The sequence below is a fragment of the Nyctibius grandis genome, chromosome Z (assembly GCF_013368605.1).
Source record: "Nyctibius grandis isolate bNycGra1 chromosome Z, bNycGra1.pri, whole genome shotgun sequence".
Classification (NCBI taxonomy): domain Eukaryota; kingdom Metazoa; phylum Chordata; class Aves; order Nyctibiiformes; family Nyctibiidae; genus Nyctibius; species Nyctibius grandis.
Window position 1 is genome coordinate 41,890,095 of NC_090695.1, and position 72,089 is coordinate 41,962,183.

At 37.6% G+C, this 72,089-nt stretch overlaps 1 protein-coding gene across 2 annotated transcripts; it reads left to right on the forward strand.

The window, feature by feature from the left end:
- Positions 1-16,142: 16,142 nt before the first annotated feature.
- ALDH1A1 (aldehyde dehydrogenase 1 family member A1) lies at positions 16,143-55,896 on the forward strand. Of its 2 annotated transcripts, XM_068422699.1 has the most exons (14): positions 16,143-16,159; positions 18,674-18,686; positions 25,539-25,643; positions 29,862-30,002; positions 33,385-33,514; positions 34,577-34,638; positions 36,678-36,806; positions 39,663-39,776; positions 41,598-41,700; positions 42,266-42,450; positions 49,631-49,795; positions 51,727-51,884; positions 53,409-53,483; positions 55,824-55,896. In XM_068422699.1, exons 4-14 carry the CDS (start codon positions 29,928-29,930, stop codon positions 55,894-55,896), a joined length of 1,269 nt encoding a protein of 422 aa, XP_068278800.1. In that variant the 5' UTR covers positions 16,143-16,159; positions 18,674-18,686; positions 25,539-25,643; positions 29,862-29,927. The 2 variants fall into 2 exon arrangements, with proteins under 2 accessions (XP_068278800.1, XP_068278799.1); XM_068422698.1 differs by lacking the exons at positions 16,143-16,159; positions 18,674-18,686 and adding an exon at positions 16,175-16,285.
- Positions 55,897-72,089: the final 16,193 nt, after the last annotated feature.

The following is a 72,089-nucleotide window of genomic DNA, read 5'->3' on the forward strand; positions in this document are numbered from 1 at the left end:
ATAGTAAGGAAAAATAGTAAAACTAAATTAATCTAACATCTATCCAACAAATATCTAAAAAGTGCAGAAAATAATTGCCATTCTATCACACATAAAATAAACATACTAGTGATTTTACAAGAGTAAACATATTTATCCCCCCACACGCAGCAGATTAGAACCATAGTTTCTGTCATTCTTCATTGCTTTCCCCATGTAAAACTGACATGCAAGCCCCTGAAAATGCTCCATGCCTATAACAGCACACTTTTCCATGCAGTGCACACAAAACCCCTGTGTTCCATCAACATACATACTCGCCTGGCAAGAGTAGGAGAAAGATAGCGCTGTGGTCTGAAAAGAACCACTTTAGTATGTAATAAACCAGGGCAGGTATTTGTAACGAGCTGAGTGGAATGACTCTAGAAGATTGTTATGTAATGCAAACAGGAATCCACAGTCCTGAGTGTTTTCAGTTCACTGCTGTCTATGAAATTTAATCCAGACAGAGTTTCCACAGCAAGCTCGGTTTCAGCTGTACTGGATATGAGACTTTGTCAAAGCTGCAGAATGCAGGATCAAATAATAAACAGCTACAGAACCAAAGGCAAAGTAACTTTTAAAATGCACAAGTAATGGAGGGGTGACTGTCCTGTGGGAGTTAGTGGCACATAGCTATTCACACATGTGGTTGTCTAACCCAAAATATTACTAAAGCATAAAGCCAATCATTTTAGAAATTATCCTTTAAGAAACACTGCTTCAAGTGAATTAATAACTTTGGTACTAAAAATTGCTGTAAATAGATTTTGTGTGATGACAGTTTTTCATGTGTTATCATGTTTATGTTTGTATTGCACCTGATTTTGCCTTGTTCTTGAGACATATAGAGATAGATTCAGAAAGATAAATATGCATATAGGATGAAACAAGGGTATTTTGGCACTTGAAACAATGGTATTTTTGGACTTGATAGAATGCTAAAATTCACCCCAGAACTACAACTCAGAGTAAGAAATATTTAAAAATGCATTGTTTATATGTTTAGACAGATTGCTAAAAAATACAAAAAAACTAATACTGCTACCTAGAAAAGGAAATCCAGGAAAACAGAAAAGTACTGAAATCATAAAGTTCACAATGTTCAAGCTGTAGAGGTATAATTCATAATCTCAAAGAATTTATTCAGGTTAACTATAGAAGAATATTAACTATGATCAGAGTATTCTTACATGCTATCTCAGGAACATGTAGAATATTAATCGCATTGCTAACTTCCTCAGAGGCCAGAGGTTCAACAGAAAATTTTGATGGTTAACAAGCTTTAATGTGTTAATAGGGACACTGGAAAAGGATTTAGATAGTCAGGACAGCTTGCTGTATACAGAAATATGCTACAATTTTGGGGTATGTTCCTACAGTATATTCCATACTGCTTACTGTCGCCTTTGGCAAGAAGTTCAGAGATCAATTACATCTGTACTTTTAAATGCGTTTGCACTGTTGGACTGATGCTGAAAAAGTATGATATATTGGACAATGAAGCCCCATATAAATGTTATAAATCTAGCATTTTCTCATAAAACATTAACTCTACACTTTTAATTAAGGAAAAGGCTCACTGGGATTTAGATTTGAACAGATTATTTTCAGTATCTGTGTGAGGATAGCAGAGTTGCGAATACACAAGTCCTCCTCTAACTTCACCAATGAAATGGAAAGCATTGAGAAAGGACTGCAAGGATCCAGCAGGCACGGGAACCGACTACACCTTTAGGTGAGGAAGCTGCACTCAACAACATCATGCACAGACCCTGACACTGTAAATAATTTACTCTGTCTGACACATGGCATGGTCCTGTCTTCTGAAAGATGTTTTGTTTCCGTAAAGCAAACCATTATTTCAAGGAATAATGTGGCTGTTAAATGAAGTTTGCTTGCTGTTGGGGTGTGGGGGATTTGGGTTTTGTTTTGTTTTTTTTTCTTCTTCTATTTATGACTGAAAAAAATAGAGGTATCTAGGTAAAAATTCTCATTAAGATTTTGAATGGTGTCTGTGTGTCAGGTGGCGGTGTTTTCTTTTTTCGTCTTTGTACAGCAGCAAGAAATCTGTAAAGAAAATATTTTCATCTCTTATCCAGAGATATTTGAGTGCTTTTACATTTCAGTCATGGAGAGAGAGATATCTGAAATTATTAGGACAAAAAGAAGTTTCTTACTGTAATGGAGTCACACACACAAAATGATTCTGTGTGAAAATATCCTTTCCTTTTTTGAACCCTGACCATCCCTTTTCACAAACATTCCCTTTTTAATCCACTGCATGGCATTACACAGAGTCCTTGCTTCTGCAAATGCTCACCATCAGGCAAATCACTTTCTACCATGAATAGTCATGCTGAATTTTCTGTATTGGTTGTCCAGCTACAGGCACAAACCTATTTGAAAAAATGACTTTGCATAGTGCTCAGGTTAGTATCTTCTCTTGATTGTTAGCATATATTAAGCCTGAATTTGAGTAAATTAATTAAATTTGTCTTGTTTTCTAACTTCTGTTAACATTAATAATTATTCCAAGACTAGTAAAGAAAGCCCTAAGGAGTACTATCTTTTTAGACCAAAGCAAGCAACTTTTCTTATTTTGTGGTCAAGTCTGGGGGAAAATGAACAAGAACTCAGAGAACTTTTATTTGAAGATATTTGTGAAGTTATGACATTCTCATGTGTTTGGAATTTTAAAACTTTTTCCAAAATGAATTGCCATGACTTAGCTTAAGAAATATTCTTTGTGTTTTTTTTATAAACTGAACAATGAAATGATGTCCAAAAATACACAGCCTTAAGAATACGTTGTCAGTGTATATTATTTAACTAACTCTACACTTCAGTTCATGACAAAATTAGGGACTGGAGAGCACACAAAGGGAATGGATTTGAAATGTCTTGTCAATACTTCATTACTTTTAATTCCGCTCTTGCATTTTCCACAGAGGCAGCATGGCCAGATAGCTATTGTCTATCCTCACAAAAAAAAAAAACAACACAAAAATTAGATTTGTTGTTGACTTGCATTTAAATGCATTATTTGTACAACTGTAGCTATACTAAAACCAGACAAGACACTATAGTCCAATCTAATAAAATGTTCATATTATTTTGTTTTACATGCTGTCACAAAGAGAAGAAATGGGAAAATAAATCATGAGGCTAATATTGTCAAACCGACTCACACTTTATGTTTCAGAGCTTCTTTTGTTGATTATCCTTCCATCCAAAAACTACTGTCTATGATTAAATATTTTTAATTGTATTAGGTGAACTGAAAATGCAATTCTCCAAACACTGAACATTTCTGAACTGTGAGTACTAAATGTATTGATAAATTTACTTACATACTGTCATCTTAATAGTCCCCTATGACTTAATATGAACTTGCATGACTTTTCCCAGATAGATGAAACTGCTCTCATCTTGCAATTGTTCTTCCTCTTCATTGCACATTATAGCACTTGAATGTCATGTAATTTCCCTCTAGAGAACAGTTATTCTGTAGTTTTTCTAAGAATGATCCTGAGCAGAAACAGCATTTTCTCTGCTTTTTGCAGAAATATGACGATATTATTTTCCACTATTAATTAAGTGTCCTTGGCAATGCGGGACACTTTACAAACGAATGAACAGTAATATTTCTGTGTCAAAGACCTCACATATTGGGAAGATAGACAGGTATTGCACAGGTGTTACACAATTATTATGAGTATCTTTTTTATTATTATTTTTTCCTTTGATTTCTAACAAGAAATCAGCTACACAGATTTTGTTGACAAAGTGAAGGCTGAAAGAGGTGGGATTGATGAAATACTAAAAAGGGGAAACAAGTCTTGTGAAAAAAAGGCCACAAAGTGTAAGGATTCACAGACGGTAGACTCCATCCTGATACCGCAGTTGCATCAGTGCATAGAGTTACTTGTCAGAGAAGAACAAAGTGGAACATGTTCTAGTGTACAGCGTCTTCTAGCTGCCAGCTTTACCGCTTACACGTGTAGTGGAATGGAGTGATTTAAAACAAGGCAAAGGAAAAGCAGATTTATTAAAGGGTCATGAAAGAGTAAGTGAGAAGTTTCAGCATTAGAAAGAAGTTTGAGAGCCCCTGTATGGCCCCAACCACGGTGATTAACTGATCAGAGTAAAAGGGAAGAAAACTGATTTAAAAAATGCATTTGCTGCAGTTCGAGCCCCAACTCCCAGCAACTGATAAATTTTACAGTAGCTTTGGGAGCATTTATCTCCAAGAGGCACATCACAGAGGTATGGACACTTATGCACTGAAAGAGAACGTGAATTGTCTGCTTGTGCTCTCACTGAGGTGGTGAAAGGAGGATTTGGTAATCATTAACCTATAAAGGGAAAATACTCGGAGTGCAAAGTAAGAAACCAGAATTTCCTATTGAGGTCTTCTCTAACAATTCTCTTTGATTCTAATACATACCTTTGCCCACAGTAGCTAAGTCTTCGTATCATCAAACCTTTCTTTATACTCATTAGTGTTCTAAATTTTAGCTTGTATGTAGTTGGATAATCTCTGCTTTCTCCACTGCTTCTCCCTTCAATCTGTCTCCTTTTTTACCTTTTGATTTGGTAAAAGTTTTCATAATTGTCTATGCTAAATTAATATGAAATTAAAGGTGAAACTTGGAGATAACATCAGAGTTTTACTTAGTTTTGAGCTGACATTGTAAATCTTTCTTGGCAGAAAGATTTTATGTTGGTTGTGAAAGACTAAATACTGTCTCCCACGGCCTGCAAAACTTCTGTGTCAGTGGAGTTTGGCAAGCTAACTAAACAAGAAAGAGTAGCAGTATTTTAATTGTTCAAGCTGAGTTTCTAACTTTAGTTGCAACTTGATGCAACTTTATATGCAACTTGTTTTTCAGGGAAAAATTTTAAGGAATAAATAGTAACTCTACCTTCAACCACTGTCTCCTGCCTTTGACTCATTTTTGACTCTCTGCTTTCTCCAGAATCTGCTGATTGTCCAGGTAAATTTCAGTTTATTACTATCATTATCACCACCACAGAGTACAGCTTTGAGTTATCATCCATATAATGTATAATTCATAGAATTTTTTGAGTGCTTAGTGTAAGCATAATGATTGTGCATAAAGCTTAACATTCTCACTACCAAAGCAATAAGTCACAGCATATGCATTTGACAAGCATCAGCAGGATGTTGAAAAATGCACTAAAATGTTATAAACATGTACTAATTTTCCTTGGGAATAAGAAACCCTGATGTTCTCAGCTCTTGTATTCTTCCTTACACAAAGTGACAGAACCAAGAAGATTTTTCACTACTCTGCTATCTAGTAAATGGAGCAGTCAAACCAAAATAGACCTCATTTTATTTTAAAACTTTTAAAAGATAATGAACTCCTCAGAGATTTGCTTTAAAGGTCTGAAATTGTTTCTTTTCTTGGGACACTGTGGTAGCAGCAACCAGATGATGTTACACGCAAATGGTGTAAAAAGGGCTTTATTTGCATTCTTAATTATATAGATTACCCGTGGCCTGGATCCACTGATGATCAGAGCAAGCTTTGGAGCATTAGCTTAAAGTTACAAGAAACAAACAAGATGTAAGGCAGTGTGAGACTGATAGGTACTTTTCACTGTTTAATGTATTTATGGAAAGAAAAATAGAACCCATCCCACACGTCTCTGAAAAAAAAAAAAAAAAAGGAGAAAGAAATGTTTTGCTCTGTTTTCTTAGAAATTGTGTAACAATCTGAAAATATTTGCAGCCTTTTTTTTTTCTCAGAATTACAGTAAAGTAGTTAAGTACTGCTACATTTTACTGGACTACACTGTTCCCAGGTCAAACATTCTCACTCCTTAGAGAAATGATTTTTTTTTTTCCTTTTTCTATTTTTCTTGTTAGAAGGGATGTGAAACATTTACGGAATCATTCGCAAAAAGTGGATCTACTGCAATACTCTACATATATATACAGAAATGCACATACATGTAACACATCCACAAAACATATTTCTAATTTTAGATTAAAAGTGAATAATGTCATATGCCACATGCAGGGATGTGGTTTTCAGTGTAAGCTTGGTTTCTTCCAAGATTTACTGTTACTGGATTTGCATTTGTAAATCCGCTGGCTAACATGTTACTGTAACAAAGCAGGAAATTAGTGCCCAGAGTGTATGTTATTTATCTGATTTCTTGTACTACGATGTTATTTTTTTCGATGTCTTTTTTTGATCCTGAGTTCAAGAGATCTTACAGAAATGACTAATATATTTTAAATTTGTCACAACACGTATTTCTTTTTAAATGCAATTATTTAATTAAATAATACACAGGACTTAAAGCTACTCCTTTGCAAGACAAAGGGAAAGCTGTTGACAGCATTCAGTAGAAGCTAGACTAACCATATCATGTTTCTAAAAATCATAGTTAAGTGTTTTAACTGTTAATTCTCACTTACCAGTGATGCTAATGAGTAACATATGTACATTAGTACAATACTTCTGCCAACAAACACATGAGAATTGGATTATAACCATGACAAAGTAGAGAAAAATGGGAATTACAAATGACAAGCTAATGTGGTCAACTCACTACATCTAAACTTGAAATTAAGATATAAGCTACAGGACAGGGGATAATGACAATCTTACTAATTACCTTGAAAGGAGAGTAGATTCTACCAACAGGAAAACAGAGACTCTTCATAATGCACTGCAAAAGTTTTATTCTAGATTGGGATTTGGATTCTGAGTCCTAGTTCCCCAGAGCACATGTATGCACAGATCTACAGTCTGGTTAAAGTCCACCTTTCATAAGAAACACTAACCTCTGACAGCATACACAGAAACCTCCCTGAAATTTGCAAACAAAGATAGATCTTGCTTTGTGCTGGTTGTTTGTTTGTTTAAGTTAAACTAAACAGTTGGGAAACAGAGGAGTTGGAAATCCATCAGAATCCTGGCATTACAATACAAGGAAAATACCTGAGTGTCACAGTTAATTTGGAAATGCTGTATGATGAATTACTGTGCCAAGTTATTTTTTTATATCTAGTAACTCATACTCCTACTGCAAATAGGGTTCTTTCCTAGCATTTCTCATTCCACTTCAAATGTTATAAAGGTGAGTTTTGACCCCAAGATTTCTTACCAATATAGGTGTTTTCTAGACAACTCTGTAGGAACTTTCTGGGAATAACCATGGTAAAAGCAAGTTGGGGCAGAGGAGGAACAGGATGACATGAACGAATTGTTATTGATTTCATATTAGTTTGACATCAGTTTAATTGTAACTTCAGTAGACATCCTTTTGATTTCTTCTACTAATAGCAAGTTTCAAATCACATCCTAACAGTTTACTGCCATGATGTATGGAAGATGCACACTGGCTCTTGAATGAGAAGGTTTTTCTTATTTTCACTGCAGAGATCTCAGGGTCCAATACGTCCCATAACAAAAGAGTGAAAAAAAATATTTCAAAAACTCTGTAGTTATAATCATGCTGATTATTAATAACAACTACTAACATTAGGAATAATAAAAAGCAATACAAGGAAATTAAGGAATATAAATTTAGAAAATTATTTTTAAAGATCAGAAAAGAGGTAGATTAAATATACCCTTGATATGTTTTTTTCTTCTTTTTAGCTGTGCAATAACTTTATTTAGATAGTCCTTAAAACTTTAAAATAGAAAGAGGGTTATTTTCACATGTGAGGTTTTCATAACTGAAGAACACAGTCACTACACACAGGCTTATAAAGCACACATAGCAATTATGTAAAATCAATTGAGGCTGTTGAAATCTTGGCTTTGAAACAAAGGTTCATGGAGGAAATGCTTAAAATTGCTTGGCAGTAATTATTGCTAACAATGCAGGTTAATAACTAGTGTTGGATCTCATTCTGATCTAACTCTGACTAGTTTTGCACTTCCATGAACTCTATTGATTTGCATCAAATTATTCATGATGTTCACCGATAAGAGCTTTTTTCTGTGACCTGTGGCATAAAATTTGCCTCCTTATTCATAATCAATTATTTGATGAAACTTCAAACTATTTCATTACTTACTACTTGCTCTCATTTGACCTGTGCATTGAAAAAAAGTTTAAAAAATTCTTAGTTTAGTTTTTGACAGGAAAAACAAGAATAAATTTGTTGTTCTGACTTATGCAAAATGGACTTTATTTAATGTCACACATTTTAAGTGTAGAATAGAGACAAAAATAACAGTATCACAAAAAGATATTCTAAGTATAAAAGTCATTCTGTGCTTCCAAGACTGCCGTGACTGAAGCTGTACTTCAATAAAACTGTACTCATTTATTAAGATGTTGTTGTGATAATACTGTTCTCATTTTTACAGCCCAGATATCCTTTCCAATTTTCTCAAAGCAGTATTGCAAAAGAGATATAAATGTCCATTAACTTTCAGTGAACAGTTAGAAAAACAATAGACCGTTATTAATGTTTTAATTACATAAAATCCTGTTGACTTGAAAACTAGTTTAGCCTGAGTGAAAAACGCATACTTTTGCCAGTTGCTAATTTATGAATGGACTGTTTCTATGACCTTAATTTTGCAAATATTTGATGTCATGACTAAATAATAAGGAGGAATTAGTAGAGTAGGAAAAATTCTGTTGATATAAGTAAAATACAATTTCTTATGTTTTATAATTTGGGGCAAATGCGAATACAGCCCTTTACCAGTCACAGTTAGATTTTTTGGTGTGGTTTATCCCAGTTTTGTGAGAATTTACTTCTTCTCCAAAAAAGTAGATACATTTTTGATGCATCAGATTATAATGAGTTCCTTTTATTTTTTTTTTATTTATTTGATTGCCTTCTTCACAGAAACTATCATCTCTTTTGCTCTTGTCTGAGTTTTTTGATTATAAAGTCAAGAAGAGAGAAAAACTATTACCAATAATTTCAATTTAAGGAAATAAAACCTTTAGGAAATGCTGTAATGCTGAAATAGCTATTACTTAGTCTTCTAATTTGTATTACAAAGAAAATTGCTTCCTGTGGCCAAAACAGGTTCTATAGCTAACTGGGTTTAAAGATTATGTTAATAATTCCTGAAACACTACTCTCTCTCTCATTGTCCCACAATATATCCAGTTCCTTTAACATTTCCTTTTATCTTTTCTTTGATGTTGTTTTTAGGATTGCATTTTAGTCTTTATTTTATACGCAAATTGCCCTATATACAAAGACAAAACATCTGTCCCCGAATTCAATACAGTATGAAACATGCTGCAGAAAATAAAGACCACAAAGAGTAGATGTCCAGGTAGCAGAGAGATGAGTGCTCCAAAAATGTATTTAGATTGATACACATGCGTCTAATAAAGCACTTCGCTCTAGATAAACCCAGCTAGATTTTAAATAAATATTCCTGGGCTCCCAGTCAATCTTTTAAAGAGCAAAGACTCTTTGGCAGAGAGGATGTGTCTACCTTCTCCTGAAGGCTATCCACCAAAAGATATTGTTAAGCTTTATGTGCACTCCAGAAGCAGTATAATAGTTCATAAATGATAGATAGGAAGCCCTCTCCCTGGGTGGGGCAGTGGAGGTGGGGGAAGTGAAAGCCTTCTCACCTGGCAGTACATGTCTCCAGTAAGGTATTTGTATCAGAGATAGATGAGTAGACTTCCTTTACAGCCATCAACAATAATTATTCACCTATGGGATACTCTTCAGTTTACTGGGACACTGAGCTACTTTGGAGTGAGGGGATTTGTGCTCTAAAATATCCTGGTTCTCACAACTGATTATGGAGAATTGCTATACAATTAGCTCAGAGGCAGACAGCTGTATGTGTGTGACATAAATTTGTTGAAGTGTGTCCCATTCCATTGGGCTAATCATGATATATCATGTTGCTTCACCCCATCAAGATCTAAGAGAGTGGAAATACAGCTTGTTTTCTAAAGGCGGTTTTCGACTGGTTTTCTTCAGCAAACTTGATTTGCAGAGCCACCTGCCCACAGGCTAACCTTAGTACCCCTGTGCTCAGTGATTATGTGTTGTTGCACTGCTGCCCATGCAACAGTGAGTAGAGGTTGTGGACTTTCCACTCTGAGCCCCAAGCTTCCGTTCTAGGTGCTCTATTCTCTCTTGCTCTGTAGCCATACTTTGTTGTCTGTTGTGATAGGATTTACGGTGAAAAGGTGAAATTATCCTGAAATTTGTTGCGAAGGTCTGTGTTCAGCATACAGTCAAGCAGAGTGTCTCATCTGTGTATGAAATCAGAAGAAATGATCTTGCTCCACTAGCAGGTGGGGCTCTGTGTGAATGAAAAAAAACATCCAGTTGTGGTTGCACAGGCTTCTATGTGGGAGCAGAGGAAACACTTTTTTGTCCCTCCCTGCAGAGAGTGTCTTGGGACGAAAGTGTCATTACGGATTCAGCAGAGAATAGGCCTCATGACAGCATCCACTGTCAGCCCAAGCACTGATATCAGAAGTTATTCCGTATATTTTGATACCAAGATTACCAAGCATTTGTACCAAGTGCTACAAAATTAGTAGCACTAGTTTTTCTACTTCTTGCTCTGCCTCTGTCCTTGTGGTAGTGAACCAGCTCAGGTTAAATCTGGCCATTACTGGAGCAAAGGTTTTTGCATGAATCAGCCAAACAGTAGCCAGTCTTATAATGTGTGTTCAGACTTCTTTGTGGAGGCATTATGGAGAAACATCTTCTGGGACATTTCTTCAACACTGCTATTGTCCATGTAGCAAAAGAGAAAGATTTTTCACTGAGTTCAAATTTCAAACTCAAATAAATAGTCATGCATCTGTCAGCTGTGTCACTCCATGAGTTCATACCTCACAGAAATTTTATAATGACTAAAGAACTGCTAATTGTCCTCAGAGATACCTGTATTTATATAAAAGGAATGCCTGAATTTTCAGAAACGCGAGTTACTCAATGTGCTGCGAAAGACAAAGGAATTTGCTCAGGAGCCTTGAAAATCGTATCATTTTGACTTCAGTGATTCACAATTAGAGTCATCAGAGCTTGTACATTCTACCCACCTTTGGAGTCTCAGTTTAGATGGGCAAAGATGGCACAAATTTCACACTGGTTCTACCTAGTTTCTGATGTGTTTGCCTTTCCACACCATGCTAAACAGTGACCAGTGTTTCTGTTCTACTGCCATTAATGGGATGTCATAAGAAAGATTAACAAAATAAAGCATTTCAGAGCAAGAGTCCAGTGATTTCATGAATCTAAATTATTTCCTATTTCTAAACATATTTTAATGATTTTGACACTTACATCTTCCACTCCTAACTTATTACCAGTTTCTGTCAGTACCAGCAGGGGATCTGTATGAATCACTGAGTAATTTCCTTTCTTAACTCCCTGTGTAATCTGAGTTTGGAAGAAGTGGTTCAGCTAATCAGGATTTTCAGTAACAGTGATATTGTCTCAATAGAGATTTTTCAAGTGATTTTTTTATTATAAGGTTTTATGAAGTACTTAAGCATTAAAGACTCTGTTTAAATTCAGCACAGATGATACAATACAGCCACCAAACTGTGGAGTGAAGCAACCTATTCTGTTCATCTCCTATTCCGGGGAACATTTCACAACATTGCCCTGAGTTGCCAGGGAATATTATTCACCTTAAATGTTTTGAATTATAGCAATTGCAACTTTTTGGAGGTTACTTAAGTTGTTATGTCACTTTTTAGGAGGCATAATTGTTATGCAGTTCAAGGTCTAATTTTGATAGATCATCAGACGCCAAAGATATGCAATTTGGAACGTTAACAAGCTGTAAATGACAAAAAACAAAAGCAGAGAACATCTACTGCCTGTTTACCTGCAATAAAATTCTTGCACTGTCCTACATTAGAGGTGGTCCACACTAAATATATGCAGTCTTATATCGTCTATGTAGCTTTGAGCATGTCTCGTACAAGATAATAGTTAGATTTCTTTAATGATCAAATATAAGTATCTTGAAAGGCAAAGTCTGCTTTCTGCAGAAACCTATGGATCTGAATTTCTTACTGCTGTGATTACAATCTCAGCATTACACAAAGAGTAAGTCAACTGTCCCCTATTGCTGGATAATGAAGACATCCATACTGTGGGAACTGGGAAGATAGTTTGGCAGTCATTCAAAAAAAAAAAAGAAAAAAAAGGCTGCTTTGAAAAAAGCTCATGCCTACTTCTGGGGAAAAAACCCCAACAGCTTCTGGCCTTTAGAAAGTAATTTCTGGATAAGAGATAATTCTATTCTCAGAATAATCTTCTATGATGTAAAGTAAATATTTCTCTATTAAATGCTGGAAGGGGAATTTCTATGACAAATATATGGCTTTCAGACTATATTAGCCCAGCACACACTAACATAAAAATACCAAGCAGAATCATAAACCTTCTGGTCAAGTCCTTTCCTTCGACATAGGTATCGAATGCCATTTGAGCTGCACAAGGGTTTTGAAGGCACTGATATGACTTTGGCAAGGTGACATAGGATCTACAGGACTCTGCTGGACTGACATCTCGGGGCAGCTAGGAAAGACCAGGGCATTTCAGACAGTGCTAGTATTGTTTTTAGGGAAGTAAATCCAGTCACAGTTTACCTTTGACTGATTCTTGTGACGCACTGATTGTGTGATAGTTGGATTGCCAGCTAGCCCAACTAAAAGCTCTGCTTTTGTCTCTGTGCTGCTGGCTATTAAATAGTATCTCATGTAATGAATACGGAGCTGCAACAGATCTCAAGAATATAGGCCAAAGTAACTGCACTAACACCATTGGTGATATCCCAATGTATGGTCACATCTGAGGAGAAAGGTTACTTGTACTCTGGAATGCTGTGTTTGGTTAGTTATTTTTTTTTTTTTTAATCTTTGTGAAGAAACACATGGACAAATGATTTACAGCTTCTTCCAGCATAAAACTTTCATTTAACTTACTGACATAGAATGACATGTCAGGCCTGAAGTTCATGCAGCCCTCCATCTTGTGTTTTAGCACCACCAATGTCATGCAGCAAGGCATCTCATAGCTTAATTACAACTTGCATGGTGAACCACTACTTTTTGTTTGTTCCTTTTTGAGCTTGTATTGAATAGGTAACTCAGTAGGTTTAAACTAGAAGAAATGTTATCCAATAAAGTGTAGAAAGCACTATCACATAGTCACATAAGATATCATGTAGTTCTCCAAGGTGTGGAGTAGCTAAGGTTCATTCCTTAACAGTGAAAAGATAACAAGTAACAATCAAATCATTGACCAAAAGAAAGGAAAAAACTAGATAGAATCTAACATTTTCCAAGAAAATATTAACAACAAAGCTATGTAAACTTTCATGTACATTACCTGTAATATCCGAGTGTTTTATAATCCACTATTTGTAACAATAGTACAGTCTTGAGGCGTACATCTTTATTTAGGTGAAGTGTCTAACAGTAGTGATGCAGGATGGGGAAAAGTCACAGAATTAAAATAGCAGGAAGCTATAACAAACAGGAACATGGGATGTGAGGGAAAGGAAATGATTTCTACACTAAGCTAAAAGGAATCCTAGGCTGAAAGTGAATAGGAAAGTTATTGGATGCGAGACAATTGGGATGGTCATGAATAGCTAGTCTAACCAAGAGTTAGAATTTCCTAGAAAAAGGGAGGGGAGTCAGGCATTCATAGATATGAGAACACAGAGAAGTTGAGGAATTATTGACATTAATGGTAATGCTTGGAGCAAATCTCAGCAGATAAGGCCCAAAGACAAGACAAGCAAATTGCTCAAGATAACAAGTAATCTTTTTAAGAGATGAGACCTTTTTAACAATACACAAGGCTTAGAGAGAAAAGAAAGGACTCACAGGAAGCAAGGTAGTGAAGGTGATTCATGCAATCCAAGAGTCAAAGAAGGAAACAGAAAGGAAAAAAGAGGGTAAAGTATGTCTTAAATGAATGAATTGTGTGGAAAATAAAGCAATGATTACCAGTATGTTTGGAAGAGTTGAAACTTTCACGCAGGGTAGTATCTCTAAGGCCTGTCTAAGCAGATTTCAGGCTGTCCTTATAGACATGGGAGGAGGACAAATGTTATCATTTTCCAAAGAAGTTATCATAATTCACTTCTGGCTTAATCGCTAAAAAAAAAAAAAATCAGCAATGCAATGGTACCTAAATATGAGAATGTATTTACAACACTTCTGCTTGGGAGAAAGATTTTTTGTCTTGCTTGAAACCAGACAATTCCACTGATCTCTGTCTTGCAGCTGCACTTAAATTCTGTTTAAGTTAGGCAAATCTGAGCAATTAACAGGTGAATTAATTAGAGACAAACTTTTCGTGGGTTAATGAAGAAATGAGTGGCAGAAAGATTATTAGAGTAGACTTTACTGTCTAAACCAGAATATTACATGGAAATTAAAAAATAAAAGGAAAAAAACCCAAAAATTTACTACGTGAAGATAACACTGAAGAGCTATATTCCAAATAAAAGTGAACAAACCCTATTTAGACATAGTCTTTTTCCATGAGACTCAAAGACATTCTCTAAGACAAGCAAATATTGTAACCCAAAATACTAAGTTCCAAAAGTGCTGTTCACAAAACTTTCAAATATACCATTCTATGTTGGGATGTCTTGAGCCAGCCAGCTGAGGCAGAAGAGCTGAAGGATGCATCCAAAAGGAAGTAACTGAGCTAGTAACCTTGGATATCATGGCATTACAGCAATGAGGATGGGCACCCTTCATTCACATGACAGGGTGAATTGCTGAAACTTGTTCGAGTCCACACAGCTCTTTACATTTCACTGAGATGACTATTGTGAGAAAAGAATTCTCTCTTATCCAGAAATTACTTGGACTTTTCCAAAGGCCAGAAACTCTTGCTCCAACCGTATGTCCAAACACAAAAGTCGTCAATGATAATTGTCGCATGCTCTTTAACTCAGAAAGTATGTTACGTATAACTAATGCATCATAATATTAATCTCATGATATGTCCTGTATCATCCATCAGTTAAAAGCACCAGGGCCTCCATTGCCAGATGGTTTAGATGATACCTGATACATGAATTAGCTAAGCTCAATGAGTTTTTGAAGCATCTGTATAGTCTCAGTGAAAGCAGTAAGGTCATTTCTCTTTATTTCTATGGCACAAATCCATTGTGTATGTATCAGAAGCTTAGGATATAAAAACAAGTGCTAATTCAGTCCCAGTTTGCTCTGTGATACCATTCATCAGAAAAGGTAGGACTTAATGAAGAAAGGAGTTTCTTGTGACTTATAAAATGATTTGCCAGTACAAATGCGTTTCTCACTAAATAATCAGAACTGGACATGTATGCACCAGTGGGTTCCAGCCTGGTTAGAAAAGTCCTGTCTATTAAATAATTTGTTTTGAAAGGCACAAACTCAGATTTTCCAAAGGGCACTGTAATAAAAATTTTGTTCTTAAAATAGTGGTGCTATCAGGAAAAAAACCACAAGCTTTTGCTTGGCTCTACCCACAGGGTATTTTTTCTGGACTGATCAATTTTGTCCTACTTTCACATTTCTTGAAAAACATGTATGATTTTGTATCACTATAGTCATCCCTTATCACTGTGATCTACAAAGCAGGTATTAATTACAGGAATTATAACGTGCTCTGAACATATTAAAATGTAATATAAGGTGGTTTGGTTTTTAGTGAACACTTTCCAGCTCTTGAAACTATTCTTGCCAACTCTCCAGTGAGAAGGGCTTAGTTTGTTTCCTGAGCTAACAAGTCTGTCTTTACCTTCAGAGCTGCCTTCAAGTACGTGAACAACTTCACTTAAAATCTGGGGATCTGCCTGCTGAGAGAAAGCGATTTTACAGGTAAGATGAGGAGGCCTTAAGCTGTGTTCCCCAGAAAGAAATTTGTAGTGTCTGGCTAAGCAGATTCTTTCAGCAGCGTTTGCTTCATCAAGGCTCAGCTCGGTGAAAAGGCTGTTGCTTTTGGTCTTAAAAATAAGTAGTGTCATTTTCTCTTTGCAATGAATTCTTTCATCCAATCATATTCCTGTATGCAAATATACCATAGCTGGTACAGATAAAAAAGCACAAATAAAACTAAGAGCTCAGTCAAGACAAAAATCACTGCACTTACCTTATATCTCTTTTCACCTGTGTTTCAGGAACGTCCTCAAACTCCTCAACTGAAAATATGAAGAAGCAAGGTTCAGACAGCAATCCTGCCCCTGTTTTGCCAGCGCTGCCAGAACCACTCAAAGATCTGAAAATTAAGTACACCAAGGTTAGTAGTGTTTGTGTTTCTTAATTTTTTTATGCATTCAGCTCAGACAGTAGGATGTGCTCATTTTAATCTTATATGAACCGTGGAAGCAACTGTAAATCAGTGTTTAAAAAGTTTATTCTAACCTGTTTCTGATATTATACATATTAGCAATTAATATTCAGTGATCCTTTTAACTTAAGTATTTCAGGAAATCTGTAAGTGTGATAGGATCATTTAATATTTCGTTTGGGCTGGGTATGGTTTTTCTCCTGAACCAAACTTTCTGCGATGATAAGTTTCTCAGGAAGTATAAATGGAGCAAAGAAGGAAAATTTTCTATTATTATATTATTTTCAGAACAGTGAGAACAAATTGAAATGCCAGCATATTGCATCTTATTACAATCAGATTTAAATAATTATACCAAATAAGCTTATGTGGAAAGGGATGTGTGAAAATGAAACTAAAATAAAATTCAGTCCACTCACATATTTTTCTTAGAGATAATGAATCTGTTTTTTAACTTTAACAAGTAACTATCAATAAAACAGATAAAAATCTGCTATCACTAAATACTCAATATTACCGTAAACTTTTTCTAATAGCAAATTCTTTCCATATGCAGTTAGAAATACACAGATAAAGAAAGTCTGAATCCAGACTTGGGTTCCCAGCTTGAAAAGATCCTTTGCCTGTTTTATATTGTAGTATGCAGAGATCTGCAAGAACTTTGAACAAACTGTTGGCAGATAGATAATATTGAAACTCTGCCCTCTGAAACATTCAGGTAGAACATTTGATCAGAAGCGACCTCTCCTCTTTGGAGACTCCTCGGTTGCTGTTCATTTTTTTTTCTCATTACCATTGGAATGGAAATAAATTTTATTTTCTAAAACCACTGCTTATTTCCTTTTCCAAAAGCAAGGTGTTCAGTGATTATCTAGATCAGTCATTTTTAACTCCATTCTGTCCTATTTTTTTCATGGAAAAAAACCTAATGAGATTTCAATGCATATCTGTCTTGAATAAATCACACAGGACCTTATCCTGAATAAATCACACAGGACCTTACTTTGTAAATATTTAACAGGTTATGAAAGCTATGTAGTTCTGCCATGTGATAGCTGTCTACTGCTAAAACAACAAAAAAATCTTAATTCAGAGAAGATACTTTAGTACTTAGGCCACAGTGGTATTCCAGAAACTACAGTGCTATTTTTTTCATTTTTTATTTTTCCAAAGGAAAACTACTAATATGAGCAAAATGCCAGCTCAGAAATCTGATGTAACTGAATATGCAAGGCAAAAATTCCTGTAAACATTTCTATCCTTCTAAAATATTTAGTTAGCAAAAATCTGTTCCATTAATACAAAAAGCAACCACAAGATAGCCAGCATGGTTGCAATGTCTATAGGGCGCAGTTAAGGAGAGTGTTACATAGCAAATGTATGTTTCTTTTGCCTTGGCAGTAGATACCATTTCCTTAAAAACTGCATATAGTGTGTAACTGTGCAGAAGTGCAATGCACTTGTTTGCAAAACTGTGTACCTACAAGTGATGAAATCCAACACGCCTTTGCGGAGGCTTGATTTTTGCAATGCTTTCCTCCTCTCTTCAAACACCACACAGGATTGTCTGAAAGCCACAACAGTGTACTGAGGGACAGGGACATGGGATAATAGAAATATCATCCTGTACCCAGCAGTCGTCCCACAATTTAATAAAGCCTTTCCACTCTTGTCTTCTTGCCCATCCTGTTCCTCTCCTGACCCATACAAGTTAGAATGTGGGGTGTGGGATGGTTTTGACTAGTTACGTTAGAGGGATCAAGATGAGGGAAGTATTAATTACCGCTAATGTATTAACCTTTCTGTCTGAAGCACCTGGGACATCAGAAGATCCCTCAGCTCTAGAAACTCAATTTTCTCTTTTTCTACCATGGCATAATACCAACAGCCATCTCACAAGGATATGAAGAAAGGTCTGCAGAAGATATTCCAAGGACATTCCTCTTTACTTAACACTCTATTTTATTTTCTATGAGAGGGATAATTTTGTGTGTATTTAGATATGTCTGTGGTTCTATAGGTTGGTACAGCTACATCTCAGAGTATAAAACTGAGCACTCTTCAGGGAATTTGAATTTCAAGAATTAAATTGAATGTATTTTAAACAGTTAAATTGATTTGGATGTTGAACTACAAAGTAATCTTGAATTGGTTTCATACCTGAATCTCAGTTAAAGATATTCCAACGAACTGAATGAGTGTTGGTAACTGGCTAAAAATGTACTGGTAAATATTTTACTTAGTCGACACTGAGGAATTAGACAATGATTGTTAGACAAATGATTTCTGTCATGATGCTTTTGCATACATTAAGCCCTGTGGTACTCCTTTAATCAGAAAACTCAGATTAGTTAATTATTAGGTTGTCAAATTATATGAGGAGGAGAACACAGCAGCACATTCTTTCACTAAGTTGCATGTGGAATATCAAAAAGTGTGGAAGGGTAAGTCAGTCTGAGTGAAGAAAAATTGTGGCTGGGTATCACATATGTTGGAAACACTACCTTCACAAACAAAGATGGGGTGTAAAACCACAAAAATTTAATTAGAATATCTGGGCATAGGTAATCAGCTATAAAGGTACTATAGAAACATACTCTTTCTAAGATCAATGGACTTTGTAAACACAAAGCCACTAACTGACAAATTCAAAAGTAAAAATAAATAATGAATAAAAAGAGTATATTCTCTGATTGTTAGTTCATTGCAGCGGTAAAATGTAATTCCTGCATCAATAATAACATACAATTCTGAGGGGAAAATAAAGTTACATGAAATATTAGCCAAATATCAACTTCTTGTAAGGAAAAATCTGGGGGGAAAAAAAAGAGATTTCACAACAGGTATTCTATATTGATTTGTTTGTTTAAAGCTTACAATTTCAGTCTTTAGTAATTCCTTAAATAATTTCATATATTTTAACTGTATTGCTTAAAGAATACAGTGAGACTCCATAACGTATTATGAGACTAGTAAATCAGAACTTATATCACCTGAAATTGAGCCACGAATTTCTTTCAGGTTTAGATGTAACTGTAAGATTTATTGCCATCATCAGGCTCAAGAATATCTGAACGACTCTCATAATCTATAAGAGTGGGTATGAATAGGAGCCAACAATTTTTCAGCACCGTGCACTTCTTCACCTGAGTGATGTTGAATTGCCTCCAGCATGCAGGAGCCCAGGCACAGCCCTGATGCCTCTTCACTGTTCCTGCCCTCTAAAAAACGCTGGTGATGTCATTCCCTGGTTTACTGTCTGCACGAGAAAGCTTTTGAGCAGTCAGCTGAGCAGCTGTTGAAATTTGGTGATCGCTTTTAGCTCTGTGAAACAGGCAGCTAGGCTCATTTGAAGAACATTGTCAAGAAAATCTTTATCATAGCAAGACTTGTAGGATATCTAGGGGCAGATTTATGGCAGGAAGAGGTTATGCTTTTTCTTGTACCATAAGTTTGTAAGAGTTTCTGGTATCTAAAGAGAAGATGGCTTAGACATTTTATTCCATATTTATAAAGCTACCCTTAACAGCTAAGGTTGGGATGGTCCACATTTTAGATAGTTCTACTATTTTTCTTGACTACATCTCTGTAGTGTAGATTATAGTTTATATCAATAATAGTGAATTACATAAAAATTCTTCCCTGACAAATAATAAGTTTATAGACAGATGATGAATATGGAATCATGTGTAGGATCTTTTCAACATCAGAAATTAACTATTTTCTTCTCTAAACTGAACTTTTAAGTCACTTCTGCAGGAAGACTGAGGCCTGAAACCCTGTACAGACTTTGCACAACATTGAACCCACAAAACAGAGGATCCTTGTTCCAAGGAAGATGCAGCAAGAAGTTATAATTCATAAGGTGACAGCACCTAATGCAGAGGCCCCAAAATCTATTTCAGCAGAATTATGGTGTAGTCTGTCTAAGACAAATGTGTCCAGAGTCTAATACTTTTTTTCCTCATGCAGCACAGACACAAATATGTCACTTCCATCTAGCAGATACTTTATAAAATGAACTTACGATCTTTTCAAAATACTCAAGGACTGAAGGGAAAAAAAAAAAACTGGGATAACAGAGAAAGGCAAAGAGCAGGTCTTGGCTCCCCATTCTCTGGTCAGGTCATTTGAGTGACGAAATCAATTTTCTAAACAATGACAGAAACGCTGTAGTCTTGCAGGTAACTTCAACCTCAAATGGTGAATGGTATCAGATTATCTGAACTGAAATCAATCGTTTCAGAGAATCAAGATTTTATTGCACTTTGACACTGGGAAATAAAGCCAGTCAGAAGGATTTTGACTGCTATAGCCTGTTACCTAGCCTCTCTTTTAAATACTAAGCTTTAGTAGTGTACACTCTCATCTACAAGAAATGTGTATTTCCAGGTCTAATGCAAAGAAGTCTGAAAGTCATTAATTCTTTGTGTTGTTGAAATAAAAACCATCTTCTCTCCTAAAAATACCAGTGAAATTAACAGTTACAAAATGCCTGCAACAACATTTCTAAATCCTTGCAAAGTCAGTTAGCAGCCCTAAACCTCACGGACCACAGTCAGTCATCACAGACAATCCCCTGCACAGCACGTGCCACAGAAGGGTAGGTCTTTTGCGTTTGTGTCTGACAAATCAGCACAAAAATTCTGAGCTGTCAGTGGATTTCTGCCTGACAGACAGAACACTGTAACCTATTGCAAGATGGTCCCAAATGGTTTTTTTCAGCAGGACAAGGGAGTTGCCAGAGGCTGCTGTTGGCTGGTACTTCAATGTTGTCTGGATTTAGAGATCCATATCCTGTTTGTTTGCAGCATATACTCCAGAGCATTAAATGAGCATGGTTGCATGCACATTTATGAGTGTAGCTACCTGCAATGTATGTAACACTGCTTACATGGAAAGTTTGGACTTTTTCGTTCTCTTTCCTGTCTTTCATACCTGGATATGCAAGACTGCTATCTAGCTTACAGAAGATATCTGGATAGTTTGATTTACACAGCTCTGATAAAATGTTGTGTATATATTTAATATAATGAAGTTATGTTTTAAATGGGAATGGTATTAGAAACATTAATAAGAAAGATATTCTAAACTAATATTATGGGTGATATTGGTTGGTGTAATAAATGTAGTATTTAAACAAATACTTTAAAAATTTCCAAAAATGGTATGTTTTGCTATTATTCCTTTCACAGACAGATATGAATTTGGCATACTGTAACATCATAGCAATGTTATGTTAATATTTACCTTTTACTTTGTCTCTTTTCTTGGCAATGTAGCTAGTTACTAAAGATGGCTTTTTTCATATTAACCATTTAACTGCTGTCTTTGTCCTTTCAGAACAGTCAGAATTTTGTGTGGATATTCCTATAATCAACTTCATCATATATCTGAAATTTCCAGGGACTTACTTACACATTTATTTCCCTGAGAGCTTTTTTCGAAACAAGAGTTTGTTGATCAGTCCTGATGGTCAGAGGCAGCGATGAAACTCTATATGTGGTGCTGATATATAAACAGATCTTGTGCCATGTATCAGATCTTTCCAATGACGTTTTCCTTTCTGTTTCAAGGCTAACGTACTGAGTCAGACATAAAGATTTAACTCACTTTGACAATTTCACCAGCAGTGGCTCAGAGGTGGCAGGCTCTAGGGTAGCACAGATCTTGTGCATCTATGGGTAAGGCCCAGGTTCTATTTTGCATTTATGAACAGAGATAAGTACTTCAGATTTCACCCAGAGGTCCTTAGCCTTCACTCTGCTTGTCCTCTAAATTTTCACAGCTGTATAATATCATATAATTTCTCAGTAATTACACCTAAAGTAGAGCATATTTTTTTAGTATATTGTTTTATTCTCTGTCATTTAACAATTGTTGAATCAATTCATTTTGTATTATTTTAATATGACAGAAGAGATCATTTGGAAATATATTTGATTTAATAATGATATAAACTACATCTTTTAAAAGACAACTTTTACCTTTTTTAAATAGTGTGTATGGTTCCATATTTTCCCTACACAATTGAAAAGTATAGATTTTTCAGGAACAATTGCAGTGGTTTATTTCCTTGTTTGTCTGTTTGTTTGTTTGCTTTATTGGAAAAACAGACTAATTTCTACAGGCTTTATCAACAGTCTCATTAATATTCAGTAACCAAAAACCTAAAGAGACGCAGGACTGCACACTCCTGAAGCCCTCTTTGGTCATAGTTTTAAGGGATATATAGCACAACTGAAATTAGGACAGCACAGCTTGAAAGAGAAGGAAAGTGTCATACCAAACAGACAACAAAATTAATAGTAAAAACAAAGCAGACATGGTGGGAACTTAGTGCTGTCTTTAGAGAAAGTATTCTTGTATCACACTGATGTCATTTAGACTTTATAAGGGTTTCAAACATTTAATTATTCCTGCAGATGTAACAGTACCTTTGCTGATTAGTTATTCCCATACAAAAGGGCTTAGGTTTGAATTTCTGGGGTTATTATACCACAAAAGGTTACGGATCATTAAAGTTCAATATGGGAAACAACAATGCCCACCTTGCTTTGTTTAGGTCTTGTTCTAAGTGCGCCAGCAATGTTGCAATCAAGAGTTGATGGTATTTGTTCCAGCCATGCAAAGCAAATTCAGTACACAATGTGCTTTCAGCCAGTATAAAAGTCTAATCTTTGAGTAAGGACACAGTTCCTAACATTTATTAAATGAACTTTGGCTATCAATTTCATTGCTGCTAGATAAGTTGTTATGATTAACTTTGGTGTAGGCCAGCTGCTGTGCAATTGTTCTTTTGTGCTTCTTAATAGCTAGCTATAAGTTTTGCACTTTAGGAAAAGTTTGAACTAGAATGATATTATTTAAAAACAGGATATTCTAGCAAGATTGAGGAAAGCACAATTTTAGTTTATTTTCTTGGTTTTAATGTTAGACTTTTTCCAGTCCTTGTCATGTAAAAGTCAGGAGAAAACAGCTAAATAAGCAATGCATGCTGGCCTGGTTTTCCTGGTAAGTGGATGTTTCACTCGAAGGCAACAGATTAGTAAAAGGGGTTAGACGATGTCTGGGAGGATGGAAAATCAAGAGTGGTGGTGCTGAGGGAAATCAGTGTACAGAGATAACAGAGACCCTCAGAGTCAGAATGAAGTATGAAAAACTATCAAAATGGACACAAATAATATTAATATGCTGTAATACGCCTTGCAGTTCAAACAATAATAGTCAGATACTTCAGTAACAGAATAACAGGAGTATGTTTGCATTTTATGACTAAAGACTGAAAGGAAGGCAAGGAAGTGTCACTAATGTCAGGCTGACAAAAAATTTGACAGTTGTGACAATTAAATTGGAGGTAATCAGGGCATTGAAAGAAATTACTGAATGAATAATGAATAATATCAAATGGTTCGGATCACATTTAAACAGAAGTTAGTCATGCTGGTTATAAAACAATGACAGCTAAAAATTACCCAAAGATCATCTCATCAAAGCCTGAAGTCATACAAGGCAAGTAACTTCACCCTTCAAAAGCAAGAATTGCAACATGTGCTGAAGACCAAAACCAGAGAGGCTTGAATTCCTGGTGTTTTGAAGATAAACTTTCAGTTAGGGAGGAGAAAGAAAAGAGCCCCTCCATATACATGGCCATCAGCTGTAATGCTTCCAAGCTGTGAGGGGATATACGCTGTCAGCACTCACGCTGTGTGTTTGTATGAGTATATTCACATGTTGAATGCAGGATTATGGTAATATGGCACAATCCCACTTCTAGCACCCACAGTATAACCCGTGAAAGTAACAGCATTGTGATGAGAAAATGTTCAGATTGAGATCCTGCAAACCGTTTCCAAAGGAGGAGTAGGAAAGAGCTTTGAAAACTATGATCAGAAGTGCCACTGTTTCCCATATATTTTCATCTAGGACCTATTGAGCTGTATACAGCTCCATGTGTAGTTGAGGACCACAGTCATGTTCTGCACATAAGCCACCCTTGAAATTCCTCTCATTGTCAGCTCTTGGACATTTTAATTTGACCAGTGTAAACATTTTGATATGTGCTGGTTCAATCTGGAAGGCTAATCCTCCTTTCCTTGTAAGACTAGGACAGGCAGAAAAACAGCAATTAAATAAATAGGTGTTTGTGCTTTCATCAATAAAGTAATTGAACTTTTTTCCAAGGCAACAATTATATATGAGAGGGCTTTTCTCCCAGCATGTGCTCCTAAGTGTGTTTTTAAGACAGTATCTCTGTGAAATGCACCAACTACCAACAGCAAGGACAGTCTAAGCTTTCTCTAAGCTTTCTAAGAGTGTATTTCTGGTGAATACATCAGTCATTTCCTCCTGATTCATGATTCCTGTCTTTATTTAATGGAGTAAATTCTGCTTTTTATGTAAAAGATTAAGAGCATTATGTTTCTGCTTTTAAATCTTGATTAGGATCACATTCAATGAAACACCAACCTGCAAAGCCAAAGGATTTTGGTGAATAATAAAAGAGCTCCTCCTTGGTCTCTAATTATTTTTCTCCTGTAACATGAAAATAGGGAAGTATACTTGCTTGCTTTTTACTCTGCTTCACTGTTTCTTTCTTTGTTTCATTCAATGGACTGTGGTGGGGTTTCTTTAGTCCTGACTTTAATTTCAGAAAAATGTACTATTGGTTATTTTTTGTTGGGATTTTTTTTTTTTTTGGCAGGAAAGAGTGAAGAGAAATCAAAGCAAAGCTAAACAAAATATTGTTCTTCCATATACTAAATATACTATCATACTAAACCCAAGGATTGGGCTTACTTCTGTCGGGGCATATAGCAGAAAGGTCCTCCATCATTACTAACCCTGTGAGCATAGGAAACCCAGGTAGTTTTAGGTAGGTCATTTAGAGCTGTATCTCCCTTGTACATCACAGATTTCAGTTTGAGAGAGGAAAAACCCCTTTGTAACAGTATATTTTTATGATACAAAACAAAGTGAAAATATCGTGTAGAGAAAGTTTGCCTCTCCAAAGGAAGTTAATTTTAAAATGCTGTTCCTGGGTAAGTGCATATGTGATTACTCATCTCTTCAGAATAATGTAGAAACAGCTACTCCATTTTTAATTTGGGTACCTATCGATAAGGCAGCTCTCAGCTATAAAAGACAGATTTATTCATTAAAACAGATAACTAATATTGTTGCACTATTTCTTCCTCTGCAGATATTTATAAACAATGAGTGGCATGATTCGGTCAGTGGTAAAAAATTTGAAGTCTTTAACCCTGCAAATGAAGAGAAAATCTGTGAGGTTGAAGAAGGTGACAAGGTAGGATTTTCTTTCTTGCTCTTAATCCTAGCTTTAAATTCAATTCTGTGTCACAAAAACAGGAAGGCAAGCGCCAGTCTGTGTTGATGTAAAACATCACCTCAGAGATGTACTTACTTCATCCTGTATAATGTCTTCTGCAAATATGATTCTTAGATTTTTTACTAAGGCTTAATATTACTTGTAAACAGACACTGAAAAACTGTTTTACTCTTAGGACCTTGCTCGTATGAGGAAAGTTCTGAAGAAATATTTTTTGTTGATTTTTTTTGTTAATAACATTGATTCATTTTGTTGTTTTTGATCGGTGACATCTAATAATTTAATTGGGGTTTTGTTTTTTTTTTCCTGGTTCTTCCTTACACAGTGATGTAATCTGTTCATTACATATTTATACAAGCCTTTTCATTACAGGTAACATAAAGTAGACAAATACTGATATTTCCCACACAGACACTGTGGAGATTATCATTATCTTTAGCATTTTTAGCTATGAGTATGTCTTCTCGGTACTGCCCCCTTCAAAAATTTGGTTTTGTGAAAAATGTATTGAAACATAGTCCTAAAAAGACTCTGAAGCTGAAGGTAACCTATCGAATAGACACTAATTCCACCAAAACTGGTTTCCTTACAGCATGTTGAATTGAAGAATTTAAACAGAGGACTAAAGGCATTGTTGACACCTGTAAACAAATATTTATTTTTTATATTTATGAGGTTTCTTAGTGCAAAATTACAGATAGATTCCATGTAATCAAAGATATAATGAAAACGTAAGCCCTCAAATAAGCAGCTCTGTATTTTTGTTATATTATGTATTTTTCTGCTGAAAAGGATTTGTCTAGTGCTACCATATAGTTTAAATGCATGTTATCGAGTGGGGGGGGGTAGTTTTTTAATAGAACAGACAATGTTGCTCAAAGAGTTTTGAAACCAATGACCAAAGAATTTTTTCGTATAAACTCTGGGAAAGTAAGTATGAAAAGAGAGTGTTCTATTTCCAGTTCACAGGTATACAAAAAGTGGTGACTGTAACTGAAAATAAAATTGGTTTTATAATTGCTGTTTTGGTTCTTGCAAATATTTATTTCATTTTCTACACTTTCCCCTTCAAAGTTAAATTTTACATCCAAAAGTGAGAAAAATTTCTCACATTTCTCACAAAATGACATCTGATGTTAATTTTAGTCAAGAAATATGCATATCTAGAATGATTTGTATAACAAGTGTGTTTTAAACTTAGCAGCAAAATGTCCATGAACAACCTTTTTATCCATGAGAACTACTATAAAACTTATCAGACGTTTATCTAAGTTCACCAAAAATTTACTGGCAATATAAGCACAATAACTTTCAGAATATTTTAATTTACCATACAAAGATTCACTCTGAAATAAAATGTTCTTTTGAGAAATGAATAGAAACCCAGTTCATTCAGCATCCTGTGCTCACTGAATCTTAGTTACTCTGTTCTGTAATTTCATCATGAATCTCCCAATAAATTTTGGCTGAAATGCTATTTGTCTAGCACATGAGCAATACTGACCACAGATTATTAAGAAGATCATAGTGAAGACACATTTTAAACATTTTTTAAACAAAGATGTCTGAGAAAGTTTGCATGAATCCGGCTTTTGATAATTTCATATATCTAATGATGAGTTCTTCAAACACCTTGCCCTGGCTTTTCTTTAGTCCCAGTTACCTGTATATAGTGCTCACTGAGATTATTTCAGACTCTTTTTGTCCTAAGCCAAAGAATTTCATAAGCATGCTGTCAACTTCCGAATCGTCTCACACTAGAACCATACATGTGTTTGATGTAAAATGGTACTTCTTCTACCTTTCTTCTACCTCTTTTCTATTCAGTGTTTAAAAACCAAATTACATTGCAAATCAAGTTGGCCTGATATTTGATCAGCCTCAAATTAAATTAGTCATGACCTGCAACCATTCACTTACCATTCAGAATTTTTGTAGCTTTCATTCCTTACAAGCAATCTAACAACTCATTAAATAAAGAGATAATACTGTTCAACACACAGGTTTGCTTTCTCTCCAATAATTTTGCAAACTAATGTGTAAAGACAACTGCTATTAACTAAATTGCCAACTAATTGTACTAATCTAGTAAATTACACAATCATTGTGAACCTAATATTCTAGACTCTAGTCTTTAGATAATGAGCCAAGAGATTTTAGGAATTTAATTTGTGTATACAATAGGGTTGACAAAGAGCTGTACACTGCCTTGCAGTGGTATTTAAAAAAAACAAGCAGAGATTACAAAGCACAGACACATATGTGGGTGGGAACTGTTTTCCTTTCAGTTTGATGGCTCTTTCAAGCTACATTCACTAATCCTAAAGGCCCCTAGTAATAATAAAGCAGCTCAACAAGTGGTCAGTGGGATGTCAAGTAAATGTACTTCTGTAAAAAGTCTAAACTAGCTCTGAAAGGAGCTATCAGTCTTTATACTCATGGTGTAGATTTAAGTACCCAAATTAAATTTCACACAGTTGTAGAACGTCTTTCTTTTTTTCTTACTTTTCATTCACAGCCCTATATTAGCTTTATATAATTTTTTATGGTTTTAATTATTTCTGCACTTATAGTAGAAAGAACACATGACACTGTACTTAGTTTTAATTTACCTCATTCACACAAGTACAACGTATGGTTTCCCTTTGTTCTTTTCCAGTAAAGGCCAAGGCATCCACTCCAAGTCGTATTGCAAAGGTGTAGGATATTTATGTTAAAAAGAGATGAGAAAAAAATAGAATTAATTAAATATTCACTGAATGCAGTTTGCTGGGTCACAGATAAGTGATGAGGTATTTGATGACATTCTGACAGATTCTGTAGAAAAGTATTTTTTTTTAAACTGGTAGATTTCAACTATTTGATGTAGGTGATTGGTCAGTATTACCCTTAGGAATGACTGTGCTATTGGTAGAGATCTTTTTCCCAAACTTCCTGGAAAGACCTTTGGGAAGTTCTGTGGGCCTGCTGCCCGGCAAGTCTGAGCTGGACTTTCCAAGCCACTTACCCACCTCACTCCTGGCTTTTAAAAATTCGTTGTTGGGTACCAACATCAGTTAAAGATTCAAGATCTGGTTCACATTTAGAGCAATTTACTTTGGTGTTGACTTACTCAACTTTGCTGGTTTAATTAACTTTGATAGTGATTTCCCTGGAGGATATTCTAGCAAGCAGCAGTACAAAAAAAAGTTTGAAAGAAATCCTTTAAACAATGCATGTAAATAGCTCAGGGAAATGTGCCATGTATAGAGTGCTTATTTTTTTTCTTGAAATTTGTTTTTAATTTCTAACAAAAAACTAGAATAAATCTCTTTTTTTTTCATTGTTTTCCTGGGAAAATAGTTACAAGAACTGTGAAATATAGAATTCCAAGTACTAAAAGCCTTTTCTCAAGAGATTTTTAATTAGATTTTTTATATCCTGGAACACCCTCACACAGAAAAGATTTTCATATAATTAATTGTAAATTTTCCTACTATAGCAAAAGCCAAATGATAAATTATTCTATAAAAACACTAAAGGACTGACAAATTAAATTGCTTAATGCAAAGACAATGCTTAAACTTCAGAATATTTAGGCTTAGCATTTTAAATCTGGTCAATTAGTGAATTGTTAAAATTATTTTAAATAGAAATATTCCTTAAAACTTTCAAAAATAAATGCATTGATTTGTCTTCCTCAATAATAAATTTATGTTCATTTTATGAAACATTCTAAGGAACAGATTTTACTAACCTGGTCTTCAACACACCACCAGATACTTTTAGATAATGTTGAGCTCTTAAACATTTAACTTACAGATTTGGGCAGCTCTTTGTACATAAAAGAGTTTAAATCGCATCAGCAGTGTAATTGGTGGGTGTGTCCCCAATTACAGACACTAGAAGGCAAAGGGTTTGAAAATGTAAATTTTAAAAATAGAGTTCCTTAAGATGTTTTTATTTTAGAAGCTTTGAGAACTCATCTGTTTCTCATACAATTTCACATTGCTAAAATGATAGCAGAAGTGTTTGAAAGAAAATAACCCATTTATATAAAATTACTGTACTAATTCTGATTAGATTGAGGTTGGTGTCTCCTATTTATCTTGCAAAACACCTTGCATGTTTAACAATCAACAAGATGGATGACAGAATCAATTATTGGTTATAAAAGTGTCTCTGTTTTCCCCACAGGCAGATGTAGACAAGGCTGTTAAAGCAGCTAGAAAAGCTTTTGAGCTTGGGTCACCCTGGCGTACAATGGATGCTTCAGAGCGAGGAAGGCTCTTGAATAAACTAGCTGACTTAGTTGAAAGAGATCGGTTGATTTTAGCTGTAAGTATGATATAAGCAAGCGTAAAATGCTAAATCCTTGGAAAGTCAGGCTGTCTCAATACTTGTTTTTCATCTGTATTGCAAATGGACCTTATTAAACTGGCTTGCACTGTGCCTGCTAACACCCCATACCCAGAAAGTACTTGACTATTCGATTAGCTTTAAGATGATACTTAAGCCGCCTACAACTGATGCAATTTCAATTGTTGATTCTTAAGGATACACTAACATAGACCACGTGCTTAATAGTTGTGTAAACCAAGGCCTGAACCAAAGCCTAAACTCAAAACCTGGCTCAATGCTTACAGATGATACAAGTCAGAACCAGGAGATATTTTGAATTTCATGGCTATATATTTTGTTATCACTGGTCCTTCATTAACTCCAGCTTGCAACTGGCAATGAGTGAAAAACCTTAACCAGAACCAAAAGCAGCAATGAATTACTTATTAGTAGAAAGAACATGGGGAGTGGGGAATAATGTCCTGTCTTTACTAACTACTGTGTATGGGCCATTTTACCACTCTTAACAGCAGACATGTAAGCTATAGCACCACCACCTACTAATAGTGCACTAAACCAAGAAAGAACGTTTAAAATAGAAATGAACTACAAATTTGGTAAAGCCTAGTACCCCCACTCTTTTTTTAAATCCCGCATATGATGCTACCATTAAGATGATCTCTTTGTTATTCCAAGCACCTTCTGGAATGAACATTCAGGCAGGATAATTGTTTGCACTATCCTGAGGATGAATCTTGGTTTTCTGCCAACAGTGTCAAAAATTTAAGAGAGCAGGAGGAGTATCCAGCATCCAGAATCATCACTCAGACTGATCTAGTCACAATTTGGGTATTTAGCCATTAGCTACAAACCACACCATTTATAAGCTCATAAAATTTAAACCTTCAAAATATGTAAAACCTGCAAAATATGTAAAACCTGCAAAGAATCTATTGCCCCTTCTATTGTCCTTGTGGCTGTAGTATAAGAAGACTCTTGCATGTGTTCCAAAAGGATTTTTAAAAGAAAAATGAAAATTCAAAGGAACTGAGGTTATTTACTTGAACTCCAAAGTCTGCAGCTGTCAAATTTACACTCTTCTTCAACCACGTTATTTCTCTAAATGGATCTTGTCACCTTGATAGGGATTGATAATAACCTAGTTTCTCAGGAGAAAACTTGGGTGGCTAGAACTTGCCACAATGCTAGATTTATTGGAGTTGACAGACAAAATTTTAAGAGAGTTACATTTTTAATAGGATAAGTATGCCCCCTTGTCAGTTAAATAGTGGATAAGCTGGCATTTGCTTCTTTGTTGTACAGCCTGAGGCATTACACATGCAAAGAGGATGGAGAAATAATCTTTTTTCCACAGGAAAGCTGAAGCTTTAAGTTAGTTTTTGTTCCCACTTACCGTTTTCATAATATGAAAGTATTGCTTTTCTCTGGGGCCCCTCCCAGGTTTTTATTTTGCTGACTTTGTTTTTATTTCCTACACCTTACTCATATTATTAGCAATTTTTCCCTTTTACATAAGGTGTGTTTGAATGAAGTGCTTTTCAGACTTCATCAAAATGAAGAGAGATTTTCTCCACTCACAGCTTATCATAATGGCAGAACTAGTACTATAGAATAGCAAATAGCCTTGTAAACACTGGAGGTCAAAAGAGACGCCCAAAGCTCATTGCAAATGCATTGTTCTGTGTTCATGCATCTGGCCAGGATCAAAATTATTCCATTTCAGTGTTTCATATAATGATAAGATGCCTCTCCTGAAGCTCCAGAGGCTCAACAGCCCCATAGGTAGGCCACTGGAAGAATAAGTCAAAGCAGGGTACTGAAAGAGCCACTGAGAATTTTGTTTCTTAGGTTTCAGTCTGTTGTGATGTTCAAAGCTATGGAGTTCATAAGTTTGAGTCCAGGGAAGAATTGTCTCCCATGTCCAGACAGAACACAGTGCCAGATAAATTGCCTGAAATGACAAGGGTATATCTCATTTAGTCAGTTCCTTGTTGCTGAAAGCCATCAAGCATTGCTGTTGTCTGTGTTTGTTCTGTTCTCTTCCCAAGTATGATACCTCCCATGTGTCCAGTTAACTAAAACTGCAGACTTCACAGGGGAATTGTTGGTGAAACATTGCACTTGCAGGATCAGTCTGTAGACTCAGAAAATGTTGAAGAACCTTGGACAGAGAAAATAACAAATTTAGAAAAGAAACTAATATTTCCAAGACCTGACTACATCTTGAAGCTATAGTTTGGCATTTTTCTACCAAGCATCCTAATAAAATTGTTCGCAAAGCTGAAGGTCCCCAGTGTCTCTGTGCTGGAAAACTCGAGAAAAAAATTCTAGCAGTGTCAAGAAGATGTTGACACTGCATATGATTTTTATCTAGCTGTCCCAACAGTTAGGGTTATTAAATTGACATTAATCCAAACCACACTCCCTAGATTTGGCTGGAAATCAACCCTATTTAGTGCTGGTGTCTCTGTGGGATCATTAAAGCACTGTGGGTGGAACACAATTGGTCATCTGAAAAGTTATAGATGTTGAATGAATATTTGCTCATTATTATCCTCAAGGTATTCTCATGGATCTGCCCGGCATGGAGATCCATGGTATGGAGATTCAGGTCTGTCTTCAAATAAGACCAGTTAGTTCACTCAGTTAGTAGTTAACTAATAAAAGAGAATCTCTTCTGTATAAAATGTATGAGTATGGTTTTTTTGTAGTGAATTTTTCTGTTAGTTGTTCTTGATGGCTCTGATCTTTCCTTTGCACATCAAATACTCAAGGTATATTTGGGATATTTTATTCCATGCTTTCAGTCTTCTTGGTCATATAAGTTGCTAACCACGCATTTGTTAAGCACCTAGAAACACGTTCCTTAATAATTAAAAAGCACAGGATCCTAAGTTAATATGACAGTTATTTGTAGGAAACTACTTCCTACCTTGGTGTCAGTGTGAATAGGCTAAGGGAGGCCACTCATTTTATTTGCATCAGTTATTTGCGTGAGACTCCTAGCTGATCTTTTCATCTACACTTGCAGAATATTTAATATAAATTATAACAGTGTAACTGATTCAGAATGGAGAAATATTATTGTTTTTTCAGTACATCTCACCATTACAAATGTACCATGATCATGTTATCTGCATAGCTCACTATGAATAAACCATCATGATAATTTCTTGTTTGTAAATTGCTACCTTGGGTTTTTCAAATGCTAAGTATCCTTCAGAGTGGAATTAATCGAAATGTTTGTACTAAAGCTGAAAACCTCTGAACTAAACAACCAGAAGCCAAATGACAAAGTACAAGCATGAGAACCAGTATCAATATTTGATATTAACTTTGTAATTGCTATTGTCTACAGACAATGGAAGCCATTGATGGTGGGAAACTCTTTTCCACTGCCTACTTAATGGATTTAGGTGCCTGTATCAAAACTTTACGCTACTGTGCAGGCTGGGCTGATAAAATCCATGGGCGTACTGTTCCAATGGGTGAGTAGTTCTGAGATAACAAAAGTACAGAACGGAAGCCAGTGTGATCTGTAAAAAATTGCCTTTTTCTAAAAGTAGTGCAACACACAAAAAAATCAAATGGAAAATATTTCAGATAGTTCTTAATATAGGTTATTTAAGATTTATAATAGTGCTTGTTTTAAACATTTAGTGCACTTATTCACATTTATTTCTTGTTCTATACATCACTAATAAGTAGTGTTTATTGATCGGAAGATTTTAGCCTGTATGTACATCTAAGAAGTCTGGTAGGTTCCTTCTGCATAGCAATATATAGTGTATACAATTGTACAGTATTGAAAAACAAGTATTTGCTTATTAAAGCTAAGATTAGCACAAACAGTAATATTTGTTTCAGTTATTGGATAATATATTAGGAAGAGTACTAAGAGATAGGAATGAGGGAACATTGCTTTATTGTGCTGAAATTTCGTTCCATTCCCTCTCCCATTAAGCAGCTCTATGAAAACATTGTTTCTAGATGCCTTCTCTAAGAAGGACAAAGAAAAGAATGGTAATAAAGAAGGAATTAAGGAAAACTAGAGTGATAAATACTTCCAACTTTCTTGCATCACGTAGATCTCTATACTAGGCTTCATGGGACACATGTTTATTTGAATCAAAGAGAATTTTATACTTAATGGATTTGATTTAAGCTAAGATCTAATACTAAAAAATTTCAGATACGTACCTAGGATTGCAAGTAGCTTTTAAAAGAGCACCTTCCAAAAAAGGTGATAAAAGAAAAAAGAAATGAGGAATGCTTATTGGAGTGCTGTGCATACCATATAGAGAAGCAGGGTTATCACTGCAAAAAGTCAGTCAGACTGACAGAATCAAACCTTGGAGCTATGAAGAAAGTAGATATTGAATCTAGATGTACTTTATGGTTGCTTTTTGCATAGTTAAGATTTTGAAAATGACATTTATAAGTAAAATTCTATCCAGCTAAGTTTGGTATCCAACTTTATCTTCTTTCTGATTTAACTGTTTCTCACAAATGCTTTGTCTGAATGTCTAATTTATTTCTTCTTCCCTTAGATGGAAACTTTTTTACATTTACAAGACATGAGCCTATTGGTGTGTGTGGCCAAATTATTCCTGTAAGTCGGAGACATTTATGTAAAACACAATTGTGCCTATTACTAATAGAAATGCTTTTGAAATTTTGTCTATGCAAGTGTATTTGTGAAACATTATCAGAAACTTTCAGGTCCTGAAAGATAGAGACTATCCTGAGTACTCATGAAATTCTGTAACATGGAGTTTTTGATCCAGCCTTTTCTCTCTCCTCCCCATATATGGAGGGAAAATACATCTCCAAAGATTGACTGATGGATTAGTTTGAAAGACGGGATTGTGCTTTGTTGGAATGGAAAGAATTCGAAATAAACAAGTAGGAAAGGGTAATATTTACAGCCTATAAGCAGTAAACTCTTTAGGACCTGGAGTATCTGTTCTGTTCCATACAGCATCCAGACAGCTGGATCTTTATTTGTGACTAAGAGTCAGTCAACATGTTGATGGTACAAGTAGCAACACAGGAATGTGTCCAATAAGCACAGTGATACTGAGCCATAAGTTCCCAAGCTCCTGTTCCAAGTGTCTAAGTTCCCAGTTTTGAACTCTCTTATTTTAAGTGAAGATTCAAATGTCTACCTGAGTCTGAACACCCAAAACACTGAGGAACTCAACTTTTAAACTTATTTGTGAGGTCTACACAGATTCACTGGATTGTTGCAAAAATGCTTATATGCACTAGGCACTCCTAATCCACCCACCTCTTTTCACACAGTAGGTGTGGGCAGCCTGACCTGACCTGCTCAACAGCTTATCAGATTCTGAAATAGGCAGCTTGTCTATCAGGTTTGCTCAGATGTATGGATCCCACACACGTTCCTGATGTCTTTCAGCTGATCTTGCAGATTTGCTCTCTCTTTAGACCACCACATTGATTTAGAGAACATCACTGGAATATGGATCCAGCCTCTAAGAGAGCTTGGGAATCTGCTGGTTTACATTCTCTTGTAGGTCAGGCACAAGATCCTTCAAGTAAAGAACTCAGAGTCAAGATATGCTAACGAACTAGATACACTAGATGTGGCTACTTTAAATAATATTGCATCCTGGAAGTATAAGCAGTTAGTACAAACATTGGCTTCCCTTATAAAATGTTCAAGAACTTCTGACTATATCTTTATTTTCTCTCCATTGCAATGTAAGCCGACCAAGGTGGAGGTTTTCACATAAATCAAAAACTTTGAGGACTATATGAAAGGTGCAACACACTTTTGCTAGCTCAGCATTTCTATTTCCCTTCCACACATATAGTTCCACTTTAATGATGAAGATCCAGAAAATCCTGTAATCCCTTACTTTGTGTTATTTGTGCTCCTGTTATTTTTGGGGATGGATGAGATTGAAATGAGATAAGGAGAGAGATAAAGAACAGTTGCATGTATAATCCTCCAAGCCTTTCTGACATAATAGGTAAATGTTAACTGCCTTTTTCCCCACTTTCATAAAGGTAAGGCACACTGCATCTTTTGTGCTGAGACTCATGAGCTCAATGCTTCCAAAACTATCAGAAATATTCTCAAAAGGGCAACCCATTTTCCCCAGCCACGTTGTCCCTCATACTGCTGAATAGGGGGTCCAAAGGAGTCAGCTGCTTTGCAGTCTGGCTGGACTCTCCACAATAGAGAACTGCAAGTGAAACCTCCAGGGAAGAGGGCAGGGGCAGCATTACACATTATTACTTTGTCTCCCTTAGAAGTAATTCAGTAATTAATCAATTCAGTAATTGATGACGCGTATGATCATTTAAGACAGCAAAAGTCCCAATTTCACAACTAATCCAGCAACTTTCTGTAAGGCTTTGTTACAGGAGTACACTTATTGTCTCTTGAGCTTTTAACTAAAACCTTGGATCCCTTAGACCCCTTGGACTCACATATACCAAAGTCACTGGTCTTTGTATAACACGGCTTGCCAGCTGCTTTTTCAAAATATCTTCATTCTGAAAAGAGTTCAACAAGGAGTTCAACCACCCAGTTGACAATTTGTGCTATTATCATGTAAAAAGCAAAGGTATTTTGCTGTTGCATGAGAAATAGGATACACCTTCTCGTTTGTCTTTCAGTGGAACTTCCCATTGGTTATGTTCATCTGGAAGATCGCCCCTGCCCTTTGTTGTGGAAACACAGTGGTTATCAAACCAGCAGAACAAACTCCGCTGACTGCCCTTTACATGGGATCCTTAATTAAAGAGGTAAGTTGGCAACAGCAGAGTTTTATGCCCTTCTCAGATATGTGAGAGTATACTGCAGCTGACGTGCCACAGAGGTAATAGAAGCCAGGCTGTCCTCCACAAGTACTTCTCACTGCGTGTCTAGCCTTGTACTATGGAACTTGCCTTACTGTAAACCAGTGAAGCAAATCCAGGGCAAAAGCATGCGTATCTTTCAGCCTAGTCCACATATACAGAAAACACTGGAGTAGCAATTCAATAAACTTCATTCCTTGGCAAACTTATTGGTATTACAAAAGCACAGTACCTTTCAAAGTCAAAAGCAAACAAGGAGTCAAGAGCAGGGTACTTAAAGTTGGGTGGCAATTACTTTATTCACATAGTTATCATGGAAAAGGACCTGTTTGTACAGCTAATTATTATTATTTTTTAATTGAACAAACTTTTAATCCATCTTGGTTTATTATTAACAGGAAGCTGTAAAATTAAACTAATGACTGTTGCCAAACTTGTGAACTCTCTTCACACAGAGACTGGGAGAATACACTTTGTGCTCTTGAGCACAAGTAGTGTGGTAGTTTCTCCAGTGTTTCCAAAATTACGTTGACTAATGTGCCCAGCCAAGCAAACACACAAAGAAGAACAGTTAAATAGTTTAGCTATCTTGCTTCCCAATAAAATCAAAGGATGTAATTAACATGTTTGAAGAGCTGCCACAGATGTCAATAATCACCAGCGCAGTAACCTTTCAGAGTGTTAATGGAAATGACTTGGCACATTTTATTATTCTGCTTCAAAACAATGATTCAGCAGAGCATGCTGACTGGTTATGTGTTAATAATTCACAGAAACTAAACGACTATCAGGAAGGACCCAAGTCCTGCTGTTATTGCATCACACAGTAAATGCTATTAGATAATATTGTGAGGAGGAATTGCTTTAAAAAAAAATCAGAGATACTTTCTCTATGAATTTTTAACAATAAGTATCAGAAAGTATATTTATCTGAAAAAAACATCTTTACGGGGAAAGTAACTCAGTCCTGCTCCAAGTCTAATGAAATAACTGTTCTGATATTCTGATTTCCTGAAAGGAGATCTCATAAGTGGCAATGTGATCAGTGGTCCATTTTGTATGCAGAATTACAATGGTTACAGAGTGGTAATGACTGGTATAACACCAGAGCACTTTTAATAAAAGGCAAGATGATTCTCATTTTACCCATTCATTCAGTGTTCAACTGGATGAGAAGCTTAAGTATGTAATTGTTAAAGGTCTTTAGTGTATTATCTGGTAGATATTGTGGAACTTTAAAAAATGACAAATATTTATCTTATCAAGTCCTTCAAGATTTATTCACCCAATTCTAGCTGAGTTTTAATATACACCCGGATTACCCAAATAAACTTGAAGCCCAAATCCCTGATAGTGATCAAAACCTCAGTGATCACTTCAGTAACTATTGTCAACTTGTGAAACTATCTAAAGATCTATTTTAGCTTTCTACTTCTCAAGTGTCCACGTTAAAAATATGTATATTTACTCATTTACTTTTGGTAATCCTCACTATCCTTGTTAATAGTCCTCGCAGGCTCCTTTGCTAATATGTAGAGAATAGCTTCTAAAACAGACATGGAAATTAAATGCCCAAAGTAAGAATGTGTGAACTAGTTCCATGAAAATATTCTTACTTTTCTTTACAAATTAAGTATGAAACACAATGCTAAAAAAATGGAAGGAATCTCATCTCATCAGTTCCGGGTTAAATATTAGCCTGGAATAATAAATGAGCATGAAAAGCATTGATAGACTGTATCTGAGCATGAACATGTAAGGAACAAAGTTGCTTGAACAAAAGTAGTTGTCTGGTGTCCATAATGCAGGACATGACATTTAGGAGCTGTAACTCACCAGCTGAAATTCACCATTTTCCAAATGAAAATGGAACCTTTGCATGTAATTCCAAAGTCCTGTTTAATGCTAAAAAGAGGCTCATTTAAGTAATAATACAGGAGATGCATCTTTTTGGTCTTTTAATTCTATGCTTGCTCTGCTTCATAAGTGCCATTGAAATCCCATAGCTGCTTCATAAGCTGACAGGAAATCCAGCTGCACTTCACACATCCATGGAAATTTGCCTCACAAGCTGTTGGAACAAAATAACTTATTTTGCCTATGGATGGAACATAACTAATACAGAATTGGTGGGAATCAATAGGTTTGATTTGGCCCAGAGGAAAAGCCTCTTCAAACAAAAAATTTGCAAGATACTGGAACTATGCATATCTCAGGTAGCCAGCTTTTTCATTCTTGGTAGCTGATCTGCCTCATTTGTGCTGTAAACTCATGTTGCCCACTCTCTACTTTCAACCCACATCCAGAGGAAGAAGCAAAGACATTGAGTTTGAAGTACTATTTCTATCATTTTTCTTAACAGAATTTCAGTGTAATCCAGTGGATCATTAATTAAATCCCATCTAGCATGAGGGATAATGAGCAGAAGCCAGCAAGCACACAGGATGATTCAAATAGTTTTAATGAAGGAGATGCGAAAATAAACAATCTTCTTCTTTACACATCTAACTGGGGAGAAAAGAAAAAATAAATTTATTCCCTGTCAATGGCACTGAAAAAGAACTAAAATTACATGTTCTTTTATTTTTAAAAAAGGGCCAGTTCAATAGCTTAAAAGAAAGGTGAAGGAAAGAGGGCATGAATCCTGTAAGAATGAACACAATTGGGACTCTAGGGCTGAGAATAACTGTATGACTGAGAAAAGGTGGCTGGAGAACTGAAAAGGAAGTGAAGACTATAGGAGACATATTCTTCTAGTCATTATCCTTCCCCAAATTTACAGGGTTCTCTCTTCCAATTCAGGCAGGATTTCCACCTGGAGTTGTGAACATTGTGCCAGGCTTTGGACCCACGGCTGGAGCAGCAATTTCTCACCACATGGATGTAGATAAAGTAGCTTTCACAGGCTCTACAGAGGTACTATAATGAATGCAAGAAAATACAAGCAGGAACTGTGCCCCTCTGATTCCCAGTAATGATTTAATGTCTAACTTGTTCTATGTTACTATTTTAACTTTTTTCTTTCTTTTGGCTGCTGATTTGTTAAACAAAGTCTGTTTAATGATTTGTTGGTTATTATTAACTTTAAACATATTTAAACAATGTTTGTATTGCAGGAAAGCCCTTCAAACAAAGGCACTCCCATGAGATACAATGGGTTCTAGTATACCAAGGCTATTTTGAGTCTTGTCCTTTAAAAGAAAACATTTTCATAGCTTTTTGTTTGCTTCTTTTTTTAAGAATAATTATTTTTAAAAATGTAAAAAGTGAAACAGGCTGTGCTCCGTTCTCTTTAATTTTTATAATAACAAGATGGTAGGAAGGTACTTCAGAAATCTCATTCCTGGTTCTGCACACACTTAGGTGAGGTAATGGCTTTTTGGCATTTGAATGATACTGATGATTATCTGGGTGGTCTCAGAACTGTATTTGAATATGTATCAGTTTAATAATTGAAAGGTAGGTCACTGTTAATTTTCCCTAACCTCCACTCTGAAGAACTGTAAGTGATACAATCAAAGATTTCTCAGTGCAGGTGTTATGTGTTATGTAAGTATATACTTAACACAATACATTATATTATCTGTCTGTACGCATGCTACATGGAACAGCTGCCAACTGGTCTCTTAACTTCTTGGATGTACACTCCAAAGATAAATATCATTGCCTTATGTCAAGAATCAGTACACACTGAGTGCAAGAGCTATGTTTACTCTTAGAAACCTTTAGCTCTAAAGTAACAGGAAAAGAAAACAACCCAAAACCACAACATCTGAGAAATATCCCACAGATGTTCCCAATGGACAGTAACAACTACAATTGCCCGTGCCCCATGTCCCTCCAAAACCAGGTGGACCAAAGGGTGTATTCATAGACACGGGTGACAGTCCTCTCCTTCTGACATGGTAATTTAGCAGTGAGGTAGGACGGCTGACAGAGGAAAGAAGCTATCTGATGGTTGCTACACATGAACAGTTACAGACCAAAGCCACAAGGGCTACAAGTACAATTTCCCTTCACAGTTTTTCCAGGACATTTCATATTTAGAAGTTCACAGAATCACAGAATCAACCAGGTTGTAAGAGACCTCTGGGATCATCGAGTCCAACCATTGTCCTGACACCACTGTGTCAACTAGACCATGGCACTAAGTGCCATGTCCAGTCTTTTTTTAAACACATCCAGAGATGGTGACTGGATCCTTCAATCATGCCATTAATGAAAAGAAGCAGGGTAGGGATTCTGCCTTGCAGTGTCCATTTCCTCTTCTTCTTTTTTTCTAAGGAAGAAACTGGAATAAGGAAGAGTTGGCCATGCAGTGTAGATATCCACTTTTTCTCTCACACACTTTGTGCATCAAAGGGATTTCCCATATATAAAATAGAGGAATTTCAACCTAATGGGAGTAACTGGCAGAGCAGAAAACAGTGCCTACTTTAGATTACAGCGACAGGCGAGTAGAGTGGTGGTAACCAGAAAAGCACCAGGCATCTTTGGCAGTTAACATGAGTGTGTCCAGGGAGAAACACTTCTAGAAAGCATTCCTGGTTTGTAGACTGCAAACCACCTGCACCCTGAGTCTTCAAATTTATTATTTTTTTATTTATTTTTCATTTCTACAATTACTGGGATAGTAGACAACTGTTAAGTGATTTTCACTTTTGAGGAACTCAGAGAAGTGTTATTGAGGTCATAATAAACTTTTTGAGTTGAAGCTGTCTTCTCTCTACCTTTTAGGTTGGCAAACTGATTAAAGAAGCAGCAGGGAAGAGCAATCTGAAGAGAGTTACATTGGAACTTGGAGGAAAAAGTCCTAATATTATATTTGCGGACGCAGACTGTTAGTAGCATTTTTATTATATAAACATAGTACTTCTGCAAGTCCCATGTTCTTTTACTTTGTTTGTCAGTATATTATTTGTATCTGTTTAATGAAGGAGTAATATTTAATGTTTTCTGGTCACGCCATAGTTTTAAGTTATATTGCCATCAAAAATTGGTGTTTCCTGAATGGATATGAACCTCTGACAACTTCTCCATCCTTACTGTAATTAAGGATCATCCTAATGCAACATGAATGCAGAACCAAAAGCAGCTAGGTGGATCTTATACAGGTTTATTAACTTTCTAGCTGAATAGTCCTCTTGGTACTGCTGATAGGGCAAATAATGTTACGTCTACATTTCACATAGAACAGCTGAATGTGTGTTTATCTAGGTATACCATGCTACTCTTGATACGAGTAGTTTTGCACATAAGTAAATGGATTAATATCTGTGTTTTAAAGGGCCATAAAATTAAAAAGTGCTAAAAAGGGAACTGAGATGGAGTAACAAAGGTTTTTAAAGAATTTATGACATGACCACTCAAGTTTTTGATCTGATGGAGTCTGCATTTCATTGCAGTGGACACCGCTGTGGAATTTGCACATATTGGTCTGTTCTACCACCAGGGACAGTGTTGTATAGCAGGATCTAGGATTTTTGTGGAAGAGCCTATTTATGAGGAGTTCGTTCGCCGGAGCATTGAACGAGCAAAGAAGTATACACTTGGGAATCCTCTGTTGCCTAGTGTACAGCAAGGCCCTCAAGTAAGTAACATTATGTGTTTCCTATATAACTGAGACACAACATCACAGTTTAATGTACTTCTAAAACGTTTGTTGTATTAGTGTCAAGGCTAAGCACAATTGTCTAGTGGTTAGTCTGGAGGACCAGGAGGAAGTAACTGGAGTGATGGCTGGTTGTGTCACTATCACAGGCCCAAGGGTGAGATTTCTTTCTCTTTTATAGTTCCTTTTATTATGGAATGGGAACAATTATATAGAACTGAAATGCTTTGAGAAACCTTTAATGCAACAGCTGTAAAATTGCAAGTACAATCACCCATGTCAGAGATTGCTAACATATTCAAATAGTGCCACTGTAAGTGAGTAACTTGAGAAAATAAAATTTAGTGTTGTCTTTTTCCCTTTTTCAAGGTGCTAGTGTTTCATTATGCTGCTCTCAGTTTTAGAATATTGCACAATTAAAATGAATAATTTTGTACTTTTTCTTGTTAAGTTAAGAGGTTATGCCAACAGCTTCCCCGTTAAATGAATGCTAAAATGCAACATTAAAAAACATTGCTATCACTGTGCTGTGGATTCAGTGGATCACATTAGAGCATTGTTAAATTAGTTTACACCTAGAGTCTTTTTCAGCACATATACTTTCTTGGCAGAGATATTATGCACATATTTGATTGTCATAGAATAAAAGCACTGTATTAGAGACAAAGCAAAAGCTGGAGACAAAGCAACTCCCACATGTTTGACAATGTAACATATTCTTCATTGGTTATCACAGTCATTTTATGTAATCAAAGACACCAAGTAAATTTGAAAACTGCATTCCAAGCCACACAAGCTTTGAAGAATTTCAAAACAGTAAGGTTGTTATTTTGGTATCCTGCAATATGCCTTGCTAATATGTTCAGCTGAATAAATTTAAATGCCAGAGGCTGGGAAGTTTGAAACAAGTAAACTCCAGGTGTCTGGTGTACAGCTAATACAAAACTAACAGGAATCCACTCTCATGTTATTGTGGCTTTACTGAGTTTGAAATTCATGCTAACAATTTAAATGAGAGATGAAAGTAAACTTTTACTAAAACAATAAAAGGAAGATTAAGCATGTGAAAAAAAGCATTACTGAAAACCTTTGAAAGAGCATGAAGACTCCTTTCTCCTCCAGTCTCATCATGTGCCTTTCGTGACTTCTTTTTCTTCTTAGCAATCTTTAGAAGAAATCTTAACTTTTTCACAGGTTAGCAAAATTTCTCCTTTTAGAACTAGTGTGATCCCATTTAAAGGAAAATTCACAGAGTTATCACAGAGTTATCACAGAATGTTAGGGATTGGAAGGGACCTCAAAAGATCATCTAGTCCAATCCCCCTGCCGGGGCAGGATTGCATAGACCATATCACACAGGAACACGTCCAGGCGGGTTTTGAATGTCTCCAGAGAAGGAGACTCCACAACTTCTCTGGGCAGCTTGTTCCAGTGTTCAGTCACCCTCACCGTAAAGAAGTTTTTCCTCATATTTAAGTGGAACCTCCTGTGTTCCAGCTTGCACCCATTGCCCCTTGTCCTGTCAAGGGATGTCACTGAGAAGAGCCTGGCTCCATCCTCATGACACTTGCCCTTTACATATTTAGAAACATTAATGAGGTCACCCCTCAGTCTCCTCTTCTCTAAGCTAAAGAGACCCAGCTCCCTCAGCCTCTCCTCATAAGGGAGATGTTCCACTCCCTTAATCATCTCCGTGGCTCTGCGCTGGACTCTCTCTAGCAGTTCCCTGTCCTTCTTGAACTGAGGGGCCCAGAACTGGACACAATACTCCAGATGCGGCCTCACCAGGGCAGAGTAGAGGGGGAGGAGAACCTCTCTCGACCTGCTGACCACACCCCTTCTAATACACCCCAGGATGACATTGGCCTTCTTCGCCACAAGGGCACACTGCTGGCTCATGGTCATCCTGCTGTCCACTAGGATCCCCAGGTCCCTTTCCCCTACGCTGGTCTCCAACAGCTCTGTCCCCAACTTGTACTGGTACATGGGGTTGTTCTTGCCCAGATGCAGGACTCTACACTTGCCCTTGTTATATTTCATTAAATTTCTCCCCGCCCAACTCTCCAGCCTGTCCAGGTCTCTCTGAATGGCTGCGCAGCCTTCCGGTGCGTCAGCCACTCCTCCCAGTTTTGTGTCATCAGCGAACTTGCTGATAGCGCACTCTAATCCCTCATCCAAGTCATTAATGAATATATTGAATAGAACTGGTCCCAGTACCGACCCTTGCGCGACTCCGCTAGACACAGACCTCCAACTGGACTCTGTCCCATTGACCACCGCTCTCTGGCTTCTTTCCTTCAGCCAGTTCACAATCCACCTCACTACCCGATCATCCAGACCACACTTCCCCCGTTTAGCTGCGAGGATGCTGTGGGAGACCGTGTCAAACGCTTTACTGAAATCGAGATAGACCACATCCACAGCTTTACCATCATCTATCCACCGGGTAACATCCTCATAAAAGGCTATCAAGTTGGTTGAGCATGACTTCCCGTTGGTGAAGCCATGCTGAGTGCCCCTAATGATCCCCCTATCCTTGATGTGTCTAGAGACAGTACCAAGGACAAGTTGTTCCATCACCTTTCCGGGGATGGAGGTGAGGCTGACCGGTCTATAGTTACCCGGGTCCTCCTTCTTGCCCTTTTTGAACACTGGAGTGACATTCGCTTTCCTCCAGTCCTCAGGCACCTCTCCCGTTGCCCACGACTTAGCAAAGATGATGGAGAGTGGCCTAGCAATGACTTCCGCCAGCTCCCTCAGCACCCGCAGGTGCATCCCATCAGGACCCATGGATTTATGGACGTCCAGGTTGCTTAATTGGTCCCTGACCCAGCCCTCATCACCCAAGACAGATTCCTCCTCTATCCTGACTTCTTCTGAGGCCTCAGGGGTCCGGGGCTCCTCAGGACAACCTCCAGCAGTATAGACAGAGGCAAAGAAGGCATTCAGTAACTCTGCCTTCTTTTTATCCTCTGTCTCCAGGGCCCCCACCTCATTCATCAGTGGGCCTACATTGCCTCTAGTGTTGGCTTTAACTGCAATGTATTTGAAGAAGCCCTTTCTGTTGTCCTTGACCTCTCTTGCAAGGTTTAATTCCAAGGAGGCCTTAGCTTCCCTAGTTGCCTCCCTACATCCTCTGACAACAGACTTATATTCCTCCCAAGTGGCCAGCCCCTCCTTCCATGATCTGTACACCCTCCTCTTCCGCTTGAGTTTGCCCAGCAGTTCCCTGGTTAACCATGCAGGTCTCCTGGTACCCTTCCTTGACTTCCTACTTGTTGGGATGCTCTGGTCTTGAGCTCGGAAGAAGCAGTCCTTGAATGCTAACCAACTATCTTGGGTCCCCTTACCTTCTAGTACCCTGTCCCATGGGATTTCCCCTAGCAATTGCTTGAAAAGGCCAAAGTTGGCTCTCCTGAAGTTCAGGGTTGCGATTCTGCTAGCTATTCTGTTCCTGCCACATGAGATCCTGAATCTACCATCTCATGGTCACTACAACCAAGGCTGCCCTCAACCTTCACCTCTTTAACCAGACCCTCCTTGTTAGTGAGGATAAGATCCAGCAGCGCTCCTCTCCTAGTTGGCTCATCCACCATTTGCATCAGAAAGTTATCATCAATGCACTGGAGGAACCTCCTGGACTGAGGATGGCTGGCTGAGTAGGCCTCCCAGCAAATATCAGGGTAGTTGAAATCCCCCATGACAACCAGGCCCTGTAATTGCGAGACTGCTCTCAGCTGCCTGTAGAAGGCTTCATCACCCTCCTCATCCTGATCCGGTGGCCTGTAATAGACACCCACAACAGTATCACCCCTGCCAGCCTGCCCCTTAATTCGCACCCACAAACTCTCAAGTCGCTCCTGATCCGCCCCTGGACAGAACTCAATACATTCTAGCTGCTCACTCACATAAAGAGCAACTCCACCACCTCTCCTTAGCGGCCTGTCTTTCCTGAACAAGACATAGCCATCCATGACCACATTCCAGTCATGCGAGGCGTCCCACCAAGTCTCTGTAATTGCCACTAGATCATAGCCCCCCAACCGAACACGGATTTCTAACTCCTCCTGTTTATTCCCCATGCTGCGCGCATTGGTGTACAGGCATTTCAGGGAGTGAGCTGAGCACACCGATTTCACCCCAGGGGGATGGGAGGCCTCCTGGTCTACCTCAACACTAGAGCGTTGCCCCAGTGGTGCAAGCCCAGCTACTACCCCATCCCCCTTCGAATCTACTTTAAAGCTCTCCGAATGAGCCCTGCTAATTCCTGTCCCAGAACCCTTTTGCCCCTACGACATAAGCCTTTCCCATGTATTACCATCACACCTGTTGTCTTATAAAACCAGCCATTATCAAAGAACCCAAAGCCCTGTATGTAGCACCAGTCTCGTAGCCAGGCATTAACAGAGAGAATCCTACTATTCCATCCCGCGTCATCACCTGAAAATGGAAGGAGGGAGGAGAAAACAACTTGTGCCCCAGACTCTTTCACCAACAGTCCTAGGGCCTTGTAGTCTTTCTTCATCCCCCTCAGACTACGGGATGCAGCTTCTTCCCCACCTGTCTGGAAGATCAGCAGGGCGTAGTAGTCTGTGGCCTTCACCAGGTTGGGGAGTTGCCTGGTGATATCCTTGATTCGGGCTCCAGGCAGGCTGCAGACCTCCCTGTGATGGGGGTCAGCTCTGCATATTGGGCCCTCAGATCCCTTTAGGAAGGAGTCTCCAACCACTAAAACTCTTCTCTTCCTCCTTGTGCAGGAGGTAGCTATATGCCTGTCAGGTTTTTCTGACTGCGGTGGGACCTCTGATATAGGTTGCCTCTCCACCACATCCCCGTTGGACTGGCTGTATTCCACTAGGGCTTCATATCTATTGCTCAGAGGCACCTGTGGAGGCAAGGTAGGCAAGGAGGGCACTCGCCTTTTGCCACGGCCATAGACTTGCCTCCACTCACTCCTCTCCTCTAGGTTATTGTTTTCCACCTGAGAGGGGCAGAGTACAGGGGTCCCTCGATCCTGGGAGCTCTCCGGCAGGTGCTCCCATTTTTTTTGTTGCAGGGAAGGCAGAGCCTGGCTCCACCAGTCTATCTCCATTTCAGCCTCCCAAATGCTCCTAAGCCTTTCTACTTCGGCTTGAAGCTTTTCAACCTGGCTTTGCAGCTGTGCCGCTCGGCCGAGCAGATCATCTACTTGCTCACAGCGCACACAGCCCCCTGACACCACAGAGACGGTGTAACATTCCCTGCAGCCTGCGACCTGCACCGTCGCCTCATTCCGTGGGAGCTCTGTCTGGGTTCCCACATCCATTTTGGTCTTCTTCCACCGGGTAGATACCAAAATTGTAGCCATGAGTGCATTTCTTTTGTGATAATTATGTTTAAATATCTCTCTTTGTCTTCAAATCCCTTGTTGTGCTTTGACTAATTCTTTCTAGAAACAAAAAAATGATAGCCTGTATCAGGGATATTCACTGTGCTGTCTTGTCATAGAGATTCCTTGAAAGCCATATTTGTCCTCCAGTTTACAGGCCCTCTGGAGCAGCACCTCCCTCAGGCAGCAAGTTTGGGTAATGCTTTGCACAGTGGGCACCAAAGAAGAGCCAAAAGCACTAGCAGAATGCACAAGTTCACATATATGCTAATTCACACATTATTAAGAAAAATAATGATGATTGTAATAACAAAGGAACAACTGACAGCAACATGAGCTGTATCATAACCTCATCTTCAAAATGTTTATGCACAATAGATATTTGGCCACCAGGGTAGCAAAATTTTATGTCTTCAGCGTGCAGTAAGGCAATTGAAAGCAAAATGACAAGGGGAGTGCAGTGAACTAAAAATCACCTCCTTATAAATATCCTTATAAATTCATATCTTTATAAATATAAGCTTTTATCACAGCTTTAGCTGAATAGCAGTTTAGTCTAATATACATTCAGGATTCCCTAGAACCTATTAAAATGTTGTTGTGTTCTATGACCATGGTAATACTTACTGCTTAAATTGAAATGTGACCTTTTTATTGCACAAATAAGAGAAAAAGATACACACTTCACAGCTGACTGATGAGTATGATCACAGAGAAGAAGCTTCTCTGCAAGAGTCCCCCTAGAAGTAATCTCAGTATCTTCACGAGGCAGTGCTTGAAGGGCTGAACTCTGAAAGAGTGAAGGAAAGAATCATGAATATGGAACAAATAAAAATAAAAAAGAGGGTGTTAGAGGCCTTTACCAAACAAGTTATATCATTGAGTTTTTCTTGACATAAATGTTATCTTATGCACAATTTCCTTTCCGGCCTGAGGTGGTGATTGGTTGATTTTGAGAGGGGAGGAGGGAAAACAATGTGTGATCTGTTTCTAATCCTCATTTACATTATTTCCTTTTATTCGCTTTGTCATTGAAAACTGGAAAGGGTTAGAGAAATATAAGCCCCTATTGTACTGCCACTATAAACTCCTTTTCTAGACAAAGATCACGCATTTTGCTATATTATAGAGCCAAACTGCAATATGCTTGGCATACTTTGAATTTGTTGGTAAGCTTGGGTAAGTGGAGGGACAGAGACTGGCTTCATACCATAAACAATCAGCCATCTATTTTTCTCAAACCACAAATGTACGTGTCTGTATTCCACTAATAAATCGGAATTAACTGAAAACAGCATTGAATTTCAGTTATATTTTATGGTTGCTTTTTAAGTTCCTCTAATAGTTTAGGAAAACAGTATGGCCCATTTACCAAACCTAGTGAAGTACAGCAGAGTCTTGCTGGATAGATCAAACCCTCTGTTATTTTTGCAGAATCAAACTCAGCAATTTTTATTTTGATGAACCACTTGCAGTTGGCAGGAGTACTGGGAGAAGTATAAAAGACATTCATTTTAAAGTTTTTTTTCTTTTTTTACTAAAGAAAAACAGTATGTCAAACCCTCTATAGCTGATTCTCCTATGTCAGAATTTCTGATTACCGGTCTGTTTGAGAAAAGCCTACAAAGTTTTGCAAAGTTAATGACAAGAATATTTGCAGGTCTCTCCAGCTGTTGCACTTCAACACATGCAATTAAACAAAGCTGGAACATTGTTAGTTTTTGGTTAATGAGGTAGAACAATTGTTATCAGCATGTGCTGTTTTCATCCCTGTAATATCTTTTCATTTAGATTGATAAGGAGCAGTTTCAAAAAATTCTGGAGCTAATTGAGAGTGGGAAAAAAGAAGGAGCCAAACTGGAATGTGGAGGAGGTCCATGGGGAGACAAAGGTTACTTCATCCAGCCCACAGTTTTTTCTAATGTTACAGATGATATGCGCATTGCCAAAGAAGAGGTAAATAAATTCTTGGCAGTCTGTACTCTCACTGGAGATTGTCTGTACAAAATATCCATTTAGAAGGTCAAGTGGCTACATAAAAACACTCTCAGCAAATCTGTCATTCTGTCCTGATGGTGTTTACAATGCTTTTCTTGGTTTCTGATGCCCGTTTCACTAACTCAGTGGTGGTGAGGGAGAGGAGTATAAGGCTGGCCTGCCAACAAAGGCTCCAGCTTAAAATGGCAGTAGATAAGAAATGCCGAGGTTCGAACTGTTTACATCACCCCACACTGCCCACGTCTCATATACCAGAGTCACAGTAACCTGTAACAGAGAAAAAAACCTTGAAGGCACAACTTGTGAACTCTTTGCACTCCCTAAGGAGCCACTTAATTTGGGATTTGGACATGATATGCATCAAGCAGCTATTTTGCAATAAGAGAAAATAGTTAGATTGTGCTTCCACAGGCATTTTTTTGGTGGCATTTACAACAAAGCAGAGTTTTGTCTCTGCAGGGTTATTTAACCTATATCAGTTTGCAGAAGTGTCTACACAGAGTCGAAGGGGCTTTTACCGACTCAACTAAGGTGGCAGTGCCAGGGCAACAGTGATCATCTGCAAGGAACGTGAGAGAGTTAGGAGTGCAGAGCTGCTATGCCATTGAGAAAAACAGTTCTGTAAACAGAGCCTCAAAGTCCAATCGTGATCTCTTCTCTGTGTTTTTTTACATTCACCTTCATTAATAACTCCTGCAGTTGTGCTGCAATTGGTGTCCATTATACTTCTTCATACTAGAAAGACCCTTCAAAATTGTTACAAATCTAGGTGTTGCTTTATATAGCCAGAGATACTGTTGATGCAGTCTGCCAAACATACCTGGTACATTCAGCAAGAGTCAACAGGCTGAGTTAAAATGAACACCAGAGCATCTAGAGTTATTTGTGAAGGGGAGAGAGCTGTAAAACAAGTGAGAGCTGCATGAGGAACAATTTTATTGTTTCTGCTGGTCTTGGAGGCAGGTAGGAAACTGCATAGAGATACATTGCATCACAGATCTAATAGTTTCCTTTGGGTCAGCAGTAAAAGAACTGCTTCTCTCACACTATTTTGAGTGTACTGAATAATGAAACCCCAGAGAGCCAAGGCAATTTAAAGAATACCTGGGTTCTGAAACACACAGCTTGAACAGTGGTGGAATGTTCAGTGGTTTTCTGATCTATGTAAATCCAATCCCTGCCGCTCTAGTTAGAAACTAGCGCTAAACACTTTCTAGGAAAATCAAGTGGAAAACTCACGATCTATGGGAATGGAAGTAATTAGATGTTGTATTGCCCCCCTGCCCTTCTTAGCACTGTGTGGTGGGCATGTGCACCTCTGGCTGAGAACACGGAGCAGCAGCAGGGGAAAGCCCAGCCTGAGGGACTATTGTCTTGCATAACACCCATATGGAAAACAGAATTAGTTGTTTCATGTGGCATACATGCCCAGTTGTGCAGCTACTTGCAGAGATAAAGGTCTAATAGAAAATTTAGTGGAAAGAAAAGTTGAATGTCTTTCTCAACTCCAAAACTGGAGCTTACCAAGAAAATAACAGTCCGTTGGTAACCAGTACAGATATGTAACATACTGTGACTCCATGCTGACTACCTTTATGGTAGGTGTCTTTTCATCTTTATTTATCTGTTTTCATCATTTATAGTATTATTTATTTCTTTACTGTTTTATTATTCATTTTACAATAGGTTATGTTGATTTGCTCCATATTACAAAAACCTTACCTTTATGTGAATTTATAATCCTTTTTAGAACTCTGTTCTGAGATGTACACCCTTGACTGAAAGAATTCAGGAATAAGGCTGACAGAAAATCTTTTTTTAAAATGTATATTATTTACAATAGTAAACTATACTAGTTCACTTCATATGTTTACATGTGTCTGAAACAGATATTTGGACCTGTTCAACAAATCATGAAGTTTAAAACTATAGATGAGGTTATCAAGAGAGCAAATAATACTACCTATGGCTTAGCAGCTGCAGTTTTTACCAAAGACATTGATAAAGCACTGACATTTGCAGCTGCTCTTCAGGCTGGAACAGTATGGTAAGTAATGGCTTCTTCCTTCAGAACTGCAGGAGCCAGTAATTGTAGGACATTTTAACACTTCTTGGAGTGGTATACTTTTATATTTCTTTCCTTGTCATCTTTAGGGAAGTTGATTAATGCCATTCTCCTGTGTCTCTCTTCCCCTCACATTCCGTATTTAACGTGCTATTAAATAAATTGTTCTTGTAGGTCTTCACACAATTGTTCTGTAAACTTAGTCAGAAAAAGGAAATTGACTTGCTGAAAAGGAAAGGAAATACAGTTACAGTACCACTTTCCTTTCTGTTCAGGATCTGGGGATAGGCCAATACATAATTTGCAGGGATCGTTTTCTGTACTGTGTAAAGAGATTAATTATCTGAAGTTCTATGGGCATTAACATGGGCAGAACATCCACCTGTCATGGAAAAGATTGATAAAATGAAGTTGAAAAAAGGAAGGAAACACAAGTGGGGGAGAACTGCTACAAGCAGAAGGACAACTATTTCCAGAGATGGAAAAAAAAAAGAGGCAACCTATATGGAGCTGGAAAGGCAAAGGCTGATAGATGCAAGAGTGAAAGTGTGGAGGAATAGCACATTGAGTCTAATGACTATCACTGACAGGGACCTGCATTTCCCTACAGCTATCTCAATGCATCAGAAAGAGAACATCCATATTTACTTGAACATAAAATCTCTGTCCAATTTACATTTTATCTGAAAGAACTCGCAATCAGACCAAATTCCTGCCCAGGTTCTGTGACCTAAAAACATATGCTTTCTAAAAATAACTTAACAGTTTTGACTTAGGAGTTGGTATTCTTTAAATGGAAGAAAGTTTAAAATAAAAGTGGAATCTTTGGGTTTTACTCTTCTGTGATTGCTGACCTGTCTAGGAACCCTTAACTCTGAGCAGAAACTCTTTTCTTGAAACCGTAGACTGGCAGAAGGAGAAATTATAAGATATGAAAATGAAGCATATCTGATTTGGCAACATTGCAATACAAGAAGGGCTTCTCAGCTAGGGAGAAGGATACACATTCTGCCAAAATTCTTCATACTACAAATTGCCCTGTGAAATTCCTTTCTTACTCATTATTGTATTTTTGTTCTCAAACACAACACAGAATATGGTTTAACAATGAGTAGAACCAAACAAAACTTCCTAAATATATACTGAACTGATCCTGAATTTACCTATAGGAAGTATACCTGCAGAAGACTTAACTGTGACTAGCTTTTATTTGAGAGCTTATGCACTAGTTAGGAAGGAATCTTATTATAACTATCAGAGAAAGATATGACTGTCATTCTACATGAAGACCCTTGATGAGTGTTAGAACCCTGATCATTAGTGTAGTTTCTGGTAATGCTTTGTTTCTCCGAACCTTGAACTACACATATTTTTGCAAATACATTACTCAGATATAATTTGTGAATACCATCATAGGTTTTTACAATCGACAAAAAAACCACTGATTTTTCAGAAGAGAAAAAAAGTTGTTTCACACTGTCAGAAGTAATTTTCCTGTTCTTCCAGGGTTAACTGTTATAGTGCAATGTCTGCTCAGTGTCCTTTTGGAGGATTTAAGATGTCAGGAAATGGACGAGAAATGTAAGTAAATATTTTTTAAAATGTAGATTCACAGGAACTGCAAAATGAAATTCCAAACCCCAGCTTTAAACATTCTTAACTAGGATGCCCAGTTTGATATTTTGTCAAATTAGTCTATCTAAACCTGTTTAAGGTTTCATGTTTTCAAAAACAATGTCAAGCAAAGAATTCCTCTATAAAACAAATAAGAAAATTACTTAGGTATACACTTTTTCAAAATGACCATTTTTAGTATCTTGCGGTCTACTGATATGCAAAACTGATCATTGTGTTTATGGTTTACAGTTTTTGCACAATGGAAACTGTCATTTTCATTAAGATATATATGTGTGTAGTTGGTGGAATCCCCTTTAAATGCTAGGGTTTTGAAAACACAAGACATTTCAAAATCCTTGATTTAAACAAGAGTTTTCAGTTTAAAAGTATTGTGTCAACAATGTTTTTACTGTACATTCCAGCTTGGTCAAAATTTATGACAAAAATAGTCCTCTGTAGTCTTCGAACTTTTGGTCTTTTCCCAGAATAGAAGTGGAGGAGTATACAGAAATGATAATCTAACCTAATTCTTTCAAACTTCTAAGGTTTAGTCCAGTTTCTATTTTAATTATGTCCTGTCTTACCTGTATGCATCCTGATCTTCATATTATCAAGAGAATCATGTAAACTGTTAATATTATGAAACATTTGATATCATATATATTCATTACATGATCTAGGATTATGTCTTCTGGGTTTTTTTGGAATGTAAATCACAAGCAGTCCTTTGTTAAAAGTGCCATATATATGGGAAGAACAAATTATTTTTAAAGCAATGAATAAAAATCAAAATATCTAACTTTTCTCTTTTATTAAGGCAAATGCAGAGTACTTTTAATGAATAACAGAAATAAATAACATATGTGCAGGTGAAGTGCTTCAGAGCTTCTTTTCTCTTTTTTTGCTCTTTTATTTTTTAAGAGATAAAGGCTAGGATTTTCACGCTTGCTCATCACTGGGCTTAATGTGTTCCTGATGGCAAAGCTCCCACTGACTTCAAAGGAAACAGAGTTACACCAATGGTGAGAGCTTTAGAAAAATGTCAAAATGAAAAACAACCCAATAATTTAGGCCATTACTATCAAGGACTGTTTTGCATTTGCTGAGTGCCAAAAAATGAGAGATCATCACTTCTGAATCACAGTCTTTTGCAGAAATATTTTGGGGATTTATTTGCTGGAAATAACAGGAAAACAATAAAAGGCTATGATAAAGATTAATATTCTCTATAACAGTGCATTTTGAAGGAGTTAAGCTTTTGTGCAAATGAAGTTTTTCCTAATGCTTGGTTCAAAATCACAATTATTGAACCAATAAAAATATTTCTGCTAAAGGGCAAGGAAAAGATTAGCACCAAATAGATGTCTGCCATGGAAGAAAAGTTTTGTAAACACGTGGCAATCAATTTTAGGAGAGGCGGAAATATGTGTGAAAGAACTGCACTGAAATAATCAGGAAGTCAGTGTGTCAAGCCATTGACTTCCTTGAATCCCAGAATAAAATTACCTGTATAATTCTTGGAATGATAATCCCGTTACGAAATAAACTACTGAATGTCAAGGACTAATAGAATGCCTCTTCAAAAGTGAAGAGAATCAGTAAACATTTTCCCACAGCACAAGAGTCCTGAGCACAGATTTCTGTTTTGCATACGTAATGTACCTGGTAAGATGGCAGTGAGAACTGGATAACATTATACTATAGAAAATTCTTGTTCTATAAAACAATCAATTATGTCTCAATAGTTTGACTAAGTCAGATGTCAAACATATAGGCACACAAGCAAGCTTCATCTCATCATGTAAATGTAAATGTAAAGGTGGAATCATGCTAATAACATGTCAGTAAGATTTAAGTGTTTTTCACTGTCTGGGAGATTTCATAGTAGATTAATGATGTCCCTCATTTACTTGACATGAAGAGTCTATTCTTTGACTGCAGAGAAAACTCTTGACATGAGAGGACTGCCTTTGCAAGTAACTTGTTGAGCATGCTTGTGAAGACCTAACATGTGCCTGATTTGCTGCACAGAAACCCAGTTTAGAAATGCACTAAATTGATGAAATGCCATTCTTTTGCACAGAAATAAAATTACTTTCTCTCCCAATTTTCTCAGTAGACGGTTGCTGTGGCTTTTCAAAAGGCTTCTAACAGCAGTCTAGCTGCACAGATGTCTTCCAGATATGTCCAGTGTACTTGTTATACATCTGGCCAGTTGCAGAGCACCGCCAAAAATCCCATCCAGGGTGTAACTCTTATAAAAAGCATTACTATAAATATTGCTCTTGGTTCTCTTTTACCTAGGGGAGAATATGGCCTTCATGAATACACAGAAGTTAAGACTGTCACAATCAAAATCCCGCAGAAGAACTCATAATGCTGCTTGAGGTGCAGAATTTAGCAGCTTCAAATGAATCTGAAAACACAGTCTGAATTATCAAAAGTTTTAGATCCCAAATTATTCATTAACCTTTTTGCTTTCTGATTGCATAAGAGGTACTCGCTTACATTAAAAATATGAAGAATTACGTAGAAAACCTTAATGTGACTGACTGAGAAAAGGAAACTTTAACGTCTGGTACATAGCTAACTAATTTTGAAATTCATGTTCAGAAAGAACTCTTTTTTATTTTTGGTGGAAGGTCTCTGCAGTGCTATGAAAATGTTCATTTTTCAATATATCCTACAGGTACAATTTGAATTTATGTGCTCTTCTAAGTGTTAGATGGCAAGCTCTCTTTCCATTTTCATTTCTTTCTGGCCTTAACAAAAGCACTTATGAGCAATTAGCAGATAGATACTTTTCTGTGTCTTTCAGAAATAATGGACGACTTCTAGATATATTTCTTAGACTACTGAATTTGTTCATCATACTACACAAATGTAATCTGGATAATATTAAACAATATTAAAATCCACCTTCAAAACCTAATATTGTTCATTAGTCTTTTCTATTATAGTGGTAGCACATATTTTATATCCTTAAAGAGGCACTACTGTCTCAACGGTGTGTCTAGGTCATCAGAAGTACTATATTGGCTATATGGAGACTGAAGTCCCTAATTCTTTGACAGTATTATAAATGGAAAAATATGAACACACAGAACACTGGACAATTTGCAAAGACCCAGCACTTGGCTTTTTAGTGATAAGTATATAAAAAAGTCTTAACAAACAACAAGCAAGAAATATTGAAGGGAAAGAAGAGAAGGGGAGGTGAGGGAAGGCAATCTCCTTTGTGATTTACACCTGCTCCATTTTCCTGTACTCATGCCTGCATGTAACTTGCATGTTTTCCTCCCTCCTCTTTCCTCCTCTAGTCCATTTTTTCCTCATCCTTTTTCCTCAACCTCTCTTTTTTGTATAGTTGCTTATTCTCACAAAGGCTCTCTGCAGATATATGTGTCCCAAGCTGATCATAACCTCTAACCTCTGCAGCTTCAGTGTTTCACTATCAGTGGCTATCAGCACACTCCAATGACTGCTCACCATCAGCAGCCACCAGAAAATCTCTGGGACAGCGGTTTACAGACACTAAGTACAGCAATTACATAGCCTGCTGGTGACAGGGTCATATTTTCTCTGGACTGAATCCAGAGCCACAGTTCATCTCCTGTTAGAGAGGGTCAGCCTTACGTACAAGCTCTGTCCATTAGTAAGAACATAGCACAACACAAATTTTTCACCAGTAAGTATGGAGAACTTACATAGTATTGAAAGGAAAGACATTTTGTTTGTTTGGATATGTTTGTCAATTTTTTATTTTTAATCTTTTTTTATAAGATGTTTAAAACAAAACTCAGATCAGTTTTGCACCTTATGACTCTTTTCTGGATGCCTTTTTTCATGAAGAACTGGACATAAGACTTGTGGCACAGGGTATGTCTCTCCACAGGCCTCTACATTATCTGTTCGTGAAAGGTGTCAATTCAAAATCCCATACATGTGCCCTCTGAAATAATTTCATTAGCCATAGTTGTCAAACAAACCCAACCCTGGTCCCATATCAAGAAACACGAAAAAAAATAATAGAAGAAACAAAAGAAGGAAGAGAGAATCAAAAGTAAAAATGTAAATATACTGTGTCAATGATTAGCAGACATTGTTCATCAGAGGACAGTGTACAGAAGAAAGCACAGAATACAAAATAAATGCCAAATAAAGGGGAAAAAAAAATCCTAAAGAAATGAGCTGCAGAGAAGAAAAGAATGGTAAAGCACTCAGAAAAACTTTAGAAGTGGTAATGAACATAGTATTAAAGAAAACCTGGATACAATGGAATATTAAATATTTAAAAAGACATGAAAAGCAGTATATAGAGCAGGTATGGGTCTTCATAAATCTCTACTGCCCAAATTCTGCTTTTGCTGAAACCAATTGTAGAAGTCTCAAAGGAGGATAAATAAGCCAAATGACAGTAAGTCTACATTTGCATTTTGTTTTGGATCCAGAGTGCCCTTCTGAAATTATATTCCTTATCATCCCTATTTACCTTCTTTAGTTCACATGGAAGAGTGATACAGGGGAGCAAAATTGGTTGCCTTTTTGATGACACTAAGACAGAAGATGCACACTTGACCTGTGTCGGGTATGATCCAACCGCTAATAACCATTCAGCTCTTAGAAATAGACCAGGACTAGTCTGAAGCAACTCCCCTCTGAATGTACACTCTGTGGAAGGCTGGTTCTCATCCCCTCATAGTGTGCTTTGGCAGCACAGTCCTTGCATGCATATATGTAGTCTTCTTTAGAATGCCTAAAATATTTTAGTACTGTTCTCAGTGATATTGTAAATCTATTTCAGTTCTTGTTTGACAGAGTCTTTCTCTTATTTACAGGTAAATGTAAGCTGCCGATGGTCTTGTTTTGTTGATTTAAATGTTCCAATGTGATCAAAATGTAGTATCTAGTAGTGACTTTAAGTTCTCATTTCTTCAAAAGCCTTGACTTAGAGAAGTGTTTCCGTGTCTATATTACACATGCGAGAGAATGAGAGAGGGAAAAGCGAAAGAAGGCAAAGACTGTCATTCAACCAATGTGAAACAACCAACTTTTTCATCAGAGCCAAGTATAGCTTTGGGTTAATCTGATGACACACTAAAGTTGTTTCCAAGAGATGCCAGTGTAAAGAGATACACCTTTTGGCATCCAGTAAGTTTAAGAAATGCAATACGTGTGTGTTTGCCTAAAGCACTTGAGATGTGTTTGAAGGAGACAAACGAGGGCTCGCTAAATTGCATAGTCCGGTTTACCTTACAAGAGTACATACATCACAGTGCATAGCAAAAGTGTCCAGCCCAGAAGAATTTCAGAATATAGTCCCATTTGTTCCGCAACCGACCAGTCACTAACTCAGAGTCACGGTCAGGAATGAGTTTCTCCCTACAATGCACACACTATTAGTACTAATACAACGTCTGTGAGCACAAGAAATGTCCTTTCACAATTAAGAGTGTTTGTGTTCATAGTATTAAAGACTCCATTTGACGGTGAAATATCTTTGCTATACCTTTACATTATATCTGCACATGGGTACAGGGGCTTGTGATCACCCAGCCTGGGCAGGAATAAATGAAGAATTAAACTCTACAAATATTGTGCAGGTAACTAAGAAGGTCCTTTCTTTCTGGTTTGAATGACTATCATGTTACTCCTGTAACATGCCAAAGGAGCACCATTGAAATTTACTGGGAAGAAACACAAGAGCAATAATTGATCTCTATGAAAATATTGCTTATAATGTTACTGGAGTTGTAGTCAGCATTTCACAGAGAATAAAAATTAACAATAGAAGTGAACTTGCTGCATTTCCTTTCCAAGCTCCTGAAAAGAGAACGCTATAGTCAGCAGCAATTACTAAGTTTGTATTTTATGTTCAGATTGAAACAGTGATATTTTTCATATGGTTCTCCAAGGCAGTGGGTGCCTGAGTAAATAATCTACAGCAAAATCTAAGCAAATTTGAATGGAACTGTTCTTTTTTCTATCCCCTTAACACTATTGAATGTATACTTTACTCTTCATGAAAGTATGACCAAGGAAATGCTTTTGCAGTCTTCTCAGAAAGTTATCTGTTTCAGGCAATTTTATACCATATAGAAAAGCAAGTTCTAGAAACTCGGGGTCCTTAAAGCCATTGTTTTGCTATCATGGAGGCCATCCCTGCCCCCTTCCCTGCCCCTGACACACTATTTTTTTTAAGAGAGGGGAAGCTGTTGAACAGCAGGATAGAGGGATCCTCAGGCTATTTCAGTCAAAATAGTGAAGCTGTAAGGAATTCTTATTCTGTCTCAAGAAAGAAAATTACTGATAATCCTCAACTGTGAGATATCCAGGTCTTAAGACAGACAAGAGAAGATATGGAAAAAATATTCAGAGCAAGAAAGGCATCTGGCTTGGATAAGGAATGAAAATTCCATGACGAAGTAGGTTTTAGGGAGGAATTTGAAAGATGTGAGATTTTGGCAGGCAAAAGGGCTTGGGGGAAGGTGGGTGGGATATTCCATCTGGGACACAAAAGATAAATGCAGAGAAGACAAGTGCAAGAAAAAGAGGCAGAAAGGAAAGGAGTAATAGCAGAAGTATAAGGAGTGTGACAAGGAATGAAAGCAAAGCTGAGGATCTCCTTGAGATTCTGTAAGATCTCACTATAAGATCTCATTATAATTCTGTAAGAGTTAACACCATGGGCTTTAATAGATGAATTGTCCTACTCCAGCACCTCTACCATCATGTTTGCTGTTAGATGGTATTTGTCCCACCTGATCCTTCTGCTCTCCCTCTTCTCTCTCAAGTCATGCTCCAGTTCTCTTGGTGTTAATGCTGTCTTCCATCTATTCCCCTACTGAAAAGTGAGATTTGAATAACTCCTTATTAGGAAAAGTCCACTTTAAAATGAAGAAGAAAAAAAAAAGAGTCTCTGAAAATTTGGGAATGATAGTTCTTTGTGAACTTAGTGGGAGGCCCTAAGGACTGAATTATAACCTTTGCTATGCTGAGAAAAACAGTGGCTTGATGAATATGCTGCTCTGGAAACAAAAGTTAAAGATCTGGAAGCACAACATAAACTGACTCAGTTAAATAAAATGGTGCATAGTTTTGTAGGAAGGACATAAATCACTTGTTGCATGAAAAATTGGACAGGCATAAAGATCCAGTAAACAGAACTGAGTATAGTGTGGTTTGACTGTTGAAAATCCAGCTGGTGAAACAGTCCTCAAAAGGCAGCAACAAAGATGATTCGTACACAGTATGATAAACTGGCCATGCAAGAGGAAGAGACTACTGCTGGTTTACATGTTACTAGCAGGCGTTGCAGACAGATCTGGGAGAAGTATTAACCAAAACACAATAAGGTTTCCCTAGATGGGAGCAGAATACAAGTAGCTGACTTCCAAGAAAAATTTTTAGTGCTGAGGTTTATTTAGAAGCAAGCAAGCAAGCTAGAAGAGACAGCAACAAGGAGAGCGTTTGTTTTATTATTTTAGTTTATATCCTCATATTGCTAATATTTCTATGTGGAGTATAAGATTATGACTAAATAATAGTTTGACAATTGCAAAAGCTCAATACACCCCAATCCAAGATGGCTCTGGACATAAAGAGCGATTTGACAAACTCTGACAAGCATTTCAAGTTATTAAACAAAGCACTGCAACTGAGTACCATCCTTTGACTGTCAGCACAGAAAAATCTCTTAGCCACCAGTACCTCTTTCATTGGCTACTAAGAAGCTTTGATAATATAGCATGATCCATACAGCACAAATCCAGCTGTGGCAAACAGAATAATACCTTTGTATCATCATACCTTGCCAAATGGTACAAGCTGTCAAGACCTTACCTATGGGCTCCTTGCAGGCTGGTGACCAGTAATATGCATTCTACATTCATTCTGAATAAAGCTCCTTGTTACAAGTAGTGAACATGCTTAGGACCTACAAGCATACAGTGTGGTGACAGCAAGAACGAGACTGGCAAAATTTGAGCAAGATTAGAGATTTATTGCCCTTGGAAGAGAAGAATGTCGGCCAGGCAAATAAGTGAACCAAATGAGAACAAGCAACCCTGTTCACAATTAACTATATTCAAGAACCAAGAAAGACTTTGTATGAGTGTGAAGGAAGAAATGTGTCATGCAAACATTGTATTTGGACTATAAATATGTCCCATGCATAGACACAATGACACATATTTTAGACCTCTTATTATGGACAAACAGTATGTGTTGCTAAGCACAGTACCTATTAGAGAGCTGACTCTTACATAAAGAATCTTTGACCATGCTTATTGGCTGTGTTGATGGCACAGACATCTTTTTAAAGACAAAAATCTTTTTGTCTTTAAAAGACAAAAGATTCCGTGGCCTTCTCCGTCTCCAGAAATCCTCAAGGAAAAGAATCCATGCAAGTTAACTCATATAAACCCTCACCACCAATCAGCAAAGCACTTATTTTCGGCACAGTGCATGGGTCCTCATACAATACGTTTGTCAAGTTCAAACTACAGGGAAAAATGTCAATGCATACATTTAGATAATGAATGAACACAAGAAGATCATAATCTGTCTACAGATATTTATCCAGCAGAGGAGTATGATGAATATATACAGTAAACACTCATTGAAAACTACTTATTCATTATTAATATACTAATTATTATTCAATATTCTTAACATATTGTTTTATCCTAGTGGGGAATTTCCAGGCAAAATTGATCTTCTATTTCTTCTATGTGTACTAAGTCAAAATTCTCTAAAGTAAAATAAATGTGTTTATTTTTTTATGTCCTGAGCAATAAAGGGGTTCTGTTTGTTGAATATGGGAGGCCTTGGGCATAGGTTAACTAAAGCTAGCAGAAGGAATCTGAAGTCTTCTACACATAGCCACATGTCATGAGGGAGATTCAGTCTGAAGGAGGAAGATGAGACAAGCACTCATCATTAATGCTGTTGGGGTAATAGGGATCTAAAGGCAAAACAACATGATTAGAAAGAGGTGAAATCTTATACAAGACCAAGTTAAACATCAGAACCTCAGAGAAGTTCTTGGGTACAAAGTGCCTTCTCCACGCCACTTTCTGGCTGCCTGTTCTTGGGCTAGAGGGGTAACAATCACAGTCAAAGTAACAGTGAGGAGGTAGAGGAGAGCAGCACTCCCAGCTCACATACCCAAATTCCACCTCAGAAAAAAAAACCACCATATAATTTCTTTGTTAGGCTTCCCTTATGGCATCCAATGTGCAATGGGTAAAGCAGTAAGGTTTCTACTATTTCAGCTTCTTTCTCTTCATGCACATACTCCCCTGTGTTCCATGGCTACCTATCTGTTAATACCTATATAAAGGAGGTGTTCAATATGAAATTAGCTTCCCATGTTGAATGCCACAATAAATAATTTCAATATGACTAAGAAACACAATTGTGGAGTTATTTACGCAGACAATTAGCCGTGGTATTACATAAATGGGTAAAAAAAACCAGTCCTCTCTATAGAGCGAAACAAACATCACAGTGTAATAAACAGCATGTTTCTTATCTTGTATTTTGCTGATTTGTTGATGGAAAGGTTAGGTTTCATTATGTTTCTCTCTAGACCTCAGCAAACAAACAGAACACACAATTGGTGCCATTAACACCAAGGAGAGATTAATCTCCATGAAAAAGTATGCTAGGAACCTAAACCTTACACTCAGCAAAGAAAGGTGTGTGTTTCCTTCACAATATGTTTCCTCAGCCTGCACTGTGTCACTGTACTCCTCTTCAGAGAGGTCTTAATTATATTTAACAAAAGGAAAAATGTCCATGCATTGCACTATTAACCGATACAAGACAGATCATGTCTGACAATACATCACTACCTCACAAACTGCCTACTACTTTTTTTTTCTGTATGTGAGGGATTAGCCACCACTAACAAGGGAGCCCTTGCAAAACCTTCAACATTTTATCTGTCACTTTTCTGTGCCCCCGTGAATATGTAGGCTGAATTGTTAACCTCCACTGGCTTATTCTTTGCTAGAAATTGGCCTGCTTAAGTATGTGGCTTTCTGGACACTGGAAGAAACTTTTTAAACTTTTTTAGCCAAATTACTAATTTTTTATGAGATGTTTTTGTTGCACATGTTTACTGCCTGTTTCATTCTTATTTTTTTCTGTAAATATTTTGCTTACAAAAAACTACATTTGAGTACCGATGCTGTGCAGCTGATATACAAATATGAACTTATATGTAAGTCATTGTATTATGGAGTATATTTACAAGAACAAAACGTGGCAGAATTTTATTTCCTAAAAGGAGATTATGAAAATTAAAAACTTTGACATACTGGACATATAGGAAGAAAAATACATATGCCTTCTCCTTCACACCAAATGTACTTGTCCAGATCAAGGTCATAGGAGTTAAACTGCCTCCTTCTGTGCCTACTTCCCTAGCACACAAGTAGCTGCCTGGGAGGAGAGTGGGATGAGTTAGTTTGCCTCAGATCTTTGTGTGGTTTTGTGTCATTATTGCAGCTGAAAATAAGAGATTCACAGCTCATTAGGAGTTCCTTCATGTCATATGATGAGCTGTATGGGAGAAGCTAGCTGTGCATTAAAGTGATCAATTCCTAACAGACAGAAACTTTCCATAGCCACCAAATCTAGCAGAGACTGACATCATTTCTGACTGTTAAATCAATCACTCAGCACTATCCATGCTGGCACTAATTTGTCGACAACAGAGACCAGCCTGAACACTCTACAGCCTATACAAAAATTTCAGTCTCATCTGTGAAGGGACTTTTTAAACTGAAGATTTCTAGGGGTGTCAGCTGTCACTAGCATTAATTTTGACAGCTCCGGATATCCGTGTGATTCAGGCAAACGTCTCCTCTGAGCATTGCTACGCTCTGAATAGTAGTTATTCATCATGGTCTGGTGCTTTACTGCCTCATGTCTGCTTGTGTGATGTTACTGCTTTAACTTCCAAAAGTATGTTTTATCTGAGAGATACATTTTAGCTCTTTAATTTTTAAACAAACCAAATGGACATCTTTAAAACTAATCTTTCTCTTGAGTGCTGTGTAGAATAAATTATTTTGAAGGTGAGACTTTTAATAATGGTATTCAACCAGGGAAATGTATAACAAATGTGAGGACAGAAAAAAGAGCACATCAGTTGAGAGAATCCAGAAACAAGTTAAATATTTAAAACTAAAATTCTCATTGTATAAATAAGACATTACATGATTAAGCAAAATCCTTTTAGTCATTGTGCTCTGTGAGAAAACTTGCTGCTTTAAAGTACTGATGCACAAATCTGTGAGTATGAGTGACAGTGTATGTCTGCACATGAACTACAACCGCCTAGCAAAATCCATAATGCCAAGGTCAAGTCCTGTTCATAATAATCAGATGAAGGCAGAAGGACTCCAGTGAGTAAGGTGGACAAGATTTTATCTCCCCAAATCTTTATGGGCTTAAAAAGTAAAGCTCAAAAAACCAATCAGGAGCAAAGGTGTAAAGTAAATTAAGAATCTTCACCGAGAAGGGAGGAAAAGGCACCATGTGACCCTCAGACATCAGTAATATTTACAGTGATACTCTGTAGTTAGCAAAGGAGAAGAACCCATTTGAGAACCTATGTAGCCAGGTTAGAGGAACTAATTTATTTAACTTAATTTATGTTTCAGCTTTTTATATTTTCTCCCTGCTTGTCAATACTGAAGAAATAGCTGCGTAAAAGAGCAGAGTCATCCACAAATAACCTACTAATGGGTAGGATACCATTCAGCTCAATCTTTGACACAGTTATTAATGTGGATCTCAAGAAGGCTTTGAGCAATGTCTTATCTGTGAAATATGATTCTACTGCTACAACATTTGTGAGAGATGGCTCTTGTTTTCCCTTCACAGTAAATATATTTTTCCTTTGCCATAATGCAATACAAATACTTCCTCAAAAAAAATCTATATATGAAGAAAAATCATCTGTCAAAAGAATACCCGCAGAAGGATTTATATAAAGGAAACGTTCCTAGCCTCTAGGAGGTGATGGCACAACGCTACTTTAACTCGCCTCGTCTGTCAGTGAAATAAAAAACACCACTTGAATGAGCAATGATATAGTTACTGCAGAACCAGGAAGTATCCTATTTTAACCTAGGATTGAAATACTGTTTATTTAATTATCCGCCTGGGAGAAAATAATACTTTTTATGCCACAATCCCATATAAATTTTGTGTAAAGCTACAGTACAATTGAGTCAAAACACTTTAAAAAAACCCTTTTTTTTTTTAAATTACTCTTCATTGAAATTCCTGCAACAATACACCTGTGAGCTCCTAGGAGATTGGCAAAATAACATAAAAGTTACCCTGCTCAGGGCTGCAGTCTAAGTGGAAGACATCCTGCTATCCATGAACATTTCCTGAGCTCTCTGTATCCAAGTGGGCATATTAAGAACATTGAAACGAAATCAACAAAATCTTGTATGCTAAGCACCAAGCTAACAATTGCAAAACAGTCAAGAGTAATGGGGAAGCTAAACATAGCACAGACTAGGGGCCAGCTTCCTGCATTTGCAGGGAATAGCCCCTATAATCACTAGGCTCTGTAGTCATTTTGGCTCTATCTCTGACATAAGGATGCTTTGTTGCAAGTGGAACAGGAGAAAAGGAGGAAGTGCCATCTACAGAGCAGGCTTCTGTATCGGCATTTCCTGGAGAGAGAAAAGACACTGGGAAAAGTCTGGTACCAGAGATTTGAAAGTGGAGCCCTGCACAACAAAATCCTTTCACCACCAGGACCCTAGGACAGAAAAAGGGGAGTACTGGCCTGACTGTTAGTCATGGTCTGACAGTGTTAGTCATGGACTGCAATGCTCACACGCTTAAAGCTGGTAGGGTTTAAGCCTGAATCTGAGTTTGTTACTCTCAGTATAACTTAGGCATATAGTGAGTGACCTGGCTTTTGGCACTTGTAACAACCAAGTCTTAAGCAGTTCTATGCATGCCCTAGCAGACATTTGGGTACCAGGGTAACTTTGCTAGTGGAAAGATGTTTTCACAGAAACTTCAGGTAACTTCAGGCAGGGCAGCAAGAAAGGGAAATTTTTTTTTATCTGGAATTCTGAATCCACACAATGAAAGTGGAAGTTAAATGGCTGTCTTTGTGGATTCAGCTACTGCTCCTTGCTTTGTATCTCTCAGCTAGGTGCAGCTGACACAGGAAAAGTATCCACTAATTCCTTGACCATCCAGCAGAGAGGTCTCAACTGAATCACTTCGGATGTCCATGCCTTTGTTTGCAGACTAACCCTAGAAAGAAAAGCCAAACTAAAAGAGCAGTTTCCAGCAGCAGGATCTCCTGCAGCCTTCCTGGGATGTAATCAGAGTTCACCACATGTGCAGAAATGGTATAATCACTTGAAAGGTAACATGAATGATACTTCTATCTATCTTTGGCACATCATAAAACACCACAGAAAAATAATCCTACATAAATAAAATATTGCTAGCAATGAATACAGTGAAGAAAATTATCCTGATTATGCTGGGTTTTGTGTTCATGCTTCCTTAGAGTTAGCTTTCCTTGTTTCTTGCTAAGGGATTTCCATACTATTTTAGTTGGCCTGTGACTTTTAGGAGACAGAAGGAAGTTACTCTACATTGTGCAGTGGTAGCTGGAGCTAAGGTGATATTTGTCTTTTCTAGTGCGGTGCTAGAGGTTGTCTAGGAGGAGTATTGTTTGCTGCTGTACATTTATTTGTTGTAGTTAACTGAAATATAAAGTGGCGGCTGGATATACCAGTGCTGTGCATGGAACCTGGCTGCCCCTCTGCCTTACATTGTGTTGGAAATAAGATCCTTCCTGCACCTTCATACCTATTTTGTGCTAGGGAACAGAAAGGTGTAGTTTGAGGTATCCTTGATCCTGTTCACCCATGATGTAGAAAAGAAGGGACAGGTACATGTAACTTCCTGCAACAGATGCCTCATCTTTCAGATTTTGAAGCTGTGTTATACTTACCTACACGGGCAACTTGTGCGAGGCAGGACCTTCTCTCCCTCTGCCCTGTTCTCTTAGAGCTTATAAAGGCTATGGCTTTCTCTTTAATCTTAAGTCTGCATGTGATCTCTCATTATTGTGGTGTTTGGCCATTACAGATGCTCCATGATATGGAATACTGCTCTTTGCAGAGCTATTTGCTACCTGCACTGAGGGAATAACAATTTACAGTTTGTCCAAATATCTTTGCTTTGCAAAAAAGTTTCCCAAATTATTCTGGATAAGGCTTTTCTATCTGAATATTACCACATATCTATGTATTTATCCAGAAAAATATGAAATCATTACTCAGTTACTTTAAACTATACATGTGAGACAGAGGGTATTATTTTTCCTTCCCAAATAGAGGCTCCTGAAATGAAAACTCACTTTGATGAGTTTGCAGTTTGCTTTTTCTACGTACTTATAAATAATGTTTAAAGCTGGCTTTTTTAACAAGCATTACATACTGTCTTGTTTGAAGTGAGAGAATAGATGGACTATTTTAACCTACAAAAAAGCTATGAGTCAGACTATATGATTCAGCAATGTTACTTTTAAGAACAGAAACCAACAGACTTATTCCCAAGCAGTTATACTGCTAGTTATTATAACTCAAAACCACACAAATGTTGGAAAGATTATTTTTTTCACTGAATTTTCCCATGTACTGTTTCAGATGGTATATTAAATTCTTTCTCTCTGTTCCTTTTAGATAGCCACAGCATATGGCAAAGCTTGTGCTACTGGCATTAGTCCAAACATTGCATCAGCAAACTTCTGGCTTTCCCACGAATTCCCAGTTGATCAGAAACTCTACTAGCAGCCTTAGTTCTGTCAGCTTCTATGGGATCAAATAGTAAGGATTTATCCTTTCCGAAGGCAGCTGCTCACATGGATTCAGGGCAATATCTTATGTTGTTGTGACCTCTGCTGGGGAAAAGACCAAAGTACATGTAAATTTTTTTCTTTTTTTTTGAGGCAACTGGAAAGGAAAGAAAAAGGGCAATTTTTACTTCACTGTAAGCTTTAAAACCATTTTTTATTATGCATTCAGGTAATAGATTAATTCATACCTGATGGTACATATCAGTGTGAAAAATATTGGTTAAGTACTCACACACCTAGAGGTTCACTTCACTAGTAGCACTCAAAGATCCTAGTCAAATTTGGAGCAGCTCTGCAGTGGAAGCCTCACAAACAGATAAAAAGCCTAAGCTACTTCATAGAGTGATAGCTTGGGACATGATGCAGTCAGTAAGTTTGAAAAAGAAAAATATCTGAAAAGGAACCTCTGGACCTCTTGTTTGCAAACAGGGAAGGACTTGTGGGTGATGTGATGGTTGGAGGCTGTCTTGGGCATACTGATCATGAAATGGTAGAGTTTTCTATTCTTGGAGAATGAAGGGGGTCAGCAGAACTGCTACTTTGGACTTCTGGAGGGCAGAGTTTGGCCTGTTTAGGAGCCTAGTTGACAGAGTCCCTTGGGAGGAAGTCCTGAAGGGCAAAGGAGTCCAGGAAATCTGGACACTCTTCAAGAAAGAAATCTTAAAGGTTTCCTGCTCCTGGCAGGAGCAGGCCATCCCCATGTGCTGGAAGATAAGCTGGTGGGGAAGAAGAGCAGCCTGGCTGCTCTCTCAACAGAGAGCTTCATCTGGAACTCAGGAAAAAAAAGGAGAGTTTATGAGCTTTGGAAAAAGGGGCAGGCCACTCAGGAGGACTATAAGGATGTTACGAGGCTATGCAGGGAAAAAATTAGAAGGGCCAAAGCCCAGCTAGAACTTAGTCTGGCCACTGGTGTAAAAAGCAGTAAAAAAATGTTTCTACAAATACATTAGACACAAGAGGAGAGCCAAAGAGAATCTCCATCCTTTACTGGATGCGGGAGGCAACACGATGACAAAGGATGAGGAAAAGGCTGAGGTGCTTAATGCCCTCTTTGCCTCAGTCTTTAGTAGTAAGACCAGTTGTTCTCCAGGTACCCAGTCCTCTGAGCTGGAAGACAGGGTGGGGAGCAGAGTGAATCCCCCATAATCCAAGGGGAAATGGTTAGAGACCTGCTATGCCACTTAGACACGCATAAGTCTATGGGGCCGGATGGGATCCTCCCAACGGTACTGAGAGAGCTGGCGGAAGTGCTCACCAAGCCCCTTTCCATCATTTATCAGCAGTCCTGGCTAACCAGGGAGGTCCCAGGTGACTGGAAATTAGCAAATTTGACACCCATCTACAAGAAGAGTCGGAAGGAGGATCTGGGGAACTAAAGGCCTGCCAGTCTGACCACTGTGCCAGGTAAGATTGTGGAGCAGATCATCTTGAGTGCCATCATGGGGCATGCACAGGACAACCAGGTGACCAGGCCCAGTCAGCATGGGTTTATGAAAGGCAGGTCCTGTTTGACTAACTTGATCTCCTATGACAAGATGACCCACTTATTGGACAAGGGAATGGCTGTGGATGTTGTCTACCTGGAATTTAGTAAAGCCTTTGACAGTCTCCCACAGCATTCTCCTGGAGAAACTGGCTGCTCATGGCTTGGACAGGCATATGCTTCACTGGGTAAAAAACTGTCTGGAGGACCGGGCCCAAAGAGTTGTGGTGAATGGAGTTGAATCCAGTTTGTGGCCGGTCACAAGTGGTGTTCCCCTGGGCTCAGTGTTGGGGCCAGTTCTCTTTAATATCTTTATCAATGATCTGGATGAGGGGATCAAGTGCGCCCTCAGTAAGTTTGCAGACAACACTAAATTGGGCAGGAACGGTGATGTGCTTGATGGTAGGAAGGCTCTGCAGAGGGATCTCGACAGGTTGGACCGATGGGCCGAGGCCAGTTCTGTGTAATATCTTCATCAATGATCTGGACAAGGGGGCACAGACAGCACCACGTTGGGTGGGAATGTTGATCTGCTTGAGGGTAGAAAGACTCTAAAGAAGGATCTTGACAGGTTGGATCGATGGACTGAGGCCAGCTGTATGAGGTTCAACAAGGCCAAGAGTTGGGTCCTGCAGTTGGGTCACAACCACCCCATGCAGCGCTACAGGCTTGGAGAAGAGTGGCTGGAAAGCTGCCTGGCGGAAAAGGACCTGGGGGTGTTGATCAATGGCTGGCTGAACGTGAACCAGCAGTGTGCCCAGGTGGCTGAGAAGGCCAACAGCATCCTGGCTTGTATCAGGAATACTGTGGCCAGCAGGACTAGGGTTAAGCGATCGTCCCCCTGTACTCGGCACTGGTGAGGCCGCACCTGGAATACTGTGTTCAGTTTTGGGCCCCTAACTACAAGAAAGACATTGAGGTCCTGGAACGAGTCCAAAGAAGGGCAACGAAGCTGGTGAAGGGTCTAGAGAAAAAGTCTTATGAGGAGTGGCTGAGGGAACTGCGGTTGTTCAGCCTGGAGAAAAGGAGGTTCAGAGGAGATCTTATTGCTGTATACAAATACCTGAAAGGAGGTTGTAGCGAGGAGGGTGCTAGTCTCTTGTCCCAGAGAACAAGCGATAGGACGAGAGGAAATGGCCTCAAATTGCACCAGAGGACATTTAGATTGAATATTAGGAAAAATTTCTTCACAGAGAGGGTTATCAAGCAGTGGAACAGGCTGCCCAGGGAAGTGGTGGAGTCATTATCCCTGGAGGTACTTAAAAGATGAGCAGATGTAGCGCTTAGAGATATTGTTCAGTGGTTGACTTGGTAGCGTTAGGTTAATGGTTGGACTCGATGATCTTATAGGTCCTTTCCAACCAAGATCATTCTGTGATTCTGTGATTCTGTGATTCTGTGAAGTGACTAGGCAGATGAAGGCCTTTCGTGAGTTAAATTTAACCTAAATTCAGCAGTTATAAAAGTGAGTACATAAGGCATCCTTCTGCAGTGAACTATTTACTAAATTCTTGCTTAAATGCTGGATTATGATCTCTCTATCTATATTTTGTAGTGATAGAGTAAATAGGGTGGAAGTTAAACTACAGTTAGTAAGGAAGAAAGGCAAAGAGCAGGATTTCAGGAGAGGATTGAAGGTTGAAAGGAACACAAGGAAGAATTCAGGGGCACAATTTCATTAAGTTCAGATACGGACAAGAAAAATGTGACATATTTGTCTTTCTTCAGTTAAAGCTGATGAACTATTGAGATAGACTATCTTCTAGTTCAAACACTCTGGAATATAAAAATAAAAAAGGAATTTTACTAACCTGATTTAATTTGGCTTAGGGGCATTTTCTAATGAAGAAACAGGCTAAAGGTGGAATTCAAAGAGTTAAAGAGTACCTTTTAGAAAACATTAGAGTTGTGTTGGAGATATCATATAATCTTTAAAAGTAAATCTATCCAGCCTGTGCTTGCTCAGGCAAAGGCCTAAATAAGCTACATATAACCAGTGGCTTTTTTTTTTCTAATGGCATTCTGCAAAATTGCAGCATGGAAGTGAGTATGGGAAGTATAAGGCAGTGAGGTAAACTCATACATTAAGTAAGCAAATACAATTTTAGCCTCTGACTCAGTTAAATTCTTCTGTGAACTGTAAAGTGAAACAGTAGAAAAAGGGCAA

Coding starts and splice junctions, on each gene's coding strand:
- ALDH1A1 (XM_068422698.1), top strand. CDS start 16,196: ATGAAGAAGCAAGGTTCAGACAGCAATCCTGCCCCTGTTTTGCCAGCG. Junction 36,807..39,662: donor TGGGATCCTTAATTAAAGAG/GTAAGTTGGCAA, acceptor CTTCCAATTCAG/GCAGGATTTCCACCTGGAGT. Junction 51,885..53,408: donor CTTCAGGCTGGAACAGTATG/GTAAGTAATGGC, acceptor CTGTTCTTCCAG/GGTTAACTGTTATAGTGCAA.